Source organism: Gastrolobium bilobum, unplaced genomic scaffold, assembly GCF_033153095.1.
Source record: "Gastrolobium bilobum isolate Gb01-03AN ecotype WA unplaced genomic scaffold, APGP_CSIRO_Gbil_v1 utg3436, whole genome shotgun sequence".
NCBI lineage: Eukaryota > Viridiplantae > Streptophyta > Magnoliopsida > Fabales > Fabaceae > Gastrolobium > Gastrolobium bilobum.
In genome coordinates, this window is record NW_026896885.1 from 183,796 (window position 1) to 255,884 (window position 72,089).

General features: G+C 32.4%; 5 protein-coding genes and 1 non-coding gene across 9 annotated transcripts; 2 read left to right on the forward strand and 4 right to left on the reverse strand.

The window, feature by feature from the left end:
• Positions 1-2,214: 2,214 nt before the first annotated feature.
• On the reverse strand, positions 2,215-9,610 carry LOC133302648 (acyl-coenzyme A oxidase 4, peroxisomal). 2 transcript variants are annotated; one of them, XM_061502459.1, is made up of 13 exons: positions 9,495-9,610; positions 8,240-8,344; positions 6,868-6,974; positions 6,668-6,745; positions 6,459-6,582; positions 6,274-6,347; positions 6,131-6,190; positions 5,847-5,956; positions 5,142-5,301; positions 3,809-3,885; positions 3,564-3,735; positions 3,339-3,431; positions 2,215-2,692 (listed from the first exon to the last, which is right to left on the reverse strand). In XM_061502459.1, exons 1-13 carry the CDS (start codon positions 9,520-9,522, stop codon positions 2,567-2,569), a joined length of 1,314 nt encoding a protein of 437 aa, XP_061358443.1. In that variant the 5' UTR covers positions 9,523-9,610; the 3' UTR covers positions 2,215-2,566. The 2 variants fall into 2 exon arrangements, with proteins under 2 accessions (XP_061358443.1, XP_061358444.1); XM_061502460.1 differs by lacking the exon at positions 9,495-9,610 and having other exon boundaries at positions 2,216-2,692; positions 6,868-8,138; positions 8,240-8,336.
• A 7,693-nt stretch (positions 9,611-17,303) lies between these two features.
• On the reverse strand, positions 17,304-17,376 carry TRNAA-AGC (transfer RNA alanine (anticodon AGC)). The gene has a single exon. It is a non-coding gene; the product is annotated as a tRNA-Ala (tRNA).
• Positions 17,377-18,178: 802 nt separating this feature from the next.
• Positions 18,179-20,248, reverse strand: LOC133302654 (selT-like protein). Of its 2 annotated transcripts, none has more exons than XM_061502468.1 (4): positions 19,992-20,248; positions 19,761-19,834; positions 18,711-19,026; positions 18,179-18,491 (listed from the first exon to the last, which is right to left on the reverse strand). In XM_061502468.1, exons 1-4 carry the CDS (start codon positions 20,175-20,177, stop codon positions 18,390-18,392), a joined length of 678 nt encoding a protein of 225 aa, XP_061358452.1. In that variant the 5' UTR covers positions 20,178-20,248; the 3' UTR covers positions 18,179-18,389. The 2 variants fall into 2 exon arrangements, with proteins under 2 accessions (XP_061358452.1, XP_061358451.1); XM_061502467.1 differs by having other exon boundaries at positions 19,986-20,248.
• A 3,057-nt stretch (positions 20,249-23,305) lies between these two features.
• LOC133302653 (omega-3 fatty acid desaturase, chloroplastic-like) lies at positions 23,306-26,259 on the forward strand. Of its 2 annotated transcripts, none has more exons than XM_061502466.1 (8): positions 23,306-24,239; positions 24,388-24,477; positions 24,590-24,656; positions 24,746-24,838; positions 24,938-25,123; positions 25,234-25,314; positions 25,503-25,589; positions 25,735-26,259. In XM_061502466.1, the coding sequence occupies exons 1-8, from the start codon at positions 23,722-23,724 to the stop codon at positions 25,921-25,923; spliced, it is 1,311 nt and encodes a 436-aa protein (XP_061358450.1). In that variant the 5' UTR covers positions 23,306-23,721; the 3' UTR covers positions 25,924-26,259. The 2 variants fall into 2 exon arrangements, with proteins under 2 accessions (XP_061358450.1, XP_061358449.1); XM_061502465.1 differs by having other exon boundaries at positions 23,317-24,239; positions 25,503-25,640.
• Positions 26,260-32,793: 6,534 nt separating this feature from the next.
• On the forward strand, positions 32,794-34,891 carry LOC133302650 (uncharacterized). Its single transcript, XM_061502461.1, has 3 exons — positions 32,794-33,709; positions 34,247-34,456; positions 34,803-34,891. Exons 1-3 carry the CDS (start codon positions 32,794-32,796, stop codon positions 34,889-34,891), a joined length of 1,215 nt encoding a protein of 404 aa, XP_061358445.1.
• A 28,608-nt stretch (positions 34,892-63,499) lies between these two features.
• On the reverse strand, positions 63,500-64,953 carry LOC133302657 (trihelix transcription factor GT-3b-like). The gene is made up of 2 exons (XM_061502472.1): positions 64,559-64,953; positions 63,500-64,092 (listed from the first exon to the last, which is right to left on the reverse strand). The coding sequence occupies exons 1-2, from the start codon at positions 64,862-64,864 to the stop codon at positions 63,556-63,558; spliced, it is 843 nt and encodes a 280-aa protein (XP_061358456.1). The 5' UTR covers positions 64,865-64,953; the 3' UTR covers positions 63,500-63,555.
• Between the last annotated feature and the right edge of the window lie 7,136 nt (positions 64,954-72,089).

The following is a 72,089-nucleotide window of genomic DNA, read 5'->3' on the forward strand; positions in this document are numbered from 1 at the left end:
TCATTCGAATTAATGATGAATTTTCCAAACCCGATTCATGAACCAACATCCCTATTGCTATACACAAATCCTAAATAATTTTACAAGAACAAGAACTCATAGAAGGCATGAAAAAAAGATAAATTCATTTAATAGAAAAAGGAAAGATTACATTAAAGATTATTCAAAAATATAAAGACCTAATTGGGTTCCATCTAACCCTAGCTACAAGAAAACTAGCCTAACATAAAAGAAACAATAATGCAAGAAAAGGTAAAGGTTTCCCCAAACTTCATTGATGTGATGGCATGGTGAATTTTCACGGTTTTCAACATAATCTTTTCTCTAACTCGTTTCTGGATCTTCATTGATGTGATGTAAACTACGCCTCTGGTGTCAATATATGCCAAAAAAACTATGTAATTCCTCTGAAGAATAGCTTAAATAGTGGACAAATCATTGTTTTAGGTGAAAATCACGTAATGGGCATAAGATGGGTTGCAAATAGGCATTAAAACGTGCTGGAGTTGACAACAAACACATTGTTTTGTATTTTGAGCATAACGTGAGCTATACATGTCCAATTGATATGATCTTAATCTCATTGGAAAGATAAAAAAAAATATCTACAACTTTTATGCAGAACACAAGATCCAAATCCATTATTTTTAATACAAAAAATTAGCCGAAAGACAGCTTTAGGGAGATTTTCGCTAAATCGTTGCTCCCCATTTATTACTTTAAGTCCTTCTAACTTAACGATTGCTCCAATTTAACTCAATTGTCTTATAAAACAAGCAAGAATCATTCGCATGAGTCAATAATTCAAAGTTAATTCTTTTTAGTCAAATAACTTTAAGTTTTCATGCTTTTAATTATAAGAGTGATTTTAGTCCTTTAAAATATGATAAACTATGAGTTTATCACCAGTTTTGTCATCTCTCTAGTTGATGAGGTGTCTAATTTACTCTAAGATAGAGACTCCTTTTTTCTTGAAAATATTACAATCGGTTCATTGCTTCGCAACTAATCCGATTCGGGGCGGTCCAGGATTAAGATTTTAAACCCCTCCTAAAGGTGGTATTGGAGAAATTCGAACACATGCTCTCATCCCCACCTGCTTAGCTCTCATACGCCAACTGAGCTACCACCATTTGGTAACACAGAGACTCCATTCTTCATTATTTGTAGCATCATTTGTTTAAAACTCAAGATAGAATGAAATTCCGAGCTGAATTACATCGTTGAGAGATGGAATTTGAAGTGGGAGACATGGTATATTTTAGCTCAAACTTATAGAGACTACTCTTGCCAAGAAAACCAATGACAAATTGAGCCTGACAAGGTTCTGTCCAAAATTGGCGTTACAACATATCGACTAGAACAACCTCAAGGGTGTAGAGTCCACCCGATTTTTAATGTATCCCTCTTGAAGAAGGCCATTTGCCCATCCACAAGTTCAATCATTGCCTCCAATGTTAGCTGATGATTGGGTTCTGAGAATATAACCAAAAGCAATGCTGCAATGGCGCAAAAGTCCCAATGGTAGGACTGAGGTATTGCTCAAGTGGTTAATACTCAATTCCCATATTTTCACCTTAAGGACAAAGTAAAGTCTTGGGAGAGTATTGATACAACACCTCTCATAAAAGTCTACTCTAAGAAACGCTTCAAGGGATTAACTGCTACTGATTACTCAACCAAAGGAGGGAATACTCTAGATGTGAATTTGGAGGACAATTCGACTGGAAGAGAGAGATGAAATTGGCAGACTGGAAAAGTTTTTTAGTGAAGATATAAATAATTCTTATCTTTTACCCACTTAAATTGGAGACTCGAATATTTTACATGTAGATCTTTTCTTCAATTAACATACAGAAAATCTGGACAATTGTCTGGGCCAAAAACTTTTTTGTCTTTTTTAATTTTCCGATTATCTGAACCAGTTTTATCACGTTCCTCCTTTTCATTTTCTCTACACCACCACTCCCGTGGAAATGGCGAGAAGCCCTAGAAAAGTATGTTTTGAGTAAAGTCTTACATGGCAAAAGAGTGGGTGCAGTTCCATGCACGTTCAAGCTCAAATATGCTAAAGACAATTGTCTATTTAAAGGCCTTAAAGTAAACCCCTAAATAAACTTTCAGATCACATTACTCTTTAAAGGTAAGCCAACCTTAGCATTAAAAAAAAGGCGTATTTAAGTAAATAAGATAGACTTCAACTTTGTAATGATAAAAAAGTTAGACCTTTTATGGGAAAGCATGGCCTATCCGAATTGCACTCCTAAATCACACATTAAGACCAGCAGAATGACAATGCCAAAACAGCAGTTCTGAACATGTAAATGTAGCAGTTACCAGCGGCCTATTCTCCAGAGCAATGTCCTCAACAAATAGCAGATGTAGACGTGAAGAATATCCATGATTCTAATTTTTCATCTCATTATGCAGTCATCTACGAAAACATCTGTATCATTATTGAATGCTTCTTGTTTCTCAATTACAAAACATTAACAAATACACAGTTATCACGCCATACATTGAAGTTGACTGATGGAGTTTATTAAACGAACACCGTTTTACACTTTCACAATCGACTTCTTTGGGCAACCGGCTTAAAGCTGGCAAAACCAGTAACTTCCCTACCTGTAACCAAGGTGTTGATGTCATACGTGCCTTCGTAGGTATAAATAGGTTCTAAATCACAGAATGCCTGCAAGAGAAGATAAGAAAAACAGAATAAATGTTAAAGAAAAAATTGACCCTATTTAGGCTCAATTAATAGCTAAATGTACTCTATCAGTTACAAATCATGGAAATGCTATTCAAGTGTCTACAAGTTATTATTTCCTTAAAAAAATATTAATTTAATTTAATTTAATTATATATAGCATACTAAAGTCTTCACTACAAAATGAAACAAAGTTCATCAGATCATTAAGGCTGGCCATCAATCCTCTTAAACTCACCTATTATAATAAATTTTATTAAGAGATCCCACATCTACTAAATATATGTGCAAAGAACCCTTTATAACAATTGAGCAATCCTCATGCTTTACAGCATGGAATCAAGACTTACCCTGGCCACCCGCAAATGTACAATCCTACAAACTTCATGCTCCTAATAAACTGTCCTAGGCATGAGCAGGGTTTTTAAGAGATCCTACATCTGCTAAATATATGTGCAAAAGTACCCTTTATAATGATTGACAATCCTCTCCCCCTAAGCTATCTTTTAGGATTGAGTAGGCTCAATCATTATTCTAACAGACTTCATGCTTGACGATGTCTCCTCATCAACATCCCACTAAATTACCCAGTTTTAATCTTGATCAGATTGGAGGATTAAGCATATACCTTTGCCACAAGAAAATCAGCCAAAATTCCATTGCCACCCAGCAATTCTCTCCCCAAAGCAGCTGTTTCTCTTGCTCTCAAGGTGATCCATGACTGAAACACGATGACAAAATTCATTAGCAGGCATCTACCACAATGAATAACAACAACAAAGTAGTATTACTTGTTTTGTTTTTTGGGAAGAGGGGCAGGGGGTTACAGATGTGACATAAGTTAAGAAACTACCTTCCCCGAGCTAGCATGACCTGGAGTCATTTTTCCACTCTCATACAATTTGCATAGGCGCCAACCAACAAGAATCATAGCTTGAATATTACCGAGCATCTGGACAAGTTTCTGTTGGTTGATTTGAAAAGCAGCTAGTGGTGCTCCAAATTGTTTCCTCTCCTTTAGATACCTTTTGATCACTCAGAATTTAGAATGATATGCAGTGAAAGCTTAAATATACTAACATTCGAATTATGCAATACCTATGACACATATCATAGATGCCCATCGATATGCCAATAGGTTGCCAAGCAACCATTACACGTGAAACTGCAAGTACCTGTTTTGACAGTGCTAAAACAAATAAGTAATGCTAATGTTAAAAGCAAGATGCACGGTTGACCAATACATAGAATAATTAACTTATGCGATCAAGATTGATGCAAGGATTATAACTGCATCTAGGTTCTTAACCAAATTTATCCAATCTCCACATCTAGCAGTATAATGAGGATTGAGGACACAAGTGGAATATAAACCTTTAAAAATAAAAATCAATAAATAAAATTCTCAAGATATCACCTTTTTTTTTTATTTTCAGTTATTTTAAGGCTACAAGAGAAAAATATTCATCAGGAATATGCATGGGTTCTCATCCAAGTAACTGTAAGTAAATTGTAAAAATATTACAATTTACACCAATATGTTTAATTTTTTCTTTTTTCTTTTTTTTATTTTTTTCAATCTCTTCGTATCTTTCATTTGAGTTCATCTACCACCGATCCCAATTAGTTTGGGATAAAGGTGGTGTTGATGTTTAATTTCATTATCTGATCGTTCAACACTAAATCGCAGAAATTATACCAAGCATATAACTTTCTAGGCTTTAAATTCATGCAAATATTTGATGGAGGATTAGACTAATGCACAGAGAAAGGAAAAACAAAATAGAGTCTGTTTGGATGGGTTTTTCTTTCTCCAAAAGCTGCTATTTAAAAAAAAAGTCATCCTCGCTATAAACTATTATTTGGATGTCTGCTTTTGAAAAAATGAAGTCATAAAAAAAAAGGACAAAATCCTACTTTTTCTCTAAGCTAAAATTTCTAGTTTGGAAAAAAAACTGAAGTCAAAAGCCAATTTTTTTTTTTTTAAATCCAAACTTGCCCCAAATAATATAGATGAAAAGTGATTTTTAATTTTAAGTTTTAACATCCAAATAATATTATTTAGTTAAAAGTGCTTTTCATGTACTTCATCCAAATGCAAAATACCTTTAGCTTTTGAAAAAAGTCCTAAAATAAACAAGGCATAAAAAGTCCTTTTATCAAAAGCTCATCCAAATTGGCACATAATTTGGCTGCAAACCAGACAAGTAATGATATTATACATAAGTCATAACCTATAAAAAAATTGCAGAAACATACAAAAGTAAAGCAGCTGGATCAAAGAAGACCCAAGAACCAAGATTGAAATTTACTCTAATGCTTCATCAGGTAATAGAAGTTTTATCAACAACCTACTTAAAGCAGTCCTTTTTTGTTGAATTCATATGGAATTATTGAATGAACAGCAAAGAAACACCAGAAATGATCATACCTTGTTTGTGTCTTGAAAAGAGTTGACTCCTGCTATTCTGTCCTCATCAGGGACAAAAACTTTTCTCATGACTATGTCTCCATTTTGTACGATCCTCAGTCCAATTTTATTCTCTATTTTTGTCACTGTTAATCCAAGTGCATCCTTTTTTACAATATATCTGAAATATTAGGTACAAGGAAAATATGAAAATAAAAAATTATTTGTGAAGCAGGACATAACAGGATCACGGAAAATAGAAGCTTGGAGGAAAAACATATATAAATATGATAGAATAATCTAAACTACATATACAGTCTCACTATAATTTTTCAAATGCTATATTAGTGACTTTTAGGGCCATTAATATGCTATTATTGTTAATAATTTATTCTTCACTGTCAAATTGTGTCCCTGAAAATAGAAAGAGAAAAATATCTCTTCACTAGTCCTTTTGTGCATGTGTGAATTCTACATGCCACAGCAGGCATACATCAAGTTAACATTTAACCATATCCGATATGTGTCAATTATTGCATTCATTCCTTCTTTTCTTTTTTTCCTTTTTCTTTTTTGGGGTATAAGAAAATCCATGAAATTTGATAAATAATTGGATCTCCATGGCCTTCATATGAGCTGGTATATTATAAATAAGCTAATATTCCATATATAAACACGCATATACATAAAGACTAAACAATGAGGGTAAGGACTCAGATCATATACCCATTTATCTGATTTGTTGTCGTATTCCTAGCAAAGATAACCAACAGGTCAGCAAATGTACTGTTTCCTATCCACCGCTTTTGGCCTTCCAGGATCCAACCTCCTTCCACCTGATCATTTCAAAGTAAAGCAAGACAATATTAATGGCATTATTGAACTTTGGAACAATTCAGAACAGTGGAAATATGACTGACTAAAAAAACAAATAAGTCAAAAAGAAGCAAAATGCATCTTGCTGGAGAAGCAAATAGTAGATAAGAATAGATGCACATAAGGTAAAGCACCTTCGTTGCGGTGGTCTTCAAAGCACTGGCATCACTGCCATAGTCAGGCTCAGTCAAAGCCTAAAGTTAAGAAAGTAACCCATTACAGATGTGGTACTTCAGTAAAAATGTAAAATGATACAATGTCAAGAAAGTCAACTGACCCAACATGCTATAGTTTGTAACTTTGCCAAAGAAGGCAGATACTTTTGCTTTTGAGCTTCTGATCCACACAATGCTAAACTTGACAGTCAATCATAGTTATAAAACATCAGGACCTATTGGCAGCAGGTCATCCAATATAAATGAAACAACTAAAATTTAGAGAATTAAGAAACAAAGGTATTACCAATAGTGAGCATTGCCAAGGATGAATGGACCAAAATAAAAGTTGAACAGCTTGCATCAACTCTTGCAACTTCTGCGATAGCTATAGCACTTCCAGTTACAGAATGACCAGGACAACCATAACCCTGAGAATCAGAGCTAGCTAAGAACTCCCTTCACCATATGTTATACCTAAAAAAATAAATAAAGGAAAATTTGCATAGAGAGAACCTTGATTGTGCCACCTGCAATACGCAATGCACCAAGCTTTGGAATAACATGAAATGGGAACTTGGCCTTCTCCCAATACTGACAAAAAACAGCAGCAAGATGATGCGATTGAAATAAAGAAAAAAAAAGAGCATCATGGGAGAATAATTTCATATTGTACTCAATTTCATCCAAACAGTAATAGTATTATAGAAACATGCCTCAGTCATTATTGGAGCAATTTCTTTTTCCATACACTCTCTTACTTTCTTCCTAATGGCCTGCTCCTCTGGTGTCAATAAGTCATCGGATTGAAAATAATCTGAAGCTGTACTTTTCAAACATCAAGACAGATAAAAATAGAAGTGAATTCCTGAACCATATCTTGTTTCAGTCAACATTTATACAAAAATCAACTTGCCAAGTCATGCAATATGGAAGAAAAAGGAAATTAAAGAATTAGGAAGGGAAAAAAAACATATTTTAGAAATTAGAATGTAAATCAAAACTTATAAAGCCTCAGATAATTACATCCAACCTTTTCACTTTCCAAGAACAAAGACAATCAACATGGTAATTTTAGCTTGGAGGGGAGACTATAAGATGAGGGAAGAAAAAGGACAAACTTAAGTTAAAGGCCTAATTGGGCAAGTACCCCAAAACCCACATTTAGAGTTTACGAATGAGAAAGAACGAAAATTAGCATGGATTTGTTGTCTAAATAGAACTCCTAATTAATAGAAGAAATTGGTGACAAGAAAAGCATTTGGGAGAGCACTCTGCAAAGCAGGAAACTCATGGAACCACAATATAGTTGATATGTATTAATATGATCAAAATGTATCTATTCAAAAACAAAAGAAATAGTGAAATAAATGACTTTAAGCTCGGGCTCAGCCTAGGCATGCCTGGTATTGAAGAGGCCTATTGCAGGATAGCCAAAGAAAGTGAGATAAATCCTATTTCATATTTAAGAAGTACTAAACACATAATTGTATCCAGAGATTATTAGATACTGAATGTATGCAAAATTGTGTGTGAGTGTGTGTGTGTGTGTGTGTATGAGAGAGAGAGAGAGTAGTTTGTGCAATGTTCCAAATGAATAAAATAGACATTTAATTTTTCAGTATGGTAAAATTTAAATGTCAAGGCAAATAGACAACAAAGTTATTACTTCCAGAGTGGGCAGGGGGCTCTGCCTCTCAGCACCTGAACTATATCTGGCCTATGAGCCATACTACCAGAGTGGAATAATATATGATTTGTAAAAACTAAAAAAAAAAAAAAAAAACACTCCCCGTTAAACCCGACTAGTGAGTGTGGGGTGGAGGAAATCTTTGTACGCAGCCTTACCCTTACATAATTGCAAAGAGGCTGTTTCCTGGATTCGAACCCATGACCTTTCAGACATGAAGGAACAGTTTTACCACTGCTCCGGTTTGCCCCCTTTAAATAAGTATATTTTTCCCTAAGCTTCTAGTTTTGAGAGTACCTACATAAAAAGCCTCTTAAATCTTAATTCACATGCCCTAGTCGATAACATCATTGTTTCATCTAACTAACATGACCTAAATTATCAAACAAATTTCTTACTGCAAGGAGGAAATGCAGATGCTGGAGTTGCTTGTGGAAATGCCATAGAAACATCCAGTGGTGGTAAATTAAAATAGGACGGCATTGCATGTTTGACAGGATCATCTGCGCAGACCAAAGCATCCATTAAAATGCACAGCAGCTTAATTAAACAATTAAAATTGGTAAAAATGCTAGAAATATTCAATCAATAATACCATATATTAATTCCCACATATACTGATTGAATTCAAATTATCAATCAATTATATATTAGAAGAAAGGAGAAAACAAAATAACAAATTACTGGAGCAAATGAAAAGAAAACAAATGTCACCAATACTTGACTCTTTTGGTTCCAGATACAACAATAACTGTGCACCCAGTGGTTAACCGTTGTATCAAGTAGATATTCTTGTATAAACCCATTGCACCCAACTTGAGTGCACTAAGCAAATAAAATGTTAACACATTATTAATACACCAGTGAACATTACATTAGTTTAACAAGAATTAATGATGTGTCAGTTCAACCAAAGTTAAGTACAATAGGTTTATACAAGAATCTCCCTGTATCAAGATCTTTCAAAATAAACTAATTGCTTCAAGCAAAAGACATATTTGCATTAAAAACAAAATAAAAAATTCAAATCCAACTTTCAAGTGATGGCAAGGAACATAACGCAAATCAAAACTCGACTATAATTTTCTCACATAAGCTTTAAAACCAATAAACAAGATTAAAGAATTTTGTGTAGAAACAAAAAAAAAAATATCAAAAGAACTGCGAGTTTAAATTGACTTATTTTCCAGAATTAATCAATTTTATTTTGCAACTTCGTAAGAGATGTTTTGAAGAAAAAAAAATAACGATTATTTCCTATAATTAATCGATTAGAATTGGCGAGAGTCTTTGGCAAACCAAACAGGGATTTAACAAGCTCATATTTCCTTTCCAATACCTAGACAGTGTTTCAACGGCCAAATATACAAGACCCCTTCCAATTGGGAAATAGCGTATACGTATCATGGTTAACTATAAATAAGAAACAAATTTTACCCCAAATAATAAATAATACAATAAGGAACAATGCTCTATTACTCTCCGGAATTGAATTCAATAAACACAATCCACATACTAGTATATTCTTAAAAAATAGACAGACAAATCAAACTAGAAAATCAATATCCGCGAAATTGGAATAACGACGTAAATCATTGAATTAATCGAACGAGCTCAAACAGGTAAAATTGCAACGATGAACGAAAAAGGAACCTGGATTCTTAGAAGAGAGGATTGTCATGATTGTATAGAGAGAGAGAGAGAGAGAGAGAGGACGGAGTGTGATGCAAAGGAGAAAATAAAACTGTAGATGGAAAGAACAAATGATTACTGTGATAAGATCAAGCAAGAGAAAATAGAACGCAATTATAAAATGGAGGGAAGTGCACGCAAGTCAAGGTGATCTCGTGTTCCCACGTCACCATAATAGATTAATATGGCAAAAAAATTATTTTATATATGAATTTAAACTTTTTCCTGTAATAAGATATAATATAAGAGGAATGCATCGGTACTGTTATAAGAAAACAAAAGATTGTCATGTAGGCACAACATTTTAGAAAAGAAAAAATGATATAAGGAGAGAAAAAAAACAATAGATGGGCTCACAAAAAACTGTGTCTGTTGGAAAAAACAATTCCTATAATAGTAGCGATGGATTATCTATAATATAAAGGCTAAATAATATTTTAAATTAACACATTATACTTTCAATTGTTTTGTAGAGTAACTTGGAATAATTCAATGTGTATACTAGCACATCGTAGGTTATATTATATATAGAACTATTGAGCATATGCAATCTGAAATACATGATGTGGGATTATGTCTATATTGTTTCTACTATACATATACAACATCTCCGTCAAGCTGAAGCGTATAAAACATAAGTATTAAGTTTATTAGATATGCACTCTGTTCGAGGATCGCTTAAAGACTTTGTAAATGCATATGTTAATTAATCATTCGAGCGTACAAAACTGATCATAACTTCACCAGCAAGGACCTTCTCTAGAACAAAGTGACAATCTATCTCGATATGCTTGGTTCTTTCATGAAACACTAGATTGGAAGAAATATGTAGTGTTACATGGTTATAACAAATGAGAGTTGCTGATTCAGTATCTCCAAACTTGAGCTCTCTAAGAAGTTGCTTAAGGCAAATGAACTCACAAGTAGTAGTAGCCATGGAACGATACTCTGCTTCAACACTTGATCTGGCAACTATATTCTGGTTCTTGCTTTTTTAGGAAACCAAGTTGCCTCCAACGAAAACCAAATATCCAGTAATAAATCTCCTATTAGTAGGACAACTGACCCAATCGGCATCAAAGTATATGATAACTTTAACATGACCTTTATCTTCATATTCAACCTTTTCCTGGAGATGCCTTGATATACTTGAGAATATGAATGACGGCATTCCAGTGTTCTTGACATGGAGAATTAAGAAACTAACCTACCACAATAACTGCAAATGAAATGTCAGGCTGAGTGGTTGTGATGTAATTCAGTTTTCCAACCAATCCTCTATATTTTTCAGGATCCGAAAAAGGCTCCCCCTGGTTCGGTAAAAGCTTGACATTTGGATCCATAGGGGTATCAACAGACTTAGAATTTAGCAAAGCAGTTTCTTCAAGAATATACAGAGTATATTTTCTCTCAGATATCACAATTCCATCTTTAGATTGGGCTACCTCGATTCTGAAGAAATATCAAAGTTTCCCAAGATCCTTGCTCTTAAAATGATGATATAAATGTTGTTCCATCTGGTAATTCTTTTGCTGGGATTTCTCAGTTACAATCTCTAGGCCTTTGAACTTTTAATTCTGGGACTTCAGATCATATTTCTAGTAATAAGTCTTTATCCACCTATCTTTGTACTATGGCCGATGGGTCTTTGGTCCAATCACGTGGGCTCAACATGGTTCTTTTCTTCCCCACTTTATCTTTGGATCACGTTCTCTATGTTCCTGATTCCCATTTTAACTTATTTTCCATTAGTCGTTTAACCAAATCCCTTGATTATGTAGTTTCCTTTACGAAAACTTTTGTCATTTTATAGGATCGAAGTTCGAGGAAGGTGATTACGAGAGGATGTGAATCTCACAGTCTCTATCAGAAATTTTCTTCTTCTTCAACTTGCTCTACTGTGGACTCTACCCTCACTATTCATACTCGTTTGGGTCATCCAAGTCTTGCTAGTATGTTCCCAAGTCAGTTTACATTGTGAATCATGTCAGTTTGGGAAACATACTCATAGTATGTTCCCAAGTCATCTTACTCATCAAGCTTTGTCTCCTTTTTCTTTAGTTCATTCCGATATTTCGGGGCAGAGTTGTCATCCTTCTTTTTTGGGGTTTAAGTATTTTGTTACATTTATGGATGATTATTCTGGATGTACTTGGTTATTTTTAATGAAAAATCATTTTGATGATGTTCTCTATTTTTCAATTATTGTATAATAAAATCAAAATTCAATTTGGTATTCTTATTCATACTTTTCCTAGTGATAATACTTGTGAGTATTTATCTCATCAATTTCAACAATTCTTTTCTTCTCATGCATTCTTCATCAAATATCTTGTCTTTATACACCTCAACAAAATGGTGTAGTCGAGCGCAAGAACTGTCACCTTATTGAGACTTCTCGCGCATTGTTAATTGTTAGCAATGTTCCCTATAAATTTTGGGGTGATGTTATTCTCACCGCTTGCTATCTCATTAATCGCATGTCATCTTCTGTTCTTCATCATCAGGTACCTTACTCTGTTTTGTTCCATCATCAATGTTGGACAAGTGGCCTTAAAATCAAGAGGAGGGTGAATTGAGTTTTAAAAATATTTTCGCAAAATGCCTCATTTTCTTTCTTGAAAACGAAGTTCTTGAGTTTATATGATTTGACACAAGTAAAGTCTAAAAAATGGAAATTAACACAAGCAAATAATATGCAAAATATGAATTTAAATATGCTCAAGTATTCTAACAATGTTTATGTAAAAGAGATAAGGAGTTAGAGAGATTGCAAATAAGATATACCCTAGTTCGGTCACCACCACCATGACCTACGTCCAGATTGAAGCTAATCAATCAACATATCACTACTGGTCAAGCTTCAAGGGTGCTTGACAAACTACTACAACCTTCAAGAATTTTGATTCTTGAAACCTTTACACTTTCACTCACTCTCTGAGGCTATGAGCAACCTTTTCACTAGGGTCTCACTACCCTCAACTCAAATAAACAAAATGAGAGTGTTTAGAAATGGATTTATACTCTTAAAGTACAGATTATACAAGTTGAAGCTTATGGGTATTGATCAATGACATAATAATGAAGTTCAAAAGAATTTTATGATCAATATGATTAAGAACATGTAATGAATGTGTTTGTTCAATAAGAATAATCAAGAATAATTGTAAAATCAATGGAACAATGATTCTTGTGCTTCTAAATCGCAATAAATGAGTTTATATAGGTGTTGGTACGAAACTAGCCGTTTATAGCCATTGGAATGCTTACTGCCAAGTAAGTATTTAAATACTTTTCGTGCAGTATTCGAATACTTCATCAAGTATTCGAATACTTTTCATAAGATATTGGAATACTTTATTCTCAGCACAAGTATTCGAATACTAGTCAAGAAAGTATTTGAAGTATTGCAGTTTTTGAGTTGTAAACCATTCCAATCTTGTCTCTAATCACTTTTAGTGAAATTCCTTGACTTGATAAAATTGTTTTGAGGTTACGAAATGTGTCAAGGGTTTTTTTCATGAGTTATTCAAAAACTTTCAAGTGATTAGTGTCATGGATAATGCATGCACATAATTAAGTGTCCTTTGAGCTCATTTATGCACCATTAATCAATTACCTTTACATTTAGATCTAAGCCCCAAGGATATACTAGTATCTTGATCTTTGATCTTGATCATATCTGATGATGGTTTTGCTTCTGTTGTCTTGCTGAATTACTTCCTTGGACTTTTTGATTATTGTGAGATGTATTATCCTTAAAGTCGCTTCCAAGCTTGTTTGTTATCATCATAACTTTTGTATAATTGAGCTCTTCATTTTGAGTGCATTGGTTTCACAATCAACCTTTATATCCTTTGACCCCATATGTCTTTTGTTCTACGTGTTTTGTTGATCATCCGGTCCAAACTTGGACAAACTATCTCCAAGTAAAGAATCATTTCAACTCAAAAGTTTAAGCTAGTGGGTGAGGCTACTTTAATAGTTTTATGTATCTCTAACACGCCTCCTCACACAAGAGCCCGTTGGGATTGAAAGGTGGACAATGCACAGACTCACCTACTTATGCTAAGAAACTCAACAAGACTTAATTAATTATTAATTAAATAGGGGCGGTGAGGATTGAACTTGTAACACCGAGGCTCTGATACCATATAGAGTAACAAGAGATGAAAGGAATATTGGAATAAATCTGTGTGTGTAATAGCATAGCGGAGGTTATATTATATATAGAACTACTGAGTATACACAACTTGAAATACATGATGTAGGACTAAGTCTAACTACTACTTCTATATATATATATATATATATATATATACAACATGTTTTAATTAATCCCCTTTTATTTTTTTATGATAACAAATTAATACATCTGTTGAAATCTTGACTAAAATGATAACCTTAAATTCCTAATTTTATTCCCCTTTTCAAATTTGCAGTTCACAATATCCGTAATGTAAAATGCATACCAAAATTCAAACGAAAAACATGATGGCGTATATACACAAAAACACAGGTTGTAAAATTGTTTATGTGCAGAGCTGCTGCATCTTGAGTTTTTTTTTTATTTTTAAACTTAGTGCATCCATCTTTGGAGTTAAGCACATTTTGTTACTCGAAGCTGAATGGAATGTGTTTTGTTGTGTATATATGGTGTCAGTATATTGGCAATGATGCCAATTTTTATTGCATGAGTAATCCTAACTTGCTTGATGCTTAATTGTTGAGGTAATGTTTTTCTTGACGTCAATGCACTTGATGAGATGGGAAATTGTATAAATTAGTTGGAACAGAGCATCAAAGACCTTAAGAGCAGTGATGGGAGCGGAGAGCTTGCCATCACTTGTGGGCTCCTACTAAGTCAAAAGAGGAAGAGTCGAAAAAAAAGTGGGTTCATTTTGTTACGGTACATTTTTTGTTTACAATAGTGGTTCAAAATTCATATATTTGCGATGTGGCTATGATTGCACTTTCTGGTTAGGAGATAAAACTGTCTTATTATTTTTAAAAAAATGACATTGTTAAACAAAATTTTATAACAAATATGTTAATTTGTTATTATCAAGTATAATGGGTTCATTGAAATAATTATAAATACAATGTGGTAATTAGAAACATGATCAAACATAATAGGGGTAAGTTATATTTTAGCCTAATATAAAAGTGTGTAGGATGTGTTAGAAATGTCGCTTCCATACTCAAGAGGGGGTGAATTGAATATTACAATATTTTCGCAAATCCTCTTCTAGTTTCTAAATAATCATTCCAAGCACACTTTGATATATGAAAAACTAAATAATGTATTCAAACAATCCATAACATATAATCTATCATAATATAGAACATATACTGGCATGTACAAGATATCAAATAATCAATTAAAGTGCTAGAAATAAAGAGTTCAGAGTTTAGAATATTGCAAACACAATATATCATGGTTCGGTTACTACCACTTGTGACCTACGTCCAGACTGAAGTTAATCGATATCAACTTTTTCACTAACGGTTAAGCTTCATGGGTGCTTGACAAACCTTAACAATCTTCCAAGACTTCAGATTTTTTGATACCTTATAATCTCCAAGTTTACGGGTACTTGGCTACCTTACAATTTTTTCCAATTTACTTATATATTTGGCTACCTCTCAAACAATAGGTTTCATAACCCTTTCAACTCAAGAATACAATAAGCGAAATGTTTGAAAGTGAATATGCACTCTCAAAGTGTGGATATATAATTTGAAACACTATGAATATATGAATTTTTAAGATATGAGCTCAAATATGTTTGATCTTTGAAAACTATAAAATAATAGTGTATAAGCTCTTAAAGTATGCTTAATATGTAAGAATGATGATCAATAAATTTTAGGGCCGTTGGGAATGTATATATATTGATTTCCTCCAAAACTAGCCGTTTATATCTGTTATAGGCTTTCTGTGTCACAGTGGTAATAGATTACTATTGTTTGATAATTGATTACCTGATGTGCAGGTAATCGATGCCAAACCAGACAACAATAATATTGTTTCATATTTTAGGCATAACTTGAGTTATACTTGTCAGATTGATGTGATCTTGGTCTCTTTGAAAAAATAAAAAATAGATCTACAAATTATACGAGAACACAAGATCTAAATCTATTATCTTTGATACGAAAAATTGTCCAAAATACAGAAACCAAATTATTCAGCAAATTTTAAGTTCAAATATATTCTAGCTTGCTTCCAACAATTTTTTATGAAAGATCTTAACTTGGTAAATATGTTTTGAAGTTATAAACATGTCAAGGATCTTTTCCATGGGTTTTTCAAATCTCTTTAAACAATTTAAAAGGTTATGGACTATGAAATTTGAAAAACATGTTAATTTTGAGAAAAACTTTGAGCTCATGCAATGCAATCTATCATATACCCTTAAATATAAGTCTAAGTCCTAAAGATATATTCTAAATATGATTTTAGATTTAGCTTCATGTCTTCTGTCTTAGAGTTTTACTTGAGCTTGATACTTTGACTTGTTCGAATGCCAATGCTTGACACTTTGTTGATTTTGATTATTTTTCACCATGATTGTGATATTGAGCTTCTCTTAGATGTCGTTCATGGTTTGTTGCCTATGATATTGATTTTGCTCTTCTTATTCTTCTTTGTTGCTCTTGATCCATTGCTATCTTTCTTCATAGCTTATCCATGTTCTTGTCACTTTAATATCTCATTAAAGTATAAAATGGAATGATAAAAGAGAGAGAAAAAAACATGTGGCCCTATCTCTTGAATGTGTCTATAGGAAAAAAAATTTGTTCTGTAATATTATACTTCTATTTCTCTTAAATATAAATTACTTTATTTTAATATTTAAAATATAATAAAAATAATAATAACTCACATTATTTAATTAATATATGTTTAATATTATAGAGTAAAAACTTTATTAAAAAAAAAACACTTAGGGGCCGTTTGGTACACAGATTTTTTTCGGATTCCCGGAAAATTGAATTTTTTTAAATTTTAAATTTTTAGATATTATCGTAAACTAAATGTAAAAATCATATTTTTGAAAATTGAAATTTTTGGACAAATAAAAATTTCTCCTATACTTACCCACCATTTAATATTCTTCGCATAAACAACTTAATAGTCCGAATTCCGATCAAATTACAACATTTTCCTTGTCGATTCAATCAGATAAAAGATGAATACAGAAACATAGGATTAGACTTTGTAGAGCCTAATGGGTCGACGTCAATCCATCTCTATCAAGCTGAGTCATTTTTTATTGTTTCCCGAGCCTAATTATGGGTTAGTCTCTCTATCATGATGATGAGTAACTTTTTATTGTCATTTTCGGTGCTGAATCAGTGAATTCATTGTATTTAAAAAGGGGAGAATGTATTTTTTTATGTTGCTGGAAGCAACTACTCTTCTGTCATTAAAATTTGTACAATATTTTTTTAAAATAAAAATAAAAAAATTTCATGGCCCTATGATTTCTCCATGTGCAGGAAAATTGACGTATCTCCCGTAACAATAGACACTTAAAGCCCATTTAAAAAATCTAAAATAGACTACAACTCATAAAATTAAAGTAGATAAGATTATGACTTTATCTATTGGGCCAACCCATGAAAATCTTTTTAGTTGGATTACGTATTTCTAACTTGACAATAGTTATCTCCAGCCCGTGACAATTAAGTAAAATTACAAAAGAACAAGAAGCATCCTGTGCAAAAATATCAATATTTCTACTCAAAATAACATAAGAAAAATGGAGATGCGGGGTATCGATCCCCGTACCTCTCGCATGCTAAGCGAGCGCTCTACCATCTGAGCTACATCCCCGCAGTAATCATATTTAGATTCCTTTGAATTTCATAGCTTCCTGCTGAATGTTCATACTAAATTTTTTGCTTTCGGTATTGCTATTGAGCATCGTTGTAAGGCAAACATATAAGACAAAAGGGTTTTAGCAAGCCAATAAACAGAAGAGTATGCAAATACTTATACATGCTCAATTTATTACGCAATAATATTGGACCAATTTTCCTTTCTAAGAATAGCCTCATGTAAATAAGCTACTCTTGTTTATTCATAATTTTACACTTAACTAATGGTTCTGATAAAGTTGAGCTAGACTGAAATGAAATCAACTTCATGAATGAGTTATATAGAGTGTATTATTGTTTCAAGGTAATGATAATTACAAAAATCCGATCCTTCAGAAACTTACAGAAACTAAAATGGCCTTTAACATTTTCCGTTTAAAATCAGTAGGAGGAACCACCTGTTAATTTTTTTTCATGTTCATAATAGAGAATTGTTCATTTTTCATTAATCAGTTAAGTTAGTTCTCTAACATGTTTAAGAGTAATGATATTTATGCAATCTTTTCCTTTAGAAACTTTCATATATTGTACTAGTGGCTCAAATTCAAGCAGCCTCACTGGAACTATCTCCTTTTAAACTCAATTGGAAGCACCCGTTTAGTTTGTTCCTGTTTGTCAATAGAGTAATAGTGCCATATATCATTACTTTATGTTAACTAGTTCCGTAACCTTGACATTTTTTTTTTTTTTAATAAAATCCAATTTTTATAGCTAGAAAGAAAGAGAGGCTTCAAGAGTGAAACTTAAGAGAAGGGCTTAGTAAAACCAATGCTTGCTCAATCAATGGCTTAACTAACAGTGTACATAACAAATAATACAAACACTAAATAACAATTTGGTTTCTGTATCATTCATTTGGTATGCTTCAATTCGTGTCAGATATCTTTGTCAGAATCTAACTGCCAATTAGCATTTGGGAAATCTGGAAATCAGCATCTGAAGGTTCTAGACTAGGGCCAGACAGCATCTTCAAATACCATTAACATATCTTGTATCAACCAATCTTCTGCCAACTAGTTCCCTCAACTCAATTTCACCAGGGAATCTGTTCTCCTTCAGCTTGGAAAAAACCTATGATGTACAAAGGAACAAGATGATCTTGAAGTCATGAAAAGTACTCAAATGTTGAAGATAAATTAGAACACATGTGCAATATGCTCTGAAGCTGAATGCTTCCATATATGACTAGTTGAGTTCCAGAGTTTCATCCTACTAGTATAGATGTAAACACTAAACACCATCATCAATAAAGGACACTAAATTAATTGCCAGCACTAACCAAGGACTTACCAATTCGCCATTGCAATATACTTCAAAAGCACCAGAACTCTGTAGGAAGGATTGAAGGAAATTTGCAAGAAGCCAAGTGCTTGCAATACTTCTAAACTTATTGGCATGCAAGGAATAGTACCATGGAGGTGGTGCCATTCCCAATCTGGGGAATATATGTTCACCTGCCACTATAATTGCAATAATTCCTGTTTGCGCCACTGGAATTACTTTGCTGAGAATGCGCTTTGGAAGTGGAGGTGGATAGTTAGCCAAAACAACATTAATTCCAGGAAATGCAGATTCCAGCATGTTTTTATCAGTTACTGCAGTTCCCCTGCAGAAAAAGTCATTCAAAATTACACAAGATACATTAAGGTTTGTTAAACTTGCAGATATGTGGATTCTACATAAAAACAAATTAATGATAAATGCAGCTAGAACAAGAAAAGTGTAGTCCAATTTTTGAAAATTTACTGGCTATAACACCAGTTAAATTCTCACACTGTTATGGAAAGATTAATATTACCACCAATATAACTCTCTATCATCAAGAATCAAAACTTTTAAAAGGACTAAAGGAGATTTGACCATTTACCAAAAGATACACTGTAACCAAATGAAAAGTGAAAATTTGAATACAGTTCAACAATGTTAGAAGGAAAGCAAAACATGCTTTCCATATATTAGTATAACTAATCATTGACTAAATAGGTCTATCTATCTCCGAGAGAGACAGATAATTGAGTGCCAAAAGATGTTGTGATTTTAACAAATAATTAACAATAGATACCATTTATATATGCATGACCTTGCTTAATTCAGCATCCACACAAGTAATATTTTCAATCATCTGTTTTTGCTTTTGTTTAGATTTCATTCTCCATCATTTCCTTTCAAATACCAAGAACTGAACCCCAAAAACATTAATAATCATAATGATAATATGTTACCAAAATAATAATAATAATAATAAATCACTCCTACTGGACCCGTATCTATTAAATGAAAACCCCTCAACTTAATTAAACAATTAGATCAAAATTAAAAAAAGCAAGAGATTGGGCAAACTTGTAAGAACAGGAAGTGCAGAAGTCAATGTTCACAGTATTGCCAACCCCAATTAGGCCAATGCCACTTTGTTTCTGCATTGATACAAACATATCAGAAAATAAAAAAAAAACCAAAAATGAGAAGAAGAAAAAAAAAACCAGAAAAAAGAAAAAGAAAATTTGTATAAGCCATGAATACAAAATCGTTTCTTTTGAAGTGGGAAACTGAGGGATGTGAAAAAACCTGCACGGGGAACTCAAGGGGTTGCTGAAGATGCGGTTGAGATTGAGGGTTGGGTTGAATGGAATGGTGATGGTGATGTTGATGTTGATGGGTTGGTTTGGGAGAATCTGGTGGAGGAGCGAAAAGGTTAATAATGTCAGAGAAGAAGAGGAAGATTGGTAACCCAACAAGAAGAATTTGAGTTCGATCCATTGCAAGAAGATCCACAAAGGAGAGAGAGAGAGAGAGGAGCTAGAGCAGAAACAGATGTAGTATGCTTTAGTGGATTTTATGAAAAATTAAGGTGGAAGTTAATAATGTCTTTCGGAATTTTATATGTTGCGCTAACGAAATATATAAACTATTAGGGAGGATATTCTTACTATCAAAGTTTTTCACTATTAATTTACTACCTATCTAATCACTATTGGATCAAAGAGAGAGAATGCTAAAAAGTTTTTGAGAAAAGAGAAAATGTTGATTCAATGATGATTAAATAAGTAGTGAGTTGGTAGTAAAAAGTTTTGGTAGTAATAATATCCTCCTCTAAGACTATTTGAATAAGTTTTGGCTTAAATATACAATATTTGGATAATGACTTATCATCTCAGTGTAGATAAAATTATAATGATAAAACTTCTCATTGGAATTGTTCGATTTGAATTCTTGATTCAAAAGTAAATCTTTGAAAATTCAATTTCCAACTATTTAAATCTATAAGACTTTCATTTCATGGCTTATCAAAAATTTAAAAAAATATTAACTAAAATATTATTATTTTATTATTTGTAATTGTTCAAGTAATAATTTATATTTTTTTCTTATTTAAAACATATAATACGATATATGCTAGCTTATATATATCACCTCATTCTAAAATAGGTTAATGATATTTTAAATACAATTTTATTAAACTTAAACCTGTTTTATTAAATATAATAAGAGAAAAGTGTTTGTCATTTTAAATGACATAAAGTTATGTCATTTTAAGAGAGAGATAGATATAGAATAAATTTTTTATTTAAATTTTAAATTAAAAAAAAACTATCAACTTTCTCTTTTCCATGATTTCTATTTTCTGTATCTATTTCTCTCTTAAAATAACATAACTTATGTCCTTTAAAATAACAAACACCAAACCCATATAACAAATAGGTGATGTCGCTTGTTTACACCTCTGATAATGATTGACGCCCCTACCAAAGATAAGTTTTGTCTTTTTTGTAAATAAAGAGCGGCTAAGTCCCAGAAACAGAAAGAAATTACAAATCAGAAACTAACAAGCTAGACATATTTCTAGTATCAGCAACTATAAGTTCCATCAACTGAGGAAGAGGATCTTTAAAAATCTTGAAATAGAGATTATTAGTCTGTCCAGCTTTAGCTAACCAATGAGCACATTTATTGTTTTCTCTCTTGAGAAATATATTAGCTATAAATTACCAGTTGGAATAAATGTAGTTTATGGTGGATTTAATATATTTCAAGTCGGTGAATTATTAATTAATTAAGTATTATAGGGTAAATAGTTTCACTCATTGACTTATATTTTCTTATTTATATGATTAGAATCTAATAATATTAATTTAAATATTTTATTTAAGTAAATTGTATTGAAAATTTTAAGTTATTTGTTTTAATACTTAGCAATTAATTATGAGAATTTATAAATTCCTGTTGTCTAACTCTAGCTCAATACAAGTTATTGGGTTAGTCCAAATCGGGCCCAGTGGCTGAAAGTTATTTTTCTTCAATTTCTTTGACCCAACTCACACATCTTATTATGTTATTCAAATTAAGGTAAATTTGACCCATTTGAAATCAATGTAACCCCTCAAAGAATATGGTTCAATTTCACTTAAAAACTATAAAATAAAATAAAGGTAACTATCACAAGTTGGCACAAGGCGTTGTGGTGAGAAGCCATTAAAAATTCGTTAAAAACAAATAAGTGAAATAGAGTCATCAATAATTTTATTTAAATTAAAAAATTGCAAAACTGATTTTTAAAATTTAAGATTAGATTCGAAAATCTGATTATATACAAAAATTGATAAAATTATGTTTAGGTACAAGGCTTAGGATAGGGAATCGCATCTTTTATCTCTTTAGCTTGCCACTTATCTTTAATTGTTATTTTTAAAAGATATGGAATCATAGCATGCATCCAAAACAAAAACAATCCTTACAAATCAATTGGGAACAATTCTTTTCAAAAAGTTAGAGAACTTAAAATAAATATATACATTTTTTAAAATATTATTTTATTATTCATTGAGTGACTCTCACAAAGTTAACTATTCAAAATAACATCGTAACATTAAGCAAGGAAGTACGTTACGCAACTGTGATTTATTTTCTATTCAACAAAACCTCGTCATCTTTTAAGTAATCCTATTACATGACATCAAAATCCTAGTATATTATCTTAATTAACTTAGAAAAAGTCCAAGGTTTTGTTAATGGCATAATGATTGACATTATGTGCTTGTCAATATGAAAAGTGAATAAGTATTTGAAGACATCTATAATTCTATCATTTTTTTTTATATATATATTGAAATTTTTAAATGAGTAATTAATAATGACAATTTTGAAGAAAAAACATACAAAATTAAGCATGTTGACGAGCTATATAAAACAGAGAATAATAATATAAATGAAAAAACATTTAAAACTGGAATCTGACGAAAGATTAATGTATGCAAATCAAGCATTTGACTTAATATATTTCTCAAGAAAAAAAAATTGTTACATTTATAACAAAATTCAGAGGGTTAATTTATCCTTAAACAATATCATATCGGCCAAATCATCTTGAATGATAACTGCTCTCATGATGACTTTGTTTTTTTCTGCAGTTAGTTAACGTAGATAAATTATCTGCAGTAGGTTCAATACGACGTCGTTTTGGGACGGAAGTTACGGTGTTTTTATAATTTTAATTTATTTCAGAGTTATCATAGTCTTTATAATTATAATTTTCTAATCTTTTAATCCCAAAACAATGTTTTAAAAATAAATATAAATAACTTATCTACACCAATTACAAAATATTTTTCTGTTAATTTCTACCCTTTTTTATCAATAAATGGAATTAACAAATAGAATAACAAATTAACAAAAGTGTCCCATATGCACATGGACGTCACCTCAATCACCATTCACATTAAAGCACATAGCCAGGAATGAAAATTTGGTTAGTTATAATGATGATACGTCATGGACCAAAGACTTCCACTTCGTGCCAATAAACAAAAGTAAAGGCATAAAAATAGGAGATTCCACTTTCAAAGGCAAAGAATAGTGAAATTTCATTCCACTTGCGAATGGGAAACCCAACAAAAGAACGTGGAAATTAAAAGTTAAATATGGCTGAGTCTCTCTCTCTCATAGACTCACACATGTTGCATCCTATAGTATTTAAATAATCGATCTTAACATGAACCAGAAGAGACCCTTTTCTTCTTCTACCTAGAAATTGAACCCTTTGGATATACCCTTTTTGTTAAAAGGGTGGGAGAAACCTGAGAGAAAATTAAAGCACAAACGTGAGGCTCTTGTTGAAACACACAAGTGCATACCTATTCTAATATCTTAAATTTCTCAACTTGTTTATTTGTTTGTCCTAGAATATTTGCTCTCTCTCTCTCTATTGTTTTGTAACTTTACCTTTTTGTCCTCCGAGGGACTTGGAAGTAGTAGGAACCAATTGACAAACCAACCCCTTTGGGTAAAAGCTCCATCTAGGTCTCCAATGGCAACATGGGTTTTATCAGAATGTGGCTTAAAGCCTCTTTCTCCTGTGTTTCCTCGACCTAGAACAGGAGCCATTTCGGGCCACAAGCCTTCAAAGTTTAGATTTTTGAACACAAACAAGGGGTTGGCAGATCTGAAGATCCAAACAAGAGGTTTTGCATGTTGTAGCTTTAGGGAGAGAAACTGGGAATTGAAAGTGAGTGTTCCTTTGAGGGTTGGCACCACTGAAGGAGAGGAAAAAGGTGGAGAGAGAATCAATGGGGTTGAACAAGAAGTGCCACAATTTGACCCTGCTACACCACCACCATTCAAATTGGCTGATATTAGAGAAGCCATTCCTAAGCACTGTTGGGTTAAGGACCCATGGAAGTCCATGAGTTATGTAGTGAGGGATGTCATTGTGGTTTTGGGGTTGGCTGCTACTGCAGCTTATCTTAACAACTGGTTGGTTTGGCCTCTTTATTGGGCTGCTCAGGGAACCATGTTTTGGGCTCTCTTTGTTCTTGGTCATGATTGGTAATACCCAATTTCATCTCTCTATTTTTGTTTTCCTCTAATGCAGATTTATAATTCAATTGTTGATTGGCTTTGTTTTTTGGGGGTGGAAAAATTGGATTCTTATTGTTAGTTTTGATAACTATGACTGGTGCTTTGGACTTTTCAGTGGTCATGGAAGCTTTTCAAACAATCCTAAGCTGAACAGTGTTGTTGGCCATTTGCTTCATTCTTCAATTCTAGTACCATATCATGGGTGGTATGCTACTGCATAAATTGCTATTCTTCTAGCTAGTGCTTTTTTTGTCTTATCCTAATCTGCATCATTTCTAGTCTAGGCTTTGAAACTGATAGTTTCATGAATTGCACAGGAGAATCAGTCATAGAACACATCATCAAAACCATGGCCATGTTGAAAATGATGAATCTTGGCACCCGGTGAGCTGATATTCCTTGTTCTGGTTTTTAGGGGAATCTGTTTTATGTCTCCATTTTCTAATCCAAGAAGTTTAATGTTAATTTTGCAGTTGCCTGAGAAAATCTTCAAGAGCTTGGACAAATTAACACTTATTTTAAGATTTTCAGCACCTTTTCCATTGCTTGCTTATCCTATCTACCTTGTAAGTTATAGTGCCTAATAGTTTTACCAGAACTTGAACATATATTGGTATTAGATCTTGTGTAGAATTGACATTTGTTATGATAATCTTTGAATTCAGTGGAACAGGAGTCCTGGGAAGACCGGTTCTCACTTTAACCCAAACAGTGACTTGTTCGTTCCCAATGAAAGAAAAGATGTTATTACTTCAACAATTTGTTGGACAGCTATGGCTGCTTTGCTTGTAGTTTTAGGATTTGTAATGGGTCCAGTTCAATTGCTTAAGCTTTATGGCATTCCCTACTGGGTAAACTCCACCTCCTTTTCTAACTATTAATCAGACACTTAATAATAATGGGTTTTTCTATCTGAATCAAAATGAAGTACTAACTAATTTGACTTTACTTGAAATTGAAGATGTTTGTTATGTGGTTGGATTTGGTGACTTACTTGCATCACCATGGCCATGAAGACAAATTACCATGGTATCGTGGACAGGTAATCTTTCTTTTCATGCAAAATGTTTGCTCAACTCGGTCTTTCCATCTTTTGAATAACTTCAGAAAAAGTTGTAATTAACTAAAATTTAATTTTCATCAGATACTTTCTTTCTTGTTTATGGGAACTTGGAAGTTTTCAAAATTCAATCTTCCTTCACAGTTTTATCCTTTCATTATGTTGGACAGGAATGGACCTACCTTAGGGGTGGCCTTACAACTATTGATCGTGACTATGGATGGATTAATAACGTCCACCATGATATTGGAACCCATGTCATTCATCACCTTTTTCCTCAAATCCCACACTATCATTTAATAGAAGCAGTGAGTACCCTTCTACTCTACTTTCAATGTATCAAAGATTATAGGAACTTTCATGAATTGTATAAACTTGAATTTGTCTTTGCTCCACGTGTAGACTGAGGCAGTTAAGCCAGTTCTTGGCAAATATTACCGGGAGCCAAAGAAGTCAAGCCCTCTTCCATTTCACCTCATTACAGATTTGATAAAAAGTTTGAAGAAAGACCATTTTGTTAGTGACACTGGGGATGTTGTGTACTATCAAACAGACTCTAAGCTTAGTGGCTCTTCTACAACATCAAACTAAAGCTTTGATTTTTTTTCCTCTTGAAGACATGCGACACAATTCCTTAGCTCTGAAGATTGTGTCTGTGCATGTACTCTCATTGAGTCCAAAACCTGTCAAGAGTTTAATTCCTCATTAGTAAAGGGTATTAGAGTTCTATGATGACAAATTCAATTTGTAACTAAGTGCTATTGAAAGCATGAGCAGGGTAAATGTGGTAAATGTAGTGTGTTTTTCATTGAAGAGCAAAGAGTATGTAAATTGTTTATTCTTGATGAAGGAAGAAATACTTTCATCAAATGAATTATGTTTTTGCTCAAACTCAATCTCGAAAATTGAATGATAATTGCAAAGAATTGAAGCAACTGATGTCTTTTACTCCTGTTGGTCATCTCATTTTTATTCTCAATCAATGGTTTGAATTTTCTATGATGTTGAAGTCACATATTAGGCTACCCTATCATGCACTTTATTAAAGGCTGAAAACATGGTGCGTGCCTCCACTAGTGTCAATGCTTTTCATATAAATTCATTTTCACATTTCTATGATTCAAAACATGATAGCTAATAGCCACGAAACTCAAGCATTGCTGCCCCCACATGTGCTTGTTTATCAGTTGTGACCTGTGATCAGAAGATATGGGACCGCATGTTCATAGCCCAAAAACTAGTTACGTCTCAAGCATTTTCACCATTCATATCATAGCCATATCAATATATCATGATTCATGTCCAAAAGGGAGTACATAGAGAACCGCCACACAAATTTCATATCTATATATGAAAAAATGTAAGTACTTCGAATAGAAAACTTGAACAATGAATAAATTATGTGCCAATAAAATAAAATACCAAAGATAAAGCTTTTTTTTTTAAACCCAAAACAACGTTGTTTTGGGATTTGGGGAAAAAAAATCAGGGTATTTTAATAATATTTATAATATAAGAAAAAAGTAAAATTTCTAAAATATTCAGTTTTTTTTTTCCTTAAACCCTAAATCAACTTTATTTTGGAATTGTTGGAGATAATTTTATCTCTCGTTGTAAGAGAAATATTTTTTCAATGAATTATCATAAAATTGGTTTAAATTTGGGGGAAACACTTCTCATGTTGCATGAGAAGTGTTTTGTCATGTGATGATCTTTCGATTTGTGTACAAAATTTTATTTATTTTTTAATAAGTGCGAGACCCATCACTAGTTGTGACATAACATGAGAAAACAATTCTCATCTAATATGAGAAAATCAAAGCCTTTAAATTTGTGACTATAAGTATATTTTTAATTAAATTAATTTAACTGTTAATTTATTTCGCATATATGACATGTTTAAGACCAATTATATGTGTAAGCTAAAATCGCGATTTTACATAAAATTGACGGGACGATCAAAAATCGTAAAACATAAAATTGTAATATAATTTTTTTTATAAAAAATCATAAAATTGCAGTAATAAATCTACTACATGTGTAAGTATAATTTCTATTCTAAAAATCATCTCTATATGATTGAAGAATCAATGATAAAGGAAGTTACGATAAAGATAGAGGATCAAAGGAAGGTTGATTAGAATTCTTTAAAGTTAAAATGCTACAGATAATATAAAAATCGGAGTAGCTAATAGTGGATTATTGATTGGGATTGGGATTGGATATTGGTAGCGGATTGTCCCCTTATCTTTTATTTTTCTGTATTCTCTGTGTTTCAACTACTTATATTTTGATTTCATAAAATTTCGTAATTGTACCAAAATAACTAATTCACTCATTGGTTCTTTGAGTAGCTAAACAAAGCATGTTTAGACTATAGTTGGGGAAATGAGATGATTAGGTCGATGTTGTATCCAAGATTTAAAATTCGTACCTAGCCTTAGGAAGATTTAGGAGATATTGACCCTTAATAATTGGGATAACATATTATATTTATATTTTGTCGTGCCTACTCTATTTAATTTTACATATACCGTTATATCATAATCTCAATTTACCTTCACAATTTCTCTATCTTTCTACTGTTGAATAAGATTGTGATATGACAATATAAATAAAAGTAGATAGAATAGATATGAAAAAAAAGAAAGATAAATATAATATCCTATCGCTAATAACTAATTCCCAAGAGAAATGGTGGGGAAATGCAATAACTAAATGGTGGGCCCGAGACAATGTTATAAAAATCAGATTGACGCGACTGCGTCAATCCAAAAATTGGTGAACTGATTATGTAATCGGTCTGATTTTCATATTAGATCAGCTATGTTATAGAATTGGTGTGATCCGGTGCGAGCCGACTGATTTTTGTAAAAATCGGTGACCCAGTCCGTTCAACCGGTGACCCAGCTCAATTCATAAAAAAAAGGTTTGTTCTCATAATTGATGCCTTTCTTTTTTTCACTCTCATATACAAATGGTTTGTTTTCTTTTGAAATATTTGAGTGATCTGTAGCTTATTAACTTATATAGATTATGTACCTACAACACTAATATTATCTTAGTTATGTAATATGCAGAGAATTTTGATTTGATTTATAGTTAGAGATGTCGTCTACTGAACTTGAAACACTAGTATCACAAGTATTTTATGTTTGATTGATCTTTTGTTGGATAATGATATGTAATTTATTATTTTTCATATTAAAATATTTGAAATTGTTCATTTTTTACAGGTATTTAAGTATATTTATAATTTTTTAATATAATTTATAAATTTACATATACTTACTGGATTATGCGGTTGAACCAGTGACCTACTAATTGAACAAATGACCCAATATCTGAACTGAGTCAATAATCGGGGCAGGTTTAATAAGATTGGTATTGATATGAGATAATTAATCTTTAAATTTAGGATTGCTAGCCTATGGGCCTAGGACCAGTCAATGTGTTGGCAATTGAAGAAAGTTTAAGTCACATGAAAATTTTAACCATGCGGTGATTTAAATTACCTAATAATTTACTTATTTGTAATCAAACTTTCTCATTCAAATTCACGGTTAAATGTAGTCCAAATTTGTTTATTATGTAAAGCTTTTAGAAAATTGTAATTAGCTTTTACATGCCAATCCTGGAGGTACTTCTCAATCCTGGAGGTACTTCTCCCATTATAATTTGCACCGAGTTTAATCCACAATTCAACCATGTTTGGTCAAAAAATTGTTAATTTGTGTTTAAACAAGATTTTTATTTTTGGTTGTGTGTGTGTGTGGGTGGGGGGTTTCTTATATTATGGTTTCAGTGGAAGTGGGAAAAAAAATATTTACTTTTCCATAATGTCAAATCATGGTTTTCAAACTATAATCCAAATGCCCCACGAAAATTAAGTTTTTAAATCTGCTACAAAAGTTTTTTTGGTGATGGGAATTACTGAGAATTCTTGACTAGATAATAAAAAATATGAGGTTGTGAATATTGGTTAGAGAATAATAATTAATTATGGTCCTTAAATTATATTTTAGACGAATTATTATGGTAGCCTTGATGTGGTTATCATACTTAAAAGTGGGTTGTTAAAATTTTAATTGATGGTTGATTTCATATTAAATGTTTACAACTCATTAAAATATAAGCAGTAGCTAATCATATGCATATTGCATAATATACCCTTTTAGGAATTACACAATAAATAAAATAAATAAGGAACCGTTAACTAGAAAATGAGTAAATGAAGCAGTAACACAATTTGTAAGTCATTAAAAGCATAAAGCTGTATACCCAAAAAAAAAAAACATAAAGCTGTATGAAAAGCTTTTTAAGAAAGCGATGGGCTTAAATTCTTTGTCAGCCTTCATAATGAATCGTTTATTTTATTTTTACGCTAGGGGTGTGTTTGGTACAAGAGAAATTTTTTGGTGACCGGGAATCATGATTAATGGGAATTCAGTAGAAATTGAGTTTACTTGGAATCTTACGAAAGATGTGTTTGGTTCGCCAAAATATTACCGGGAATATTAGGTAAAAATTAATGATTCCATATTTGGTTTAGAACGAAATATGACTTGGAATATGAGGTTATTTTACAAAAATAACCCCAAACTATTTTTATTTTTGTAATTGATAGATTGAGTCTAGATTTTTATGTGTATTGGGGTATTTTTGTCTCAAAATTTATTGTTGTGTTTTTCCTTTACTTGGTATTCTGATTGGTATTCCGAATTACCATATTATTTTTGGTAATCTGAATAGTAACTTTTCTTTATAAATCAAATTACCGGTAATCCTTGGATATCCGGGAATCGTAATTTATTCCTTCTACCAAACGTGGTAATTACATTTACTAAAGAAGGATTACCGGTAATCCTCTCCAAAAACTTGAACCAAACACCCCCTAGAGGTATGGATTTTGTGGTAAAAATAAGTGCTTAGGGGTTTCCACTACACGAAGTATCCTAACATAAACTAATTTGATCGGATAATTGATTAAAATGTCACGATTTACCAACTTTTTTACTTAAATGTCACGCAAACAGTGTTATTTCTCAATCTGCCACGAGGGCAAGTTCGCTTCTGACACAGGCGAACTCGATTTGTTGACGTGTCATATTTTTAGTGGATAACAAGTATCAAATTTTGAAAAAAAAAAAAATGAAGGTCGCCTACATGGTAGGCGAACTTAGTTAAAAACAAAGGTCGTCTGTGTCAGAAGCGAACTCTGACACCACCAGCTTGCTGACACATCATCATGCATAGTTCGCTACTGCTGCAAGCGACCTTGCCTGCGTGACAGTTTGAAAAATTAATTCAGGAGTGTGGCATTTAGGTAAATTTGTGTGGGAACAGTGGCACAATGGTCACTATTCCAATTTGATCACCGTGACCCACCGTCCTACTGAAAAACCAAGTCCAAATTGATGCTTAAAATCTATTATAATGAGTTAATTATATTGGACCTATCAATTTAACACTTGAATCATTTGGTTCTATCAATATAACCCTTATGCTATTTGGTTCTTTGAGTAGCTTCGTTTTGGATATGTAGGTCACTTATGCCAAGCCCTCAATTAAAGTTTCCATTAGCCCATGAAAAACGGTTGAAAATATTTAGTCAGGATTAACAATATGGCTTGGTAATTTAAAAGTACACATCTTTATACAAATGAAAATTATTTATGACAGAAAACTAAATTGAAAGGTTTATTTATAGTCCACAAATTTTCAGAAACTTTCTTGTGAAAATAACTAAAACCAATGTGAAGATATTTTTTCTTTTTGAGAATAGTACCAAGATATTTTACTATCGCATTAAACATATGGCTACTAAAGTGACCAACTATTATCCTCTTGTGAGCAAATGATGCTGGGGTTGTCACAGTTAATACTTGATAGAAAATCCATAAAGCTCACAAAATCGGTCTTCAAAGATTTGAGAGCTTAAAAATATAATAGTATTTGCTCAATGGGTGTAGCTCAGTTGGTTCCTTAGAGCTGAGTTAGTGGGGTTAGACATGAGTTCGATTCTCGCTGAATGCATTTTTGGGGAGGAGGTTGAACCTTTAGCCATCACTGACCCCCCGCACTTCAGATTAGTCCTATAGCCGGCTCAAAGAGTCGAAGCTTGTGAGAATACCGAAGAGCCACCTCGCTTCAAAGAAGTAATTAAGGTTGGGTAACTCCAAATATATATGTAAAATGATCCTGACCCATATATATATATATATATATATATATATATATATATATAATAGTATCTAGCATAGCATACTTGAAACCAATACTTGAAAATTATGCATACATCACAGAGGATAACAAGTCTAAATTGTTCAGTTGTGGGGCGGTGGGTCAATTTTAGGGATCAGAGCCACATGATCCTGATTTAATTGTTTAAGCACACCATTGAAAAAAAAGTTTTTACTAAAGTGAACTTCCTTTTAAAGGAGATTGAAAAAACAATATTCCAGATTTCACTATTAGCAACAGGAAAATTGAAAACATTCTCAAGTTTGGTGTCTATACATTTTTAATTGCAACAACCTTTAGGTTATAAATTAAGGGTTTCAATTTTTTTATACAATAGTAAAAAAATTTCTCATATTATAAACATATCTTATGGGTTCATATCTATTAAAAAAAATATATTGTATAAAAATCGAAGAAAAAATAAATAATTCTTCTAATTATTGTTAAAATCTCGATTTATCACTACGATTTTACGTTTTTACGATTTTTTTTTCTATCAAAACGATTTTACTAATATTCCAAACACTTTTACGTTTTATGATTTTTTACGATTTTTTTATATTACGATTTTATGTTTTATAATTTTTTAATCCTCTTCCGATTTTATTTAAGATCTCGATTTTAATAATACTGCTTCTATGAAATGAAAAAATAATTTCTCATAAATTAATAGGACCCATCTTAAATAAGCTTACCATTACAAAGCCAACACAAATTGGGCCAATTCAATTATGCAAATTCCCACAAACCCTACAAAACAAAGGAGTCAAGAAAGTCGGTGCAACTCTTCATACGAATAGTAACAGCATTCTCATTGGTGTGGACCACATTGCTATATCCAACCTCAAAAGTCAACAACTTCGGCAACACTTTGTTTTAAAATGGAAAAACAACATTCACACGTTTTACCACAGGATCCATTCCTAGGCACAAATTTCTTGGCAGAATGCATAGATGTGAGTCAGCAAAATGATGAACTAGTCAATGCTTTTTCACACATTATTAGTTATTATTAATGTACCCTTTCGTACACCCTATGTTTGTAAATAGCATCCTAATCTATTTAATCTAGTGTGAACTCGAAGACCTTTTGTGACGCACACCCTACTATTCTATAAACATTGACAATGACCCTTTTCATTCACATTGAAACTCTCTTCTCATTACAGTGACCATTGTCTTCTCTCTACATTGCAAGTTCTACCTAGAAGCTTGATCATGGCTAAACATGAAAAATCAAAACCTGGGTGTTTCTCTGGATTCTTACACGTGCTTCTTTGTGCAGGAAATGGAACTAGTCCTCCTGTGCATCCATCTGATAATGTTACAGAATTAGATGAAACAGAAGTGTTGCATTCTAACAAAGATGCAATTGTTGATGATAATGTTGCTACCCCTGGACTAGTGGCAAGGCTAATGGGGTTGGATTCACTTCCAAATAACAAAAGGGTATTGAAAGGAGCAACCCCTGATTCTGTTCCACGAAGTAGATCAGTGAACTTTGTGGATTACTTGCTTGAGTTTGATCTAGGACAAACCAACCATCGCCGAGTGAAAACCTCAGCATCGTTTAGAGAGGTTCCTTCATTGGTTCAGAGGCAAAAGAGTGATCTTTCTGTGCTTTATTATGATGATAATGCGTGTAAGGATCAAGAAGCTCGAACTAACTTGAGGAAATGGGAAATGGGTTTGGGAGAATTGAAGCAGAGGAAGAAGCAGGGGAGTAAGAACAAGGAGATTGTAAGAGAGAGGGTGAGTATGAAGAAGGAGAGGGATCAAGGGAAGAACAAGAAAATTTCCAAGTTGAAAAATGAACCAAGAAGGGTCCCTTCTTCTAAGCATGGTTCTAAGGTTCGAAATCATGGTGAAGGTAAAGATTTGTCCAATGTGTCCACAAACTCCAAGAGTTGTAATTGTAGTTACAGATATAGTAGTGCTGCTTCAAGCTCAAGCTCAAGCTCTTCATTGCTAAATAGGCACAAGAAAGGGTTTGTTGAACCGAAAATCAGGAACAACATAAGAAACCAGCGGTCACCAAAGAAGATAGAAACTGAATCCAGCTCGGAAAATCTCAGTCCAGTTTCAGTTCTAGATATCAATGACTATCCTTTCCTATATGGAACTGATTTTCTAGGTATGTTTACTCAATCCCTTATTATTTTCCTTTTTTTCAGTTTGTTAATAATGGTTAAATTGAAATTGAATCCTTGTTGCAAGGTTCTTTGTTATCAATCTCTTCTGCTCATTTATAAAGGAAAGAATCCCAAAACATAGCTTCTAGAATTATCTAAATCATGCATTAGAATGATAAATTTACAATGGTGTAAACCTTGTACTCCTTGATTTTATTTGTATTTAACAAATATGTGACTAATAAATTAGAATTATTAGATATAAGAGATATTAATGACTAGTCGTAAGCATAAGAATTGTGCAAATAATTATTGATCTAGTGGCGACCCAAATAGATTTTAGGATTTGACTTGCTTAAAGGGTAATAATTCAATTCTTAGGAGTCGTTCCAAGAAAAATGGAGAGACACAAATCTAAAATCGAATTACTTAAAAAAAAGAATTATGCAATAACAAGTTGATCTTTCCTCACATTATAGTATACTTTCAAGTTTATTTGAGCTTCACTATAATTAAATTTATGATTATTGTTATTGCAGATGGTACAAGCGGCGAAGTGTCAAAGTCAAAGCACAAATCTTCATTGCTACAGTATTTGGGTGATGGTGTTGAAGAAAAAGCAGACAATAATAAAGGTTATGCTTCCTACACTGACGCCAACAGGGAAGCAGAGATTTACTCTGAATTAATGCTGAAGCTTCGTACTTTGACAGAAAAGGATATAAGAGAATCAGATTGCACTCCAAATCGTATGTTTGAGACTAAAAGCTTAGAAGAAATTTGTTTGGTGTTAGAGCACAAAATTTTCGACCTTCTATTACATGAGGTCGTCAATGAAGTTATAGAACTTTCTTGTTGAGAATTTTGTCATCTTGGTGTGTTAAGTATAAATAGAGAATAATATTTTGTGGTATTTTTGAAAATGAATGTTTCTATTATTCTACATGATAAGTAGAACTACACTTTAAGTGTGGAATAAACTGTGTCATTTTAATCAATTTTTCTTTAAGCTAAAGAGTCTTAGAAGAAGAAGAAAGACAAAAATCATGTTATTTAGGTTTTGCTCATTTTGTATGGTGATATTGATCAATGTAGAGATGTTTAGCAACTCAAACTTGGGTGGATTTGGTTTGGCTATTCGTTCTTTTTGGTTTTTGGTCAACAAGACTATTCCTCTGAGTTAAAGCCAGTGGAAGGGGAAAGGCAAAATCCACTTTAGGCCCAACGAAATAGCAGAAGACTCGAAACGGTTATCAATATGGTCAAGTTACTGGATCAATAAGATATTGGTTTAACCCGAGTCATTGATTTAACGGGTTAAACCGGATATACATAAAAGTATATAATAACTAATGGGCTTTATTAGTCTCCTTTTACATAAGATAGTTATCTTATGTTGTAGAGAGAAAATAGAGAGGTCCCACCATTATAAGAAAAAGAAAAAAAAGATAAGGTGCGAAAATCGAAATGAGAGAACATGAGAGAAGTTGTCTTATGTGAAATGAGAATAATATTTCCCATAACTAATATGTATAAAAATAAGGGAAATGCTTTTCTCCTTTCACATGAGACAAGATTTCATTCCTACACATACATCGACTTCCATGCCAAGCTTTTGTTTTTTTTTTTAAATTACTAGTGCCATTTTTTTGTCTCAGTAGGAGACAATTCTTCTCTCCTGTTAAAGGAGAAAAGTATTCTCCTAAAAATAATCATATTATATGTAGGAGAAATATTTATCTCATGTTACATAAAAAAACTTATCTCATGTTACACACCATCGAAATCTGAGCCAACATTTCTTTCTTTTTTCTTCTTTTTTTTAGTTGTGGGACCCACCTAAGTATGTCTCTACATGAGACAATGTTATCTCATGTAACATGAGAAAAGCATAGTCCTATATGTAATAACATGTTGTGACTTAATAGTTGATTATGAAACTGTTGCGAACTCGGCAAGTACACCGGTCGTAAGTAATAAAGTGATAAGAAAAGTTGTTGATCCCACGAGGATTGATGACCAAACAATAATTTATCTATTTAACTAAAGTTGGATCGATTATAAAAGGATTTCTTGAGAGTATTGTAATTAAATTAAAAACAGAATTTATAATATTTTAGAAAATTAATTCAGAATTAATAAACTAAATTTGGTTTTGAATTTTAATAAAAGACATAGCCAGGACTCGACTTCTCCAATGGTTTCGTAACGAATCTGCTTATTCTTATGATTATATTCAAGATCAAGTTATTAACAGTTCTTTCTATATTTGATCAAATCTCAATCCCTTGATAATCTAATCCTTTACTCTAATCAAAAGCCTAATCTCTTAGTATTTTTTCATAAAATAAGCACTAACGAAAGAACCTATGGTTCCGTCTCGCCCTAACGCAAGAACCTACAGATTAATTGCATAACTTAAATTAAGAACATAAATCATAAGAGAAGCAAATAGCGTTAAGAACTCATTGGTTCCGTCTCGCCCTAACTACTTAAAGAAAATTAGCCGAACATAGTCAGGAAAACAAGAATAGATGAAAAGAAACTAAAATTCATAAAAAGGAAAATAAAACCTGGTCTCCTCGGTGAAACTTTGACCGTTCCTCCGCCTTCTGAATGCGCTCCTCTGCCTCGTCTTTCCCCCAATCCAAGAATGAATGGAATGAGCCCTAACGTGCGTTTTTATAGAGATAAAAATGGGCTTTTTAATTTGGACCAGGCTCGCTGAGGATTAATTTTTGATTAATTCTTTATTTTTCTTTATCCTTATACTTTGCAACTGCCTTTATCTTTCTTGATTGCAATTTGTTATTTTAGACCTGAAACAAACTGAAAAGAGATTAGAATCTTATCTAGTTGTTAGAATCTTAATATCTTTTGGATTTATTAATTAATATTATATTTTTAATTATTTTAATTATTATTTGAACTATATTTAACAATAGAAACATAGTGTCTTGGACACTTATCAAATCATTCCCAGATTTACTCATTGCTGTCCTCAGCAATGAATTAAATTAAAAATATGGAATAATGTAAGCATGCTTGATATAAAATGAGACGGTATATTAATTTATAAATGATCAGACTTAGGTAGAAAATAATAGGATTTTTAAGAACCAACATTTAACCAAGCAGCCTTGAAAGTCAGCAAGTTATAAAATCAAAGCATGAGTTCTGTCAATCAAGCATAAAAACTGAATTTTAACATATCCCTCAGTGGATATATCAAGTCACTCATCACTCATGTGTCTAAAGGTAAATGTTTCACTCAAATTTTTCACTGTATCAATATTTTCATAGGCTTGATAATATTCTCACTTTTCACAGTTAATTCACACGCACAAAGGATCAAGAGGTCTTTATTCAGGTTATAATGGGGCTGAGCTAAAGGTATGATAAATAAGGAAAAACTAGTTAAAACATTGAAATACAGAAAGACCATGGTAAAGTGTAAACACTCAAACAATAATATGTTTTCTCTTTTCTTTCCTCCTTTTTCTTTTTCAGCACTTTTATTTTTTTTTCTGTATTTTTCTTTTTCAACCTCGAATACTTTTCTTTTTCATTTTCATTTGCATTTTTATTTGCATAGAAACAATCAATATTTTTCTTTTTCACCATTTTCTAACCTTTGCTTTTGCTTTATTCACCTAACCTTCTTTTCACTACTTTGAATTACATGATAAAGTACTCATGTTTACACCCTACCATAAAATTTCTATAATCCAATCTTATTTAAGGTAAATGTGTATGAAGAGTGGCTAATTAAGACAACATGTATTAAGAACAGAAAAGGCTTAGGCTCAAAGGGTTAAACAAAGGATATCATAATGGTTGGCTTTTTGGCTAACTAGCTAAAACAATAAAATGCCTCAATCATTTCAAACATACATGCAAACAACTATTTTAAGGAGAAACAAAGCAAGTTCTGGAAATATTTTCAACAGTAAAGTGCACACTGAAAAGAAATTTCTGTTTAGGCTCAAACCTCACGGTTATATGTGTGCAATTCAGTAATTTATGCTCTTTCTCAATCACTCATACTGCAATTTCATTATTCTTACTGGCTCTTAGACTAACTCAATCAATGCTTATTCCTAAAATAAAACATATTCTAAGTCATCACATCATAAATTAATTTTTTACTGACTAATTCTAACTTAGCATGATTCAATAATTCAGACAGAGAAAAGAAATAAAATAAAATAAAGAAGAATAAGGAAAGGAATTTTCCCTGTTTTTCTGAATTTTTTTTTGAAATTTTGCAGCTCTTCACAGAGATCATAGTTGTACCAACTGCTACTACTGCTACTATATATATGGTGCGGTGCGTCCCCATTCTCAGATTTAGGAATTTGTTGTCCTCAGCAATTAATAAATCAAAAAGAAAGAACTGCACACATCAACTCTAAAATATCATCAGATAAAGTCAGTAGTAGCAATCATGCTCACAACAGAGTGAGAAAAATAAAAGTTGTACATCACAGAGTCATCACTAATCAAAAAAGATAAACAAAAGAAAAATAAAACTAAAATGGTCCTAAAAAGAAAAGAAAATATGCTGGCATCATAAATAAAAAGCAATAAATTCTTAGGTTGCCTCCTAAGAGCGCTTGTTTAACGTCATTAGCTTGACGTTACATCTTCATTAGTCATGGCGGCTTGTAGCAGGAATTTAAAGATGATGCCATTCCTTTTATCATAAATATTGCTTTGCCGTAATAGTACTCTCGTGCATATGGGCGAGAAGGTTTGGTCTCAAGAACTCTAAACTTAGTCTTGATGTGCTTTCCCTTGCTCTTAGGCTTTGCCATCTTTACCTTCGGCTTGCAACTTTCATTTGGCTTATGATCTTTCTTTTCTTCCTCTTCAGCCTTCTTTTCCTCAATAAATTTTTTTTTCTCTGGTTGAGTTGTAGGTGGTGGAGTTTCTTTTTCAAACATTTTAAGAATAACCCTTTCTCCTTCCACCCTTAAGATCAATTCACCTTTAGGCACATCAATTAGCGCTCCGGAGGTTGTTAAGAAAGGTCTCCCAAAGATCATGGGAACAGTAGTGTCCTCTACTATATCTAAGATAACAAAGTCCATCGGGAAGATGAACTTGTCCACCTTAACAAGTATGTCCTCTATTACTCCATATGTTTGCTTGGTGGAGCGGTCAGCTGGTTGCAGAATCATATTGATTGCTGTAAGGACCCGCACCGTTAATTAATGAAGATAATTAAATAAATATGAGAATTAAGAAATAATTCTATAATTGACCCTAATAATTTTGAGAAGGCTTAAATAATTATAGAAAGTAATTATTAAGGTTGAAAGTCGCTTTTCTGATGAAAAGTGCAGATACCGGTTCTGCTACTCGGTATAAATGCGTACCGATGAAGTATCCCGGAAAATTATGAAAAGTGTGTATATGTCACTAGAATAATATATAGGACATGTAAAACAAGTTTCAAGTTAAAATAATGAGAACTGGTGCCAGAACTGATACTGGCTATGGAAAAGCGCGTACAGGAAAGGTGCTGCGAAAAATAAAATAAAAATATGATAAATCTTGGAAAAATGATTAGGTTCAGAATCCCAATTTTGAGATTAAAATGCTAAGCGTAGCTATTATTGCTAATATTGTGTGATTAATATTAAGTGGGCTATAAATAGCCACTTGCACTAAAACCTAGGTCAGATTTTGATGAGTCTACGTAGAGGATTCTGATGCATTTGGCTGCCACCCTTCTCCTTCACCAAGCAATGGCCTTTTCTTCATGAAACCCTTCAATACACCACTTTTATGAGAGATTATCCACCTCTAGTCTTGTAAACACTGAGTAGTTGGCTTGTGGGTGAGTGATGTGTTTCATTATGTGATTTTAAGCTGCTGTGTGTGGGGTTTTTGTGCTGAGTTTGGGAGTTGGGTTGGTTGAGGCCATTGTCATGGCATCTTAGGCTTCAAGAAGCCACCTTGGAGTGTAAAGGACCCACCTTGTGTTGCATTTTCGTGGTTCCTTAAAGTCAATACCTTGGAGCTGTGTTGGAGGCTCCAAGTCAGTGCCTTTTTTGGAGTTTTAAGCCTTGAAAGGTATACCACGATCACACTTTGTCATTTTGAGGTTTTAAGCTTGTTTAATCGGTTAAAAAGTAAAACTTGGATCATTTTAGTAAAGGAGTGTGTTTCTGAGTTCTTAACATGCCTTTGAATATCTGTTTATATAGTCATTGGACTCCAAATCACGTTTGGACCCTTAAAAGTAGGATTATGCAGAAGTCTGTTCGAATTTATGTATTCTGATGGAGAAGTATTCGAATACTTTTCGTGTAGTATTCAAATACTTGTCCTCTTGTAATCGAATACTCCTTGCTGGAGTATTGGGATACATTTCTGGGAAGAAAAGTATTCGGATACCTTTGAAGAAGTATTCGAATACTGGAGAGTATTTGAATACAGTGAGTTTTGGTATTCGAATACTGTGGTATTCGTATACTTGGGGTGTTGGTATTCGAATACCTTGTGGTATTCGAATACTTTAGTGAAAGTAATCGAATACTTTCCGGAGAGCTGGAGTATTCGAATACTCATCGAGGAGTATTCGAATACCTCCTGCAGAAACAACATGTAATGACTTAAAATGAGATGGAAAGCCTTAATCACTTAATGTAACCTTGGTAAATAGTTATTGATGATTAATTCATGTATAAACATATTGTGATTGTGCTGTTTGTGGGCCTTGAGCTTGTGTGGACTCTTGGCTTGGATAGTTAGCTTGCAAGGAAAGCTTTCGTGTGCTCGGTTTAGCCATTGTTTGTTCCACCATATCTCATGGGGGGATGGTTTATATGCATGATGTGTTTTCATGTACTGTTTTATTGAAATGCTATGGAGCTGTTAAGTGCAAAATGCTTATGATATGTATGTGGTGTTTCGCCTAGCCAGGAAGCCATGGGGTGGTCCTGGGGGCCGGTACAACATGGGCGTGTACTGTGTGGGTAATAGACGTATTCCTGCACTTCTCTGATCAGTAGAATAGTTATAACACACATGACATGATTATCTACTGCATTGCACTGATTTTGGAACTGATATTGAATTACTGCTTTTAGAACTTATATTGCACATGTAAGTGAGCTTAGGGTGGAAGATCCTTGAGGACCCCTTGTCTTACTGAGATTTCTGTTTAGTGATCTCACCCCACGTTTGGGGCATATCTTTCAGGTTCAGGTAATGCGGGGGTTGAGACATCTATCGGCAGGAGGCCAGAGCTTAGCTGATATTGCTGTTTATATGATGATATGTTTGGATGCTGGATTATATCTGCTGATGATATGCTATTTGCTAGTTATTATTGTGTTGCTGTTGTTGAGACTATGTTTGGCTTTGTTGCCTTATTTGGTGAGCATGGGGATTGTCCATGCCACTTTGATTGACTATGTCTTTGTTTAGATCTGTGTTGTAATAATGTATCAGGATTATATCCGGGCTACGTGTTGTAGTCCCGTGATTTTAGATACTCACAGTTATTTATACGATGAGGTATTTCAGTTAGCTGTCTTTTGCAATTTACATACAGGCAATGTTTTTATGAAAATTATTAAGTAATTAACTTGGCTAAGTATAATGACGTCAAATTGAAAAGAAAAAGATATTCCGCATTTTAAATTAAGCGTAACTTAATACGATGACATGTTAACAAACCGGGTATACACGGGGTGTTACAATCGACTTCACTTCTGTGATTCCCAACTTCTTGATCATAGATAATGCCATTACGTTGATGCTGGCACCTAAATCACATAAAACTCTTTCTATTGTCATCGAGCCAATCGTGCAAGGGATACTAAAACTCCTCAGATCCTTTAATTTCGGAGGTAAATTCTTCTGCGTGATTGCACTACACTCCTCTATCAAGATAATGGGTCCTTCTACTGTGAGCTTCCACTTCTTAGTTAGGATCTCTTTTAGAAACTTAGCATATGATGGCATTTGCTCTAAAGCTTCCGTAAATGGGATATTGATGTGCAGCTTCTTAAAAATCTCTAAGAATTTAGAGAAATTTTTCTTTTGCTCGTGCTGCTGTAACCTCTGAGGATAAGGAGCCTTAACATAAGGATTGTCTCCAAGTGCTTTCATCCTTTCCTCTAAGAAAGCTTTTTTATTACTTTCTTACGTGGGGTATCATTTAATGATCCTCCAAAAAAGATTACATCTTTATCGATAGGGTCATCAGCTTTTTCTTCAGCGGGATTTTCCTTCTCTGCATCTTTTTCACTACTCGGTGCAGCTATTGGTATTTCCACACTTTCCCTTGCAATGATGGCATTACATTGTTCCTTGGGATTAATAAATGTATTACTAGGGAAGGTTCCTTGAGCTCTCTCAGCCATCTGTTTGGCAAAGCTGACCAATCTGAATTTCCAGATTCTTTATGGAAGCTTCTTGATTCTTTAAAGATGCTCTAGTTTCTTCTGCAAAATTTGCTTGAGATTGAGCCATCTTTTCGAATGCAACTTCCCAAGCTGCTTTATGATTAGATTGTGCTGGTTGACTTCCTAGATTAGCTTGTAGTGGTGCTCCTTGATTATATGACAGTGCAAAATGGTTCCTCCAGCCAGGATTATAAGTGTTGTTGTAAGGATTGCTCTCCCTACGTTGGTCGTACCAAAGAGAATTCACCTGAGCTGGGTTTATAGTAACCATAGCCTCACATTTATCGGAACTATGAGGTCCGCCACAAGTATCGCAGACTACAGGAAATTGCGAATTAACTGCAGATATTTGATTTTGGGTAAAGAGCTTAACAAGTGAATCTAGCCTTTGATCCATCTTGTCTTGTTTGGCTAACAAAGCGCCATACCCTTCTAATTGCATAACTCGTCTCTTAGGTTGAACTGGTGTGAGCTCGTTATCTTTAGATGCCATCTTCTCAATTAGCTCAATAGCCCTAGTTGGAGTGATTTATCCGATGCTTCCTCTAGCTGCAGCATTAAAGAGTACTCGATATGTCGACGTAACCCCTTTGTAAAAAATTCAGACCTTTTCGCCATTCGATAGAACATACTGCGGACATCTCCTGATTAGTTCTTTAAATCTCCCCCATCCCACACACAGGGATTCGCCTTCGAACTGCTTGAAGTTTTCAATCTGTTCTTTCAGCTCAGAGAATCGGGAGAGTGGGAAAAACTTCTTTTAAAATTTTTCAACTAATTCTTCCCACGTGGAGATGCTATCAGCAGGTTGCAATTCCAACCAATTAAGTGCTCTCCCTTTTAAAGAAAAGGGAAAAAGCATCTCTCGAATTTCTTTCGCAAGTACCCCATTAGCTTTAATGAGATCACACAACTGTAGGAATTTAGTGATATGGCGGTTTGGGTCTTCGATTGGGTCTCCTTCAAATAAATTACTTTGAATTAAATTTAGGAAGAAGGCTTTTATTTCGAAATTATTTGCTGGGATTTGAGGTCTTCTAATACTCATAGTCGGATGCGAGAAATTAGGATTTAGAAAGTGACTCATCAGTTCTTCGGGTGGATTTTGGTTATCCTCGACCACGACTGATTCTTCTGCAGAATTGGAGCTCGACGCGTCTTGTGTCTTCTTCGCGGTCAAACGCTTCCTATTAGTTCTTTCTAGTCGTCCTAACTCTGGTTCGTACTGTAGGTCACTGGGGTTAACAGTGCCTCGCAGATGCATAAACCAGAAAACTAAGGCTCAGTGGACCCAACTAACGGAAACCACTAACTAACAGAAAATTTCAAATTTAAACTAAAAGTAAACAAATTAAACTAAGAAAATAAGATAACAAAACTAAATAAAATAAATAACAATAAAAATATTAAACTAACAAAGCAAAATAAATGACAATAAAAGTAAAAAAACTAAAATAAAATAAAATAAGTAAAATAAAAATAAGAGAAACAAAAATAAAAATAAAAATAAAAAAGGAAACTAAAAACAAAACTAACAAAATAAAAATAAAAATAAAAATGATCCAATCTATAATTTTATAGATATGATTAATGTTGATTAAAACAGTACCCAACAACAGCGCCAAAAACTTGTTGTGAACTCGGCAAGTGCACCGGTCGTACAAGTAATAAAGTGAAAAGAAAAGTTGTCGATCCCACGAGGACTGATCACCAAGCAATAATTTATCTATTTAACTAAAGTTGGATCGATCATAAAAGGATTTCTTGAGAGTATTGTAATTAAATTAAAAACAAAATACATAAATTATTTTTGGTTTTTAATATTTTAGAAAATAAATTCAGAATTAATAAACTAAATTTGGTTTTGAATTTTAATAAAAGACGTAGCCAGGACTCGTCTTTCCCAATGGTTTCGTAACGAATCTGCTTATTCTTATGATTATATTCAAGATCAAGTTATTAACAGTTCTTTCTATATTTGATCAAATCTCAATCCCTTGGTAATCTAATCCTTTACTCTAATCAAAAGCGTAATCCCTTAGTACTTTTCATAAAATATGCATTACGCAAGAACCTACGGTTATAGAATTTATAAGTCTATCCCTAGATCATACAAATTCCAGCAATCAATCAATCAGAATCATACACCAACATCCCTATTGTCATGCACGACTCTAATGCTCATTCAAGATTGGCCAGATCATAAACAAGACTAGGAATTTAAAACAGATTAATTGCATAACTTAAATCAAAAACATAAATCATAAGAGAAGCAAATAGCGTTTAAGAACCCATTGGTTCCGTCTCGCTCTAACTACTTAAAGAAAATTAGCCTGGCATAGTCAAGAAAACAAGAATATATGAAAAGAAACTAAAATTCATAAAAAGGAAAATAAAACCCGGTCTCATCGGTGAAGCTTTGACCGTTCCTCAGCCTTCTGAATGCGCTCCTCTGCCTCGTCTTTCCCCCAATCCAAGAATGAATGGAATGAGCCCTAACGTGCGTTTTTATAGAAATAAAAATGGGCTTTTTAATTTGGGTCAGGCTCGCTGAGGATTAATTTTTGATTAATTCTTTATTTTTTCTTTATCCTTATCCTTTGCAACTGCATTTATCCTTCTTGATTGCAATTTGTTATTTTAGACCTGAAACAAACTGAAAAAGATTAGAATCTTATCTAGTTGTTAGAATTTTAATATCTTTTAGATTTATTAATTAATATTATATTTTTAATTATTTTAATTATTATTTAAACTATATTTAACAATAAAAACATAGTGTCTTGGAAGTTTTGCTCATTTTGTATGGTGATATTGATCAATGTAGAGATGTTTAGCAACTCAAACTTGGGTGGATTTGGTTTGGCTATTCGTTCTTTTTGGTTTTTGGTCAACACTATTCCTCTGAGTTAAAGCCAGTGGAAGGGGAAAGGCAAAATCCACTTTAGGCCCAACGAAATAGCAGAAGACTCGAAACGGTTATCAATATGGTCAAGTTACTGGATCAAAAAGATATTAGTTTAACCAACGAGTCATTGATTTAACGGGTTAAACCGGATATACATAAAAGTATACAATAACTAATATGTATAAAAATAATCATATTATATGTAATAACTTGTTGTGGCTTAATAGTTGATTATGAAACCAAGTGGTGGAGTTAAGTTCAACATCACCTCTGTTATATTTAGCACCATTTATTTACAAAAATCTATATAAATATAAAAATAATTATGTTATAACTAAAAAGTTGCCTTAGCTTACTGGTTGGCGATGAAAATGCACAAGTACGGGTGTAAATGAGCTAGGTCGGCCTACAGGGGTCTATAACTTAGCTTATATTAGAGCAGACTTGGCCTATTATAAATAATAAAATAGAAAAGGTTAGGATGTTAAAAAAATCTATTTAGAAAACAGGCAATAAGCTTTTTTGTATATGTTAGACACTTAGACCTATAAGTTTACAGGCCGGTCTATATCATATTATTTATTTAAAATATAATAAGTAAGGCTATTATTTTAATAATTTTGAATAATAAAATAATATTATTTTAATTATTCTTTTAATTGTTGAATGTTTAATAGGCTTAAACAGGTTAACAGGTCTAGGCCAATGTTTTTATTTTTTAAATACAAGTAAGGTCATACTTGTAATTTGGGGCCTACACAGGCTAATAGGTAAGGTTATATCCAATATTTTTTACACAGACCTGACCTATTTTTTATTTTTTTTTATTTTTTTTTTATAACAAGACCTGACCTATTTAAGTCAAAGCCTACCCTAACCTAACTTATTTACACCCTATGTCAAGTGGGCATCCAAATTCAACTCCATGTGCCAGCAATATGGTTCTTAGCCCTGGCTTAATTGCATAACAGATCTAACAGGTGAACCTGATAATGGACTGGTTCCTAGGTCAAATCAAATGCATATTATTATTATTTTCAACTTTAATTTTATCCCTTTTATTTTTTAGAAACCATGAGATATCTCCACAAATTTTGTCTATTTAAACTGTTCAAACAACCAACTTTTCAAAAAAATAAGTGGTTCATCTTTAAAAAATTAATGAGAAAGAGCTTAGCACTTGGGTTAGGTGCACGTTGCTAAAATTTCTTGCACATGTAAAACTTTCCTCTGAGGATATGATCCTTGTTAATCAATAATCATAGATCCAACCCTTACCCTGCCTAAGGCAGTCTTTGTAGGAAATCTTAGATTTATGCGGAAGCTGTTCAGGACCTAGTACATTGGTATGCTTACCGAATCATCCTTGTTTCACAATTACCTCTCGGTGCGCAGGTCTCGTGTAGAATCCTCCCTTGTAGGATTCCTCTTCACGAACAGCTCACCTCAGCGCGCCGCAGCACGAACAACCTCCTTGAAGCTGGACTGTGGCAGATCTTCCAAACTATCTCTCGAGGAAGAAGGGGAAGTGTGTGGGCACTGATTAGATTCTGAGCTTGCCTCTTTCTCACAAAAAAGACCTTGGAGGCTGATGACTTAAGAGGTACTATTTTTATGGGTTCCAAGAAACCCTAGCTCATTGGGCTCTTCTCATACTAATAACCCATTTGGGCTTTAGTAAAAGAGCAAACACAACAATCTCCCACTTGCTCTTTTGGATACAAACTTGAGTCGTAAAACCCAAGATCATGTAACCCATAAGTCATCATCTATCCGAAAAATACCCCATCCCTTGTCTCAAGCTAGCTTGGGGATCTACCATCTGTTATTAATCAAGGCTCCTGATAATCAACGAATGATTATCTAATTCGGTGCTACTCCACTAAAAGCCCGAACTTGAACTCCAAGATTAACAACACTTATAACATGAATATGCATCGCCCCTTTGTAAAATGTCTATAATTGATTGACAAGTTTTCTGTAACTCAATCAATTATTTATTCCCTTTACTATGATAGTTTCTCTCATGGATTACATGCACTGGCCAGTGTCTTTAATATCCAAGTACCGAAACATATCAAGGGGACATATCCTACAAATTCCATGTTGTTTATCTCATAAATACCGATAATCAAATAATCTCACTCCCAAAATACCGAGTTATTGGCCGTCAATAGATCGAACCTCACCCGTTGGTAAATCAAAGAATGAAAACTATTTGATTACCTATTTATAATAAACTCAGGATTAAGAGCAATCACATAACTATAGTTAACTGGAGATTTGATACCTTATGACAGAAAAACAACCTTAATCAAATCTCTCCTTGATCCTTTCAATGTGAATGTTAATTCACACCAATATTTTACAATGATTCAGACAAAATCATTTCATAAAATATTGCAGCCTGAATAAAGTGCCCAACTTTATTTAACGGCTGTGACTCCATTCATCAATTGTGAGAACCTATGATCATGTCCTCCATGAACGTATCTATATGATCATATACTCCACAATTTGATCCGGACCTTTATGTTTGTAAATAGTGCGCAAAATAAATAAATAAAACCTTATTTATGAAATTCAGAAAATGATTTTATTGTTTCATCGTCTTATTCCAAGAGCACAATAAAACCAATAACTCTCACTTGCTTAATGCAAGTCTGGGATCCTCCTAAGACCGAAAGAAGTTACATGCCTCTCGAACACAAGTTCAGGCAAACTCTTAGTAACTGGGTCTGCAAGATCCACCTGTAATGCTATCTGAGTTTAGTGAAAAACTCATAGCTCGAGGTTGATTTTCTTGAGTCAATATCCACTTGAAATAACTGAATTTTTGAAAACTCAGCTTTTCAAGACTCCCACTAGAATATACCAGCATATAATCTCTCGTTCTCCAAAGATACTTGAGTACATGCTTAACAATAATCTAGTATTCTTCTAGGTTCAAAATGGTACTATCTCACTATTCCCACTACGTGACAGATGTCTGGTGTAACGCCTAACATGATATGCGTGAGTCTACCTTTGCCAAAGCATAAGATATCTTGCTCATGCATTCTTCCTTCTTAGAAGTCTTTGGTCACTCCTTAGGAAGATGAATTCCACATCTGAGAATTATAATTCTTCTCTTAGAATTCTCATGTTGAATTTTGGGTTTTGTCAATGTAAGTAGCCTGAGGTGATGCCAACAACTTATTCTTCCGGTCTCATAAGAGTTTTATACCAAGAATATAATTGGCTTCCCCAGTACTTCCATACCAAAACACTAACTTAGCCAACTCTTTATGCTTGATATTACCTCCACATTATTTCTAATAAGGAGCATATCATCTACATAAAGTACCAGAAAAGCTATTGTCTTCCATTGTATCCTTTACATACAAATACACATCATTCATCAAGGTTCTCTCAAAATCAAAATTTTGACAACCTAGTCAAAACTGATGTTTCAAGACCTGGATGCTTGCTTAAGTCTATAAAATAGACTTTCACAACTTGTATACCGTGTGTTCCTACTCATTTGCTATAAACCCTTTTGGTTGTTGTATGTAGATATCCTGACATCCAACTCCCAAAATGAAATCTCATAATTGAGACTTATAGCAACTAAGAGAATCTGGATAGACTTAAGCATGGTGTCTGGCAAAAAATGCCTCCAAGCTAGCTTTGAAGGTTTTCACCTTCCTGTCCATCCTCTCTTTGCCTTTTATGTCCACATGCACCTTGTGGGTTAAACCCCAGTTAGTGTCTTTACTAGGACCGAACAGAGTTGAAATACAAGTATTTCATCTCATTGTTCATAGCCTGAGCAACACTTGATCAACAATATCTTCTAGTGCATTATCGTAACTAGTAGGATCAATGTCACTCAACAAGAAACAACTTGAGAGTTAACAAGGTTCTCTCCCACTACGAATGTACTGCACTAGACCTTGTGTATTTATAGGTAAAACAAAGAGTGGGTCAAATGATGGATCTTCAATTTCTTGAGGATCCGCTTATCCTTGATATTGTTCCTTTACATGTGATACTAATATTTCTACTAGTTTCACTTATATATTATCTTGTTGAATTTCAAATCATGGTTCTCTTGTTTGTTCACTTAGAGATATATATATCCCCTCTTGAACAATCAAGTGAACAGTGGATGAAGCTTCTAGAGATACTGGAAATTCTTGATCTGAGATAAATCTCATCAAGAATAACCTAACTTAAGAGCTTATAATTTCTTATCTAGTCCTCCTTTAAGAAAATCATGTGAGTGCTCACTTAGATTATCTTGTCCTTAAGACTAAATAAGAAATCATCCCTAGTTCTCTTAGGGTAGCCAAAAGATATGCATTCTTCCATACAAGATTCCATCTCATTTGACTGTTGTTGTAGGACGTGTGCCGTAGCACCCTAAATCCGAATATGGTTTGATCTGGGCTTGCACCCTTTCTATAATTCTTTAGGTGTCTTTACAACAAACTTTGACGGAATCAAGTTAAGAAGGTACATTTCCTTCTCTTAGGCATCTCCCTTGAACAACATTGACAAAGATGAATAACTGAACATGATCTTCACCAAGTCTAGAAATGTTTGATTTTTGCATACTGCAACTTCATTCAACTAACGCGTTCTTAGAGTTGACAGTTACGAAAACTATCCCCTCTCAAATCAGGTAAGACCTGAACTTACCAGACAGGTAGCCAACACTTTAGTCAGACCAAAGTGTTTTTGATTTGAACACCTACATGCTTTTCTTCCTCAGACTAAACCTCTTGGAAATTTCCAAAAGCTCTAGACTTATAGTGCACTTGGTTCATCTGTCCAAATCCAGAGTAAACATTCATATAATGAAGTACTCATCACCTCTTCTGGTCTGAACGCTAAGTGGTCCACATACTTTAGTATGTACCAGTTCCAGTTGAATAGTTGCGCAAACCTTCTTGGCCCTTGTAGGATTGCTTGGCCACTTTACCTTCCAAATAGGACTAACATGTAGCTGTTAGTTAAAAGATTATTGAACTTTCAGTCCCTCTTTTAACTAAAACATATTTTCTACTTGATATAATGTGACTCAATCACAAAGGCCAAAGTTATGTTTCATTTGAAACTTTTATTTCTTTGGTGAAAATCCTTGTTCATCATCATTTCCATTCAACATAACAAATTTAAAAAAAGTTATAGGATATAGGTAATAAAGACTATTTAAACAATGTACCAGAACAAACAAGATGAAGATGAACTTCGAAATGTAATTGAGGAATCAATTGCATTGTCAACCCATGTTTTAATTAAAACAACTAACAATAATTGAATTCCTCTTGAAATCCGGAACAAATAAACAGTCACCCAAAACCATAGTCTTATAAATAACTTGTCCTACTGCAAATGCAGACACAAATTCCTATTTTGAAGCTTAAAATATCTATGTCCATTGCTGACAGGTATGCCATGTTTGAACTACTACAAAGAGTAACAAACAAAATCAGTGATTCCTGAATCAATAATTCTTTCAGTGATCAGGCCTTGATATGCCCATGCCTGGTTCTTTTCATCACCTCTGGGCAATTTTTCTTTCAGTATCCCTTCAGTCTGCACTTGAAGAACTTGTCTTGCGGCTTCTTCATAGAAACTGGTTTGACAACTGATAACCATGTCATTTTGTTCTTGTTACCACCCTTGGGTTTCCCTTTGGATTTAACAAGACTCTTAGCAAAACCTACACCGACTGCATTCTGTCTAGCAGAGCTGCTAGACGCAGCAAACATGTCATTAAGAGTTTGAAGCATTTTTACTCCACTCTTAATCATGTACACTGGCTTCTGCAAGTATTTGGAAAGACTGACAATAATATAGCAGCGAACTACCATATCTGCCCTTTCCCAATCTGAGAAATGCATCTTAGTTTCCTAAGACGCATCGTCTGCAGGTAGCTATGGCCCTCGCATTGTCAGAACAAATTTTAGCTTCCATGTTTTAGAACAATATCAAAAAAATTGCTTTTCACTTATTCATAGTTGGTACCATCTAAAGGTTTTCGACTCAAAATCATTTCTAAGATATTTTCTGAAAAAACATATAAAGCACTTAATTACAAACAAATAATGTAATAAACAAACGAAGTGCGAGTAGATTCTCATAACTATTCTTGTTTATTGTTAACAATCCTTCAGTTTATCTTTACAAGGCTTACGATGGGCAAGTCACTTGTAAAAACCAAAATTGTTATTTGGGCCTTCAATGCCATTGCCAGAGCCTCGATGGGAGGGTTAACAATTTTACCAAAGTTGAATGTAATTAACCATTGTTTAATTTCAAAATTATCCTTAGTGTCTAAGCATTGCCGACGATGGGCCGTACAATACTTTACTAAAATTTTGAAATTATTAAGATTTAATCTAGTGAAATCTAATTATCCTTATCCGATGGGGCTTCAGCGATAACCATTTCACTAATAAACCCACAAATGGAGCCCGCAGGTTTTAAAATTAATAAATTTTTAAAACCTTCACCCATTCAACATTTTTGTTTGAGAATTTTCATAAGCCTAGTCGAATTCATTGTTTAATTTCAAAATTATCTTTAATAACTTAGTATTACCGACGATGGGTCGTACAATACTTTATTAAAATTTTGAAATTATTAAGGCCCAATAAAATCCAATCATGCTAATCCGTTGGGGCCTCACATGATTATTTTATTGATAGGCCCACAATGCGCCTGGAGGTTAAATTAATTTCTTAATTTAAATCTCCTCCCATAGATATTTAAGTCAAATCTAATAAAATCCAATCATGCTTATTCAATGGGACTTCACATGATTATTTTATTAATAGTCCTATAATGCGCTTGAAGGTTAAATTAATCTCTTAATTTAAATCTCCTTCCATTCAACATAAGCAACATTTTCTAATTTCCAAGAATTATTTAATTGAGAGTATCCTTTGTTTGATTTCAAAAACTATATAAGTAAGAGCGCCGATAAACGTGCACTAAGCTTAACATAATTTTGAAAGCATTAAGGTCCTGAAATCCGGTCACTTTACGTCAGCGTGTGCTCCAAACAATCATGATACATGAATGATGTATGCAGCGTGTGTTATTCCATGACCATTTCAGAAAACCCACAAATTACTCGTAAAATAAAATAATTCTCTTAGGAAATTTTCTCTAATTATTTTTCTAGATTTAAATCATCCAAATAGCTGACTTAATTATTAATCTAGATTGCAACAATCATAATAATTATCATTTATGAGGATAATTTGAAATCAAAATAATTTCCATAACGATTATTTGTCTTGATGTTAATTATCCAAAATTAATTAATTCAATTATTAATCTAGATTTTTAATAAAAATCATAATAATTATTAATTAATTTCTTAGGATGATTTAAAATCAAAATAATCTCATAATAACTATCATACTAGTCGCTGAAGACATAATAGCTATTATGCTCATGCAATCATACAAGTTATGCAACAATATGGCACCACATATTCTATATGGCATGTTATCGCAATAAAGCATGTTATCAATCATATAATTTATACCAATCAATAAAAGCATTAAATAATAAAATCTAATTACTTTAATCCATGACATTCCTATTTTAAAGAAAATAAAAAAAAATGTTACAACTTTGGAATTCAACTTTCGCCTAGCCCATAGTATCTGTCTCAAGCCCCTTTAGGGTTTCCATGGGCCCAAAGCCCAAAGATCCAATCCTTTGGCGAGAAACCCTAGGACGCGAAAGAGGAACCCTAGCCGTCAGGTCTGCCGCGCCGTCACCCGAAGTCAAATCAGGTTGAAACTCCAGGGGAAGGACCGCCACGTAGAGACGAGTGCACCGCCGCCGGAACCACCCAAAAAGGTGGCCGGACGCTCCCTCACTCTCCCATTCTTTTCCGGAGAGTGGCGGCCACTCTCAGCCTATTGTGGAGGCGCGTGGTTGACCGTGGAGTCTCCGATGGCGGTGATCCACCCATCGTTGCGTTCGTCTTTCCGTCCTCTTTCCAACCATATATAGATCGCCTCATTCCGAGATCGGGAAGACCTCGAAAAGTCTCCGACAGTACTGACTGCGCATCTTACTCGCGGTTTCTCGATCTTGAACTTTTACAAAATATTGGAAAAATACACAGAAATTCCGAAAATAAATAAAAACAGCAAGGAGGAAACCTAATCATATGGGATTAGCCTCCTTGTTACAAATCGAGAAATACACGAGAGACCCTAACCATGGATTAAAGTATTTTTACCGATTAAAATTTAAACTTTTATGAAAATGAATTATAAAATACACATGCTAGATTCATACCATAATCCTAGAACCCTAGGTGCCACATTTCAAGAAGTAAAACTAATTACATGAATAGTGAAACTAGATTCACATACCAATGTACAGCCAAGGCTCTGATACCAATTGTAGGAAATCTTAGATTTATGCGGAAGCTGTTCAGGACCTAGTACATTGGTATGCTTACGGAGTCATCCTTGTTTCACAATTACCTCTCGGTGCGCAGGTCTCGTGTAGAATCTTCCCTTGTAGGATTCCTCTTCACGAACAGCTCACCTCAGCGCCGTAGCACGAACAACCTCCTTGAAGCTGGACTGTGGCAGATCTTCCAAACTATCTCTCGAGGAGGAAGGGGAAGTGTGTGGGCACTGATTAGATTCTGAGCTTGCCTCTTTCTCACAAAAAAGACCTTGGAGGCTGATGACTTAAGAGGTACTATTTATATGGGTTCCAAGAAACCCTAGCTCATTGGGCTCTAGGTTCCTTGGACTCTTCTCATACTAATAACCCATTTGGGCTTTAGTAAAAGAACAAACCCAACAGTCTTGCCCAAATGCCAATGTGTAGGAGCTTGATCAGACTTAAAAAACTAGTGAGCATAGGACATCAAGAGAAAACCCAAAGAATTGCGAAATAATGTATGAGTCTCTCGCTAAAGAAAACAAACTGGAGAGATAATTGAATATTTTGATGGGGAATGATCCGTTCACAATTATTTTTTACAAATTACATTATGTACTCCCGGAAGTACATAGTGTAACCTAGTGTACTTTCGAAAGTACATAATATAGTTTGTAAACAAAAAATTTGTAAATATAACCCTCCCCTATTTTGATTAGTTAAAAAAAATTCACAAGAAAGTTTTACAACCACATGAAAATATGGAAATGAAATTTTTTCCCCGTTCATAAATTTTAATTCTCGGATATCTTTTATACTTGGGAATAATTTTTTCTTATACCAAATATGAGAAATTTTTATTCCCACCTCATTTTTCAATTCTGGCCATAACACGCAATGCATGTGAGGATTTTTTGCATCCATCAGAGCGTCTTAGCGTTGGATCCTGTTCTGCTACAACATTGACGGCGCCATCACACATTCTATAAATAGTGATTCCTCAGTTATAGACAGACATCACCATGGAGTTCGGTGATTTGCTTTATGTAATTGGTTTTGGTTTTGATCCTATTTGATAAATTGTTGGAAATACATGTGTGTAGTGTTTAGTGAATGTGTGTTGCGGTTCGATTCCCATGTACTTCAAAAAAAAGGAAATACATTATGAATTCATGATTTCTTTATATTTTAGAAAATAAATATATGAATAATTTTATATTGTTATTTAAATGATTTAGAATATATGTATTTTGAAAATTAATTATATTTCTATTTGATTTAAATTTTTTATAATATTTGATTGATTTCGATGGTATAAAGAAACACCAAAAGAATATTATGGATTTTGTGAAATGGGTTTAGTATAAGGGTGTTCATCAATCGATCCAAACCGATTTAAACCGCGGTGGTCGAACTGAAAAATCGAAAATCGAAAACCGAAATATCGAAAACCCAAAAAAAAATCGTAAAATTTAATTGGATTGAATCAATTTTTTGATGGGTTGGTGAAAACCGGTCTAATCCAAACCAATCCAATGATTTTTCAACCTTACCATCTACTTACTTGGGTCTTTTCCCAATCATAGCTCAAAAATCATGTGGCAAAATTTTAAATCCAAGGCTCATTAACCCATCATGTTGCAGAAAGTGGGTTGTGTTTGATCTATATTATGCTTTTTTTTTGTAAGATACAAAATATATTTTTATTACATGGATTATTATTACACAACAGCTCCTCTATAGGATGAAAATTTTCGGTTTTTATATTATAAATTTTTTGTTGGAAGTAAAATATGATAGTTTAACTTTTTGTTGTATAATGCTTCTAGATTGCATAATAATCATCATACAAACTTTACAAAGTCGATACATACAAAAGATATGTTATTTGCACGACAATTACCACATAAATTTTACACTTTTCAAAAAATTGAAAATCGATCCAATCCAAATCGAATAAAATCCAGATTGCGAACACCAGTAGTTTAGTGTGTGTCCTTTTATAGGATGTAAGTTGTGTCCTTTTAGTTTTTTTACTCTATGTACTCCCGGTAGTACATAGTTATAACATGAAAAGTTACTTTTTTCACTTTTCATGTCAGCTGCTGTGACTGAGGAGAGAGAAATAGAGCAATTTTTCATGTTATAACTATGTACTACCGAAAGTCAACGATTAAAATTTGGTTTTAAAAAATTGTAAAAAAAAAAATTATAAATATGACATTTCTCTCTCTCTCTATATATATATATATATATATATATATATATATATATATATATATATATATATATTCTTTCTGGGTATTCATTGTTAAATATTCCCCGCTTACTTTTCTTAATCTTCAATCTAACTAATTGATCATTTTGTTTCTTATTTGACTTAAGGAAGTCAGTTCTGGTCAAGCAAACAAATATATGGTATAATGTTGGGACTTCAATCCCGTACCACCTTTCAAAGCTCAATTATGACGTTGTGGAACGAACTGAATTGATTGGGCTATCATGTTTATAGTTCCCTCAAATCTAAACACTTACAGAATAAAACAAAAATTAATTTTAATGGAAGTAAAGTATAAGCTTAATTAAAAAGATATGGAGGGAAAAGCATTTGCAATTCGAAAATTAGGAAATATGTAAGATTCTGATTTAACATGTTCTCAACTTTTTATGCCCAGGCCTCAGTTCTCAAACTAATCGAATATTTGAAAGATTGTCGGAGAAAATGTCCAAAATCATTTAAAAAATTAATTACATATATATATATATATATATATATATATATATATATTCACATCGAGTCGGTGAAAGATTTATAAAATAATCAATATATAAATAAAAATTAGATTTGTACTAACTCATTGACTAATTATAAATTCACTTAAATTTTTGATTTTTTTTTTTTTTGAAAAATTTAAAATTAAATCAATTTAGCATAAATAGTTATAGATTCTCGATTAAAAAAAGTATTAGTATAATATGATTGAAAATCATATTAAATGATATAATTTTGTGTCATTTTAAATGAAACGAAGTCGTTTTAGTGTATATTTGATGACTTTTTACATTTTCTCTCTTCTATAAAATTAGGAAGAGAGAGAAAGTGGAGGAGAAAGAATATAAAAAATTATCAAATATATATAAAAAAACATTGTTTCATTTAAAATGACACAAGTCGTATCACTTCAAATGACAAAAAAAGTTTCCACATACACACACATATATAATTATGGATAGATTATTTTACTTATGCCTACCATTTTCCAATACTATTATATCAAAATTTCATCTAATTTTTATCATTTCTCTCTCCTTCTGAGATTCTGCTTAACAGTGTTGAAGATTGGTAGACATGAAAAAAATATAGATAGAATAACCTATTTCAATTAATTAAATTAGTTGTTTTTGTAAAATAAATAAAAATAAATTACCATATATATATATATATATATATATATATATATATATATATATATATATATATGGCAATATTGTTTGCCATGTGACTGGATATAAGGTTTTATCCAGTCATCCCTTTATAACTATGTACTTCGGGGAATACAATGTTATAATATTAAAGTTAATTTTTTGTTTCTCTTCAGAAACTTGTTGACTTACGTGTAGAAAGAGAAAAAAAAATTTAATATTATAACTACGTACTTTCAAGAGTACAATTATAAGGGGTGACTGGACAAAACTTTAGATTCACTAGTTGGACATCTGATGGATATATATATATATATATATATATATATATATATATATATATATGTGGGGAATGATCCGTTTACAAATTTTTTTGATAAATTTTTACAAATTACACTATGTTCTACCGGGAGAAGATAATATAGTTTGTAAGAGTTTGTAAACAAAAAAGTTTGTAAACATAACCTGCCCATATATATATATATATATATATATATTGTCATGTGACTGGATATAAGGTTTTGTCCAGTCATCCCCTTATAATTATATACTCCGGAGAATACATAGTTATAATATTAAAGTTTTTTTTTCTCTCTTCATAAACTTTTCAGAAACTTGTTGGCTGATGTGGAAAGAGAAAAAAAAAGCTTTAATATTATAACTATGTACTCCTCGAAGTATTTAGTTTTAGGGAAAAGTATTTCTCCTGTCACCAGAGATAAAGTTATCTCCAGTGAGCTCAAAACGATGTTGTTTTTGGTCATATAAAATTAAAAAACTATAATGATAAAGACTAATATAACTCTGTAATATATTATAATTACAAAAACATCTTGATTTCTTCCCAAAACGACGTCGTTTTGGGCTCACCGAAGATAACTTATTTTCATTGACTGGAGAAATTCTTTACCCTTAATTTTAAGGGGTAAATAAACAAAATCTTATATTCAGTGATTGGACATCTGATGTCCAATTGACCCTATATATATTTATGTATATATATACATTTATATATATATATATAGGATATGATCCGTTTACAAATTTTTTTTGCAAATTACACTAAGTACGACCGGTCGTACACTGCGTGATTAAAGTAGGACCGGTCGTACTTAGTGTAGTTTGTAAGAGTTTGTAAGAAAAAAGTTTGTAAATATAACCTGCCCCTATATATATATATATATATATATATATAGAGATAGGATCAACTTACACCGGTGTAAGAATAATAAATCTTACACCAAATCTTAACCGTTGATTTCCATGCATCCAATGGTTGAGATTTATTAGTAATTAAAAATTAATTAATGAGTGATACCTAATAAATCTTAACCGTTAGATGTAGAAAATCAATGGTTAAGATTTGGTGTAAGACTTATTATTCTTATACCGATGTAAGATAATCCTGCCCCATATATATATATATATATATATATATATATATATATATATATATATATATATATATATATATGAACCTCGTTGATAGTTTGAAAGATTGCCGAACAAGAAAATGTCGTTTTCTTTTTCTTTTTGTTTAAAGAAAAAGAAAGGCTATGACATAATGTGGGGAGGGATGATATATAGTAAATAATTAAAGGAGATGATAGGTTAAATACTTAAATAATTACATTCAGTATGGTGGTTTAGCTGTTATTTGATGTCAAGAGTTATATAGTTTATAAAAACATCTAATGCTATTAATTTGAGTTGAAGGTTTACGACAAGAAAATAAATTTAATTTTATAAAAGTAGGAATTTGAAACTTATTTTTAACAGCTTTGGTGACAAATTCATTATGGTAATGTTCAGTCAAAAACGCGTATGTGGGTGAACTTTGATAAAAACGCGTATGTGTGTGAACTTTTTCCAGAGGAAGCATACACATATAGCTGGAAACAACCTACGGATTAGGAAGAAAGAAAGTTGCAGACACAAACAGAGAGAGACAACACAAATAACTGGGAACAGCTTCTTACGCGCTATGAAATATCATGCATTGAACAACTTATCATTAGTGCCATCCTAGTAATTATGCCCAATGGTGCGTTTCGTTGTCTGTGTCGGTGCACCTATAGGCCACATACTTGAACATATATCGTTTTGAACTTTTGATATAGTTTATAGGTCACTCGGATAAATGGAATCACAAGCAAAATAGAACCACCACACAATCCTTGAACAATATCAATGAGTTGAGTTTTATAATAAGTAATAAGTATCTTGTGTATACGAATATTTTTATATTTAAGTAAAATTTAAAAAATAAATTTAAAAAACATTTTAGAGAAAATATTTAAAATTATAGAGAAAATATGTATATTAAATCAAAATAATTAGAGTTTAAAATTTAAATGAGACTATAAGAATGGCACCTCATTCTCTAAGGGAGAGTAAATAATAAAATTAAATCATTCTTAAGTGAGTGTATTCTGTATTAATATATAAGAGTAAATATATAAATAATAATACATTTTGATGATGATATGCTAAAAATAAATGTAAATATTATAATATATATTTCATAAAGTAGAATGCTAGCGATATATAAATTCTTTTAATATTTTTTAGCACACCCCTTGTTATTAGATTAATGATATGTTGTCCCATTAAATAACTTGGACCCACTCATTAATAATAAATGTTGAAAGAGAGTGTCAATGTTACTCATATTTATCCTTCCACATAAAATAAGGATCTACATGTTATTCATGTAACTAATGTGATTGTATTTACGGTTAGTAGATAATTTAGATGAGGTCGTTTGATTATAATATATGGCAGTAAACTTGTAAAGTTGGTTGTTACTATATAACTTATAACTTCTACTCCTGAAAGGCATATTTTCTGTTTTGTAAAGAGAAATTATATTACAAAGAATAATTAGGACAGCACATTGTTTTCTGTAAAACCGTGTTCTTTCGCAATGTTCCAAATCTTTTGTTACTGATTTAGAAGGTGCTGTTCTAATAAGAAACAACGTAGGGATAAGACTTTACTATTACAATACAAGGGGATCAAATCTAGGGGAAAGAATTTAACATTCAAAAAATTCTAATTCAAAGTTCAACTTTTTAGATCTAGATTAGACGCAAAAAACCAATCCATGTCTTATTTATAGTCTGTTTTCCTTAATTTTTCGAATCAAACAATTAGATTAAATATATCTGAGCTGAAAAAAGCATTCAAACTTGAAAACTACTATTGCCTAATGCCTCGGATTGATTATTACGTGTGAACCGAAACAGGAATGATTAAAAAAAAGTTGTTATTAAATTTTTTTATTCAAAATGTTTTTCCTAAGATATTGTATGTATCATTCTAACTATTATTCATTTGATTAAGATGGACTCATATATATTCTCGTCGTCTTTTTCTTTTCTCACCAGTAGTCACCACACAAAAAAAGTATGTACACACTTATTTGCATCACTTTAGTTAGTCTTATACATAGATTTAAACATTTTATTTGGTCAGGCAATTAATATATTTATTGTTTATTAAATTTAGTCGGTAAGTGACATTTTCAAGCATTAATTAAGAGACAAGTAATTCAATTATAATCAGTTTGACCCATCATTAAATAAAAAAATCACGCAGAATAAACAGGCATAAACATAAACAATATCAATATATTAAATGTTCTGGTATGATGTGATTTAGTATTCTACTTTGATACACTTAATTTGAACAGAGTTTAATATTATTATTAATTTATTATTATGATCATTATTATTGTGTTCTAGTCATGTTTGGGTTAACTTACGCACACTTCCACCAATTTTAATTTTTCATTTTAATTTTCCCACCGAATCATCCATATTAGCCCGGTCGAGACGGGCATGGCCATAAATTTTCACATTTTCAAATCATATATCCACCCGCACATCATATATTTATTGTCCACTAAATCAACCCTTCGAAACCATATTTTGGATTACTACACTAATAATGGACCATAATCAAAACAAAAACAACTTTCCTATTTTCAAATGGTACCTTTATATAATTTGGTTTACGTACTCATCATCCTCGTACTTGAATGAATACCACCCCAACGATATTATTCCTGGTGTACATAGATTCTACTCTAGCCCTCGTTTTTTAAGCTTTTACCTTAGGGAGAAACACCAACTTAGATCTTGAACTGTGACCTAATTAAATATTATAGTATGAAGTGTTCAGCTGTTGGGTCAAGTCGGATCCTCAAGTCGATTGCGGAAGCGAAACATGCAAGAGGAGAGAGATGGAGAAGAACATAGGCAATTTTTTTAACGTGGGAAGACCTTCTCCAATGTGAAGAAATAAAAACTCACGGGAAACTAATCCATAATCAAACTTTCACTATAAGAATAAGGGGTTACAACAGTCAAACTTTCCTAGTCTTTCACTACAGGTACAATCAAGTTTCACCAAGTATGGTGGTAACATCAAACGTCCCTAAAGTGGTCTAACATTCAAACATCTCTTTAGAGGTACTCTGAAATAATCAAGTATCACCTACAATGGTGGTATTCTAACTTCCCTAGAGATGTCTCACTCGAACTTCTCCCTGGAGGTATTCAGTAGGGTTCTTTATCATGGAGGATTTCTTCACCTCACTTTGTTGATCTCATCTCTTCCTCTATTTATAGATGGCTAAGAGAGATATCTTCAATGCTCTAGATTCTTCTTCATTTAATGTGGAGGATTTCAATACAACTCTTCGTTCTCCCATGAAGTCCTATCATTTTTCCATGAAGTCTTTTCATTCTTCCATGCATTAGAACTTGTATCTAATTAAGGAGAAGTAATCCAACAGCAGCAAATTAAGCTTACATTTTGTTCATTCACCTGAGTGATTTTATTTATTTTGGGATAATGATAATCAAGTTGAATTAAGAATTTCGGTAACTGATTTCAGAAAATGTACCTTCTAATAAATATATGAATATCAGAAATTGAATTTATATGTGAACATTGAAAAAATTACAGTACTTGTTTTTATAACTTGAAAATATATAGTAACATATTAATAATATAAAAATAAGAAAAAAAATCATATTTCTATTTTTATTGCAAATTTTTTTTTTTCTACCACACTATTGCAAAGAGAATATACAATTTTTTTTTATAGAATCCACCTATTGCAAGTCTCAATCAACCACATATATAGCTGTCGGGTTATGGGCCCTGCAATTTTTTCCGTGCCCTTGCAGGTTTTTCCATTCCCATTGCTCTCCCAAGATGTAGCCATAGTCGAACCCATATTCGGGGCATGGATCTCCCGAGATAATTTTTTTCATTCCCATGGCTCAAATTCAATATCACTTCTTAAGAAAAATAATTCCTTATCACATGAACTAATAATTATTGATATGTATAAGAAATTTAATTCACAAAGTTATGTATTCCAGCATCGATCTCTATGAAGTCAATTTGACATGCATTTCCATAAAATGAATGATTCTTTATTCATAAAAATATGCACCTGGACAATTCCTAATTAAAAGTCACAAGTTCATACCCGAGGCTGAAAACTTTTTTCTTCCACCCACTATGGTGAGCTTTCTCACGTGCACAGGTCAATGTCAATAACCATTCAAGATCTCTCGTGTGCATGCAAAACATGCTCACCTAGTTGTCAAAATCCTAATGCGGATTCTAATTACACATTGGCCTCTCAAATTCATACATAACTTGGAGATCATAATGCATTTCCAAAGAAAAAAATCATTATCTCTCTTCATCGTTGAGTTCATCCTCAACCATTAAGACCATGAACTTGAAGTTTACACCTTATCACAAGATCAAAAACCCTACTTGGTATTGAAGAGTACCAACATGTATATATATATATATATATATATATATATATATAAATTTCACCTTTACTTTTTTCAAGTGTAGTTGAAAGTGAAACTAACAGCTCTTTGTATGAAGTGATCCATTTAAGCAAATGCTCCATTAACCATAAAACTTTGCTTCTAAATAAATGGATAGCCATTATGATGAGCATTATCTTGCGGACAATGATATTTTTCCAGTTTTCAATTGTTAGTTTGTTAGGTAATGTGAATTTAAATTATAGTGCTCTTTATCACCAAACACGTGGATCGGCTGATAAAAGATTTTGTTTTAACTTAATCAGTGGTCTCAGGTTTGAATATTTGATAATGCAATTGTATTTAAACTTGATATGGAGATTGCCATGTAGTACTATTGAACTTGAATCCAACTAATCGAGTAATCTATGAATAATAAAAATAAATAAATTATAGTGCTCTTTATATATCTATCTACACCTACTACCAGTTTAAGCTCTTTGGAACATTGATAAGTTTATGGGATACACACACATGAGATATTGGTCTTCTCTCAATGATAACAGAGCTAGTGCCTACTTGCATGACCAAAAACCATAATTACGTTCTCTAGTGCCATACACCAATTAAAAAATATATACATCGAACCCTTTCTTACTTTGCATTGGCTAAAGAAAGCCTCAAGTGGGGCAAAACAGGAGTAGATAAATAGAAGAACAACTTGGCAAAAATCATAAGAACCACAAAGTTAATTTTAGTTTTAATTTACTCCATGAAATTGAGAGTTAATTCCAAGAACAAACCTCTAAAATTAAGCTTCCTTTCATGAGAAGAAAAAACCACAACAAAGTAAGTTATCTAAGCTATAACTAACTAAACTACATCTCTTCCCTTCCTAGCTTGTTTAGCAGAGCCATGATTAGAGCATCTCTTTTCTCAGCCCTAGCTTCTTCTCTAATTCTCCTTTGTTCTTCCCTTTCTCTCCATCTTTGATCCATCATTATCCTCTCATTCTCCAAAACTTCCATGGTTTGTCTCCACTCCATCTCCTTTAACCTTCTTTCATTCTCCCTTGCCTCAAATGCTTCCATCCATTGTGCTTCAATTTGCATTTGTTGTCTCATGAACTCTTCCAGAATCTCCTTCAAATTGTTCAAACTGCTACTGCTAGTGCTACCACTACCGACACTAACTATCTTAGCTTTTTTCTTCTTTCTGCTACTACCCTTTTGATCTGCTTCGCTCCCTTCATTACCATCATCTTCTTCTTCAGAAGAGAGATGCATAGCCTTCTTCTTTGAACCGCCTTCAGCTTCAGCCCACAACATTCTCTGCATCCTTGCTGTGAAAATCACTTGAAGTTCATTGTAAAATGGGAATTGCTGTCTCAATTCTGGCTCCATTGTTTCACATCCCTTTATACACACCCAAAAAAAAAAAATAGTACTATTTAGTATATATACAAAACCTAAGAAGCTTTCAAAATATTGACTACAACTAGCTAGAACTTCTCACCAACACCAATTTATCTTAGCACTATTTCATTGAAGTCTATAAAACTTGTGTTATTTTCTAATTCCTTCTTATATCATGAATCATGATAGACAAAATTAAACTTTATCCTTGTATTGTGGAAAAGAAAATAAAGACGAGGAATCAAACTCATAATCTCTCAATCACCAATATGGTGGAAAAGGAAAAATAAAATAAAAAAGAAAAAGAAAAATAGTATGTGATTAATTACTAAGAAAATAGGTTTTGGTAGAGCCTCGAATTAGATTAATCGGATAATCGATGAAGTGGTGGATATATCTAGAAAAAAAAAAATGAAACCTTATAATTTTATCATGAGTTTTGATAGATAGAGGAGAATAAACATACCTTATAGCGGGTAACAAGGTTTTTCCACTTGCACTTGCACTGATCTGGACTTCGATGGTAACCCTTTTCCTTCATATGGTTGGAGATGACTTCCCATAACTGCTTATTCCTCTTTGTGTCCATGAAAGTTTGATCAAGCTCTGCTCGGATCATTAGGAACTCCTTGGTCTCTTGGATGCTCCACTGAGGGAACCTATCAATGGTATCCATGTTAACACTCATATTTTGAGGGTGAAGGTGTTGTTGTTGTTGTTGTAGCTGTTGCCGTTGCCGTTCTCCATGTTGATGAAGATGACGCCCTTCCATTATTCAAATTGAAAAGCCAGTGAGTATACTCGAATCTAATCTTCCAAGTTCTAGAAAGGAGAAGCTCTCTGATTACACACAAAAAGATGAGTCTTCTTTGAGGGGTTATGGAAGAGAGAGAAAAGATGAGAATGAAAAGAAAGGGTTATATATGTATGTGGTGTGAACACAAGATCGAGCAAGGTGTGTGTGAATCGCGTAAGAAGAAAAAGAAAGTTTTGCTTTGCTACGTGACAAGGGTTTCTATTTCTATTTCAGTTATTCATTCAGATTTTTATGAAGAAATCAATTTGCTCTTTTTTTAATATAGGGTAACATAAGTGGATATTACATTAACTATTTTGTTTAATTAGAGTCAAAGTTTAAAAAGATAATTAAGACCAAAAGAAATTAAAATAATTATATTTGTTTACCATTTTTATTATATCATTTTTACATATTTTCTCTAGCTATACAATAAAATAAAAATAGTATATTCTCCAAAAAAATAAAAGTATATTCCAACACCTTTTATTTATTTTTTGTTTTAAAACTAGAAAAAAAATATAAAATTAGTGTAAGCTTTTTACATCAACCTATGCCCCAAACTTTTTTGTAGGATATATATATATATGGTGAGTAAATAACGACGAAAATCAAATAAAACCTTCTCAAGAAAGAAACTTCAATACAAAATAGTGCTTATCCACTTCAGTCTTAAATATTTCTATGAGTAATATTTTTTCCCATGTTATAATATTAAATAAATTATTAGAAAAATATATAGAATCATCACAGACTCACAGTCCCTTCGCAGTCTGATCTGTCTACGCGGAAACTTTTTTTTTTTTTTTTTCTGTCTATCTTCCACTTTTTGTTTGGCGTTTCCCATTGCGTCTACGTATCGTCACGCTGATCAATGTTGGAACATTTATTCGCTATGACCAAGACCACATAATATAACTTGGATGCCAAGCTTTTCTTTCTAATTTGGTTTGTAACTATTATTTGCGTTACTTTTTTATTATCATAAAATCTTATAACAATAGTATAAGTAAAACTACGAATTAACCTAATTCTTGTTTGAGGAATAGAGGTATTGATTTTTGTGTAGATAGTGCTTAACTTAAATTCAAAGTTTTCAGAGTCCGTTTGGATCTTCCATTTTTTAAACTAAAAATCACTTTTAAATTAAAGCTAAAAAAAAATAAAAACTGTTTCACGATTACATAATTTTTTAGTTTATTAAAAGCACATATTTTAAAAAAAAACCTTTCTATCTCTATCGCTCTTTATTTAAAAACACATAATTCAAGAAAAACTATAAAGAATTTTAAAAAAAAACTCTTACAAAGAATTTTTGATTTTTGATTTTTTTTTCATTATAAAAAAAAATTTCATTATAAGAATTTTTTTCAAAACTTATTTGGCTTAAAAAAAATTAAAAATAAAAGGATCAAAATAGACACTCAATCGTGTGTGATTCACATAGATCTTATATATTGAAAACTTAAATATTAATAGCGAGTATGATATGAAAAGAAATGTTTTATATTGAAAAAGAATATGTAAATAGAACAAGGAAATGATTATATATATTGACAAAAAAAAAATTACAAACTCTTACCAATTATTAATTATTATGAATAATATATACTAACATATAATATAATATATCCATAATACATAATATAGTTTATAATTATTATTATTTTATCAATAAAACTTTTTTCATATACAAATGTATAGAACTAATGAAAAAGAATATGTGGCTAGGTATGGTGAATAGCAATATCACGTATAAAAAGACGTGGCTCAAGGAAAGCGGGTGTAGGGCATAGTACATAGCTTGAGGGGTCAAGCATTTAAAAGCTTTTGTTTGTGAAAGATTATTGGAAATTTCACACTATAGTGGGTCCCGTACGAAAAACACATTTAACTATTTTTTCCATACAATCATATCATGACAAATTTAATTTGATTTTAGTCGGCAATGTAAAAATAAAAATATTTAAAAGTTCACTATTTCTTTAATCGAAACTACTTATATGAAAATTTCATATAAGTATCCATATCTTAATTATCTACTCATGAATCTCTTAATGGATAATGACACAATTATCTTAATAGTATAAAATAATAAAGACAAGGAGACAAAACTCTTATCCCAACAAATAAGAGGTTAAATCCTATATCACCTGGAAAATCTGCACAATTCAAGTCCAAAATATAACTCTTGTAAATAAAAGACTAAAGACCCACGGTACACACTTAGAACTCATTTACTATTATTGTCAACACTATGCACACACACTCATATCTCGACTATAAGCTTATTATTTGTGCGCAATAATTAAAATATTAACTATAAGTCAACCAAAATATCTGTCTATAAGATATCTCTAATTAAACACATATCTTACGGTATAATCGTACAGTTCTTTAGGATTGAAAAAGAACATTATAAAAAAATTTAAAATACTTTGTTTTTCATCATAAAATTATTTTTCAAAAGATCATATTTATGTAAAACTAAATTAAAAGTCTAATCTAAGCTCAAGTATCGGATCAACTAGTAGTTAAAAAGTTTAATTAAAACAATTAGAAAATTCTAAGAATCAATTTTTTTAAATAAAAAAATTAAACAAAAACAAAAGCTAAAGTTGCTTTTGTGCGCGTTCTTTCTGTTACTCCGTGGGAGGGTGACATAGAAAAGACTTCTATACTGTACTGGAGGGTTGTAAGTTTGCAACCCCCAGATTCATATAAACTTGTACTTTTTTGAATTTATCGAACAATGCAACTGCGCGAATTTCGAAACGCAAAAGTAGTAGTTATAGTTTCTTTTTCTTTTTCTTTTCAGTACATAATAATAAATGAACATTAAATAAAACAATATAAATAGAAAAGATTAGTAAAACAAAATAAAAAGTCATGAGTCTTGTTTTGCCGGCTTCCACTGGCCCAGTATACTGGTTCAGGAGAAGACTCATTTAAATCTTCTGAATGATACCCTATGGTGAATAATAATCAGGGTTCACTATACAGGGATATCCCTCTTTCTGCATGTACATTCACGATAGTGAGAGTACGCCACATTGCAATACTAGAGACTAGTGGCCGGAGCCAAAAAAAAAATTCCTCACATGTGTCGAAAGATTCAATTAAAAAAATTCACTAACATCAATGATATATTATTTTTAAAACCTAATTAATACCAAAGTTATACCATAAAAAAAATATGTAACATTAGTGCAAAAATACCAGTTAGAAACCAAGTGGCTTCGCCATTACTAGAGAAAGGACTAACGCTCATTTTTTCCCTTTCTCTTATTTATTCCCCAATATAAACCCTACTTATCTAAGGGGGCGTTTGGTTGACGAGAAATTTTTTGAATACTAAGAAAATGTAATTACTAGGGAAATGGTTGGAAAGTGAGTTTGATAGGAAAATGTAAAGAAAGTTGTTTGGTTGACCGAAATATTACCAGGAAAATTTAATTAAATTTGCAAAATCTATAGTCGGGAGAAACTTCGCACCTGTTTTTTCACTTCTCCAGTTAACTCAAAATACCACATGTGGCATTCTGTAACAGTGAATTTATCCAAAAATCAACACAAAAGTCATTTTCTCATCTATCCTATTTGTCTAGTATTTTTTTAAAAAATCTGAACCAAACGTGGTATTTTTCAATACCCACTTACACTTTCCCATTAATCTCAAAATAAAACTTCAACCAAACACTACCTAACAGAGAAGTTATGTGATTTCTATCATATTTATGAATTATTATTCTGTTAGATTTTAGAGCCATTATAGACTCGTCACTCTCTTTTTGTAGCCCTCTGCAATAACACCTTACCTATGGTGACCCTCATTTGAGTTTTGATCTATATCACCTCTTCTTTCACCACCCTTATACTGACATATTTCACCCCTAAAGATACATACCAAGCTTCAAACTACCACAGTTGAAGCATTTTCATTTTTATTTTTTTTATTAGGAGACGTTTGATACAAGGTATTTTGTAAGATTTCTAAGAAACTGAATTTTTTTAAAATTTTAATTTTCAGATATTATTATAAACTGAATGTTTTCATCATATTTCTAAAAATCGAGATTCTTGAATAAAATAAAATTTTTCTCAACCAAACGTCCCTTAAATAATAATGTATGTATTCTAAGCATTTAACAATTAATATTGAATAAGGGATTGATCATGAAATCGTGAAGTACAGGAATTCACCAAGGTGTTATCTTTTGCTGTCCCACGTGTGGTCGCCTACCAGGTTTGGCCACGAGGCGTTCATGCGTGGCCCACGTGGAAGACGCGTGGGGTTGCGACGTGGACCATTTCAGTGTGTTCGTTCGTAGGCCTTCGTCAGTCGTCACCAAAACGTTTTTCGATTTTGACGCTGGAATTTCTGTTCGTCTATATGTCGTTTTGGTCGTGGAATTGGTCGTACACACCGAAAGGGTTGAGACTGTCAAATTGGTCGTGCAGATTGGATACACACCCCTAAACAAAATCTCACCACGAAGACACATCAATTGGAAATAATATTTACAATAAAAAACAGGTACCCATAATTCTTGTGTTTGATTTTTTATCTGAAGCTGGTATGATTATTAACTTTTAAATAATTAAATAATTGTCATCACTTTAACAAGCCTAATTATTATTCTTAATTGAATTCTCTCCATTTTTTCAAATTTTGTGGCATTTTTTTAGATTATTTATCATATTAAATAGGGCAGGTAGTTAGTAAAAACATTGTTATTGAAACCGACCTAACCCGACCGATTCGATGGATTGAACTGAGAACCAGACTATCAATCAGCCATATTCGAACGACAATGAAACGGTTATGTCATTGAACCGGTACTAAATCGGTGAATCTGTCATGAACCCATGTTTGACGGATGAATAATGAAGCATTTACCACTAAGTTAGAGAAGTTTGATTTTTAAAATGTATATGTTAATATATTTATTAAATAATTTGACTAACTGGTTGAATTAGTTACTGATTAAATCAATAACTCATTAACCTAGTATCTTGATCAGGTAAATAACCGGTTCGAGTTTAATAATATTGAGTAAAAACATGGTGATAAATGCAAAAAAAATACTAAAAATGAATTCTTTAATATTCGCTTTTCAATATTTTGTTTTATTTGATAAAATTTATATTAAATTTCGTCTAATTAACAGAAAAATATAAAAAATATTACTACGATTCATTTGATAAATAAAGCGTTTATATTTGCTTAATAATTTTTTGATTTGCAAGTAATAAAAGAAGCATGTGTGTTCCATGAGGATTATGGTTAATATGAGATTTGTGAACTAATGGAGTTTATTAAGGAAATAGTTGCGAAGATCACTGTGCACAATACGAAAATTGAGAGTCAATGGAATGGTATAAGTGCATACTAACAACAAAAATGTTAGGATTTCATAAGAATTACCTTTAAACTCTTTATTTATAGAAGTATTTATCTTATAAATGGATAAAACTCATCATCTCCGGAGCCCGTGGGACCCTTTATTTGGATTCATAACCGTATGTATATTTATAATTGTTTAACAAGTTTTTTTTCCTATCCATGAATATATTTTTTTTTGCTAAGGATTTATCATTTTCATCTATGACTTTTTTCGTCTACAAATCACAAATTTGTAGTGAGTGGTATTTAAATAAGTATTATTATAATCAAATCCTTTTATAAATAGGATAACACACTTGATTGAATAATGTTTAAAAAATTGTTACACTAATTCTGACTATTTAAGCATCTTGTTGTAGTTATACAAGCTAACTCATTGTTTTGTTACATAAAATATTATATCTTTACGAAATTTAATCCAACTTAACTATTTGTTTTAAAAAAATTTAAAAATTGTTATTTATGTAGACACCAATAGTTAAGTGTTGTGAGTTAAGCGAATACGTATAAAGCATCTAGAAAATTCGAGACCTTGACCAAAATAAAAGGACTCGTGATTTGTGATTGAACTTTGATTTTTGATGCGTAACGTCAATGAAAATTTCTATTGCATTGACCAACCACAACCACAATATTTATTGTGTACTTGTAAAAAGGAGTTGTCATTGATGAGATCAGTAGTTGATTGACCCAATCTGTTTCTGCTAGGTTACCCTTTTACCGGGTTACTTCGAAACATTCTTTTTGTGACGTTTTGTAGTTGGACCATAGCTGAAAAAACGAAAGACAAATTGAAAATTGATAGAAGGGATGCATTTTTTTTAGGGTATATGGGAAAGAATTGAAAATCGTAAAAGAAACTTATTTTAAAGAAGCACTATCTATCATGTGAACGTATTGATTGTATTCTATAGCAGTCAAGGTCAAGGGGCAAATAGTGGTAAGGGTATATATTTTATTTGAACATATTATTTAACCAAATGAAAAACAATTAAAAGGAGAAAAGTTTATGTATATCTCTATTAACAAATTAAAACGCGTTAGCTGGCATTTTGCGATGTAACTCGTATTTTATTTAGCATCTATTATTGGGTTTTCATACGGAAATCAGCTTCGCTACTTTGCCAACTTCTTCGCTTTATTCTTGAACTGAACATTTATAAAAGATGAGAGGATTTAATGACTTAAACAACCAAGAGGTCAACTTAGGTAGAAAGTAACTATGTGATATGTCCCTAACAAAAACAAAAACAAAATTGTATGTTATGTATTGATAAAATCAAATCTTAATTTTGTTTACATTTTATTGAATTATGATGTTTGACTTAAATCTAATGTCTTGTTTTTCTTCCATCTTTTTCACTAAATAATCTGATTATGAATGAAACACCAATTGATTGCAATAAAAAACACACATAAACTGTAAAGAAAGAATGGCTAAACGATAACACAAGAAGGGGGTGAACTGTGTTTAACTTCTTTTGCAAGAAACAAAATAACCAAACCCCTTTTGCAAGAAATCAATGCAAAACAAATTGAAATAGAAACTAAACATTTCCCATCGTAAAAACAAATTTAAAAACATACCAAATAACATGCAAGATTAGAGATATAATAGCAGTAATGATATCAATAAGAGAAAGGAGATAAAAACAATGAAATCTTGAAACCCTTTTCAACCAAACATGTAAGAACGAATTTGATCAATAAACAAACATTCCCTAGCCCTAAACTAGATTCAAAACATCATATATAATGAATCAAAAACGAGTTATATGTAACAGAAAATAAAAG

Excerpts from the sequence above, each read along its gene's own strand:
- LOC133302648 (XM_061502459.1), bottom strand. The coding sequence starts at position 9,522 with ATGACAATCCTCTCTTCTAAGAATCCAG. Across the intron at positions 5,957-6,130 it reads TGAAGACCACCGCAACGAAG|GTGGAAGGAGGTTGGATCCT; the intron begins GTGCTTTACCTT and ends TGAAATGATCAG. Across the intron at positions 5,302-5,846 it reads ACAACAAATCAGATAAATGG|ATATATTGTAAAAAAGGATG; the intron begins GTATATGATCTG and ends CTAATATTTCAG.
- LOC133302654 (XM_061502467.1), bottom strand. The coding sequence starts at position 20,177 with ATGGATCGAACTCAAATTCTTCTTGTTGGGTTACCAATCTTCCTCTTC. Across the intron at positions 19,027-19,760 it reads TGCACTTCCTGTTCTTACAA|GGGAACTGCAGTAACTGATA; the intron begins GTTTGCCCAATC and ends CTTTTTCTGCAG. Across the intron at positions 18,492-18,710 it reads TATATTGCAATGGCGAATTG|GTTTTTTCCAAGCTGAAGGA; the intron begins GTAAGTCCTTGG and ends TGTACATCATAG.
- LOC133302653 (XM_061502465.1), top strand. The coding sequence starts at position 23,722 with ATGGCAACATGGGTTTTATCAGAATGTGGCTTAAAGCCTCTTTCTCCT. Across the intron at positions 24,240-24,387 it reads TTTGTTCTTGGTCATGATTG|TGGTCATGGAAGCTTTTCAA; the intron begins GTAATACCCAAT and ends TGGACTTTTCAG. Across the intron at positions 25,641-25,734 it reads ACTATCATTTAATAGAAGCA|ACTGAGGCAGTTAAGCCAGT; the intron begins GTGAGTACCCTT and ends CTCCACGTGTAG.
- LOC133302650 (XM_061502461.1), top strand. The coding sequence starts at position 32,794 with ATGGCTAAACATGAAAAATCAAAACCTGGGTGTTTCTCTGGATTCTTA. Across the intron at positions 33,710-34,246 it reads ATATGGAACTGATTTTCTAG|ATGGTACAAGCGGCGAAGTG; the intron begins GTATGTTTACTC and ends TTGTTATTGCAG. Across the intron at positions 34,457-34,802 it reads ATCAGATTGCACTCCAAATC|AGATGTTTAGCAACTCAAAC; the intron begins GTATGTTTGAGA and ends TGATCAATGTAG.
- LOC133302657 (XM_061502472.1), bottom strand. The coding sequence starts at position 64,864 with ATGGAAGGGCGTCATCTTCATCAACATGGAGAACGGCAACGGCAACAG. Across the intron at positions 64,093-64,558 it reads ACCTTGTTACCCGCTATAAG|GGATGTGAAACAATGGAGCC; the intron begins GTATGTTTATTC and ends GTGTGTATAAAG.